Source organism: Genypterus blacodes, unplaced genomic scaffold, assembly GCF_046128005.1.
Source record: "Genypterus blacodes isolate CSIRO-AG114 ecotype Tasmania unplaced genomic scaffold, CSIRO-AGI_Gbla_v1 ptg000039l_1, whole genome shotgun sequence".
NCBI lineage: Eukaryota > Metazoa > Chordata > Actinopteri > Ophidiiformes > Ophidiidae > Genypterus > Genypterus blacodes.
The window spans coordinates 6,817,501-6,887,501 of record NW_027466852.1 but is presented as its reverse complement, the minus strand read 5'-3'; the positions used below and the strand labels follow the sequence as shown (position 1 = coordinate 6,887,501).

Genomic DNA, 70,001 nt, shown 5'->3' with positions numbered 1-70,001 from the left:
TAAAAGCCTCACTGTAATGATTTTCTTTAGCATAAAAAGCTACAAAAAACAGTCGACATTACAAAACCGCATTTTTATTTTACAGATTGTATGATTTTCAGGTAAATTGCCTCCAAACTAAGTGAGGAGTTACGATGGTATTTGGTGCAGCCTCTATTCAACAGGACAAAGACCGGAACGCTCTACAAAAACTTAATAACTGCATTACCGTATTAAAATAAACACATTTTTGGTCCAGTTTCAAGGTAATAATTAGCAGCAATGTGGCCCAAAGATGCCGCTTTGGACATGAACACACTGTGACACTCACAAAAACACACCCATAATGTTGCACACAAACACCTGCAAACACACACACACACACACACACAGCTACAGCCTGACGGGCTCAGCAAGGTGTTTTTTTTCTTCTGTCTTTGACGTGGGTTGCACTCTCACGTCAGTCCTTTTCCCCCCTCCCAATGGTGCAGCGTCTCTCTCTCTCTCTCTCTCTCTCTCTCTCTCTCTCTCCCTCTCTCTCTCCCTCTCTGACATCAGTCAATGAGCAGGAAGAAGGAAGGAACCAGAAGAGGCTGCTGCTTTCTTGGGAGCGCCATCTCACTTCTACAGTAACCCCCTACTCCACCCCACCTTTCTTTCATTTGTATGTGTGTGCGCTCGCAGGCCGGCACAATAGTCTCTTAATGCGGTTGGAGGATGCCGTGTGAGAGGACTGCGAGGTGCTTTCCTGTGTCTGTCCTTCAACACCCCACTTATCTCTCAGAAGAGCTCTCTGCGTCTGTGCTGCCCATGTCTCTGCCATTGTTCCTAATTAGAGATTCAGGAACCAGGCCCATTCAATTAATGCACAGCTACAATGCACCACAGACTCGCTCCACCATTCACCCTTTCACCCTCTTCCTCAAGCCCCGAAAAATCTCTTTCCGTCCCATTTCTGCAGCAAGAGTCGCTGGGGGAAAGGACGTTAATGCTTACAAGACAAGGAGACAGAAGACAATTACAAGGCTGAAATGAAATCATGAAGAACGCCAATTTCTTCTGGACTGAACTTAATTTTTCACCATGCGCACTTATGACTTAATGTAACAGTGTGATGCATGCAGTCAGACTGTGTTTGCATACGGACAGCCGGAGCCATGATATGCTGGAAGCTCAGATGCCAGACAAATGGGCTTGTATCCATAATGTCGCCAGTTTAAGTGCTGAGACTGGCTGAGAAAATCTGTGCAGGGCACTGAGAATGAGACAGACTCTTCTTTCTACAAGTGCCTTGCCATGGGTTTGCCTTCCAGCAAGGCACTTAACCCCAGCTGCTCTGACGAAGACGAGAGCCTTGCGCTCGTACAGCAGCTAGTTCAGCTTTCTCACTCCGCGCAGGTCCTGTAACACCTGGGAAAATAAAACTTGGAGACTGGAGCCTATGTTGGCAGCAACAGGGTAACATTTGAATTTCACAAAGCAAAACCGCAAACGCACAATGATTCATCAAGCCGTTTACTTCACCTATGACCCTTTCAAACTAGCCCCAACCGCTTGACATCAGGACAGTGCAGCTAATTTCTGCAATTTTGTCGAGCAGAAGCACTTGCACGGTCTTGACACGGCACAGAGACGAGCGGGGGAAAAGGAGTGCGGAGGACAATGAATCCAGTATGTGATGGCTTTCTCAAATGCGAGACTGCAGCTGGAACTCATGCATCACTGCTGCTGCTGTTGCTACATTTACTTAATCAGCTGAAAGGGAGGGACGTCATCAATTCCACAGGCAGTTGCGGGTGACATTATTGGTAATAATCACCCATTAATCTAACGGAGGACAGCCTCCAACCTTAATCACATTAAAAGTCATATTTTGGTGTGAGCTGGTGGAATAATTTCAGCTAAAAGAGGCAAACATCGCCGTGAATTCATTCCTTTATTATGCCTCTACGTCGTAACTTAGCTACAGTACCACTCAATCTGTTCTTGCTGCCAGTAGGAGGTGCTGCAGAGGCGTGATTCTTTTGTCACGGCGCCGTGCAAAGACCTCAGCTTCATCCTCAGCAGACGTGCTTCCAGCTAACACGTCTGTGGCAGATTGTAAGTCAGCGAGGGATCCTGTCCTTGTCACGGCGCTCGCTGCTCCTGCTGCACCGGTTGATCACGGTGCCAGCGTGGTAGGCAGATGTCTATGTCTCAGCTGGCTATGGCATTTATCACTTGTCACTTTATTTCATACAGCGTGGCGCAGGTTCTGATGTGGTAAATGATTTGTTTTATGGAAAAATGGACCCCCTGTCGCTATTAATAGGTCTGAAAGTCTTCACACCAGCTAAGGGCTGTTTCCTCTCTCGGTTGCCATTTCCTTAGATATTTTCCATGTTTAATCCTTTTTTCTTTCCCAGCAAGTACAGGAGGAATGTCGTCCCAAGTTTTCGAAGAATTTTACAGTGTCCAAATGCAACAGTAGGGATGATTGGCTGTTCGAACTCAAAGATCAGGTGCTGGGATTGGCCAGTCTGATGTCAGAACATGAAATGAATACCATCTTACTCCACGCATTAACCAAACTTACTTACAGTTTTGTTTCACATACGATAAGCTACACAATATCACGTGAAGAAGAAGAGACCGGGGATTCCACGTGAACTTAACCTTCCATGCCTATATCATATACTGTATGCTTCTTCAATCCAAAGCTGAACATGCGTGTCTTTACTCTTTGTCAGGTGATTTACTCACCCAGACAGGAAATGAGGGTTTTTGGGTTTTTTTACGTATGAAGAATCTTCCAGAGAGGTGAAAGGCGTGAACAGACTTCTTAATTAAACAAGCCCGTCTGAGTTCATAATGAACATATCAGGGGTATGAGAACAGCTACCTGACCTGAGGACCTTTAGAGACAACACACACAGCTCCTCACACATACACACACGGCACACACACTGTACTGTATATGAATGCCAAAGCACCTGGTGTCTGAGCGAGAGGAGAACTACTTTATTCATTTATTTTTCTCCGATGTGAAACTATTTGACAACAAACAACCCTAAAATAACAGCAATTATTTTAATCTTAAGCCTCTGTTTCACGCACACGCACACACACACACAAAGACAGTTTGGTGCTTGTTGACCTTTCCACTCAACACACATCTCATATTTCCTCCTGAGTTTAAGCTTTCTTCTCCCTGCTGCAGATGCAGTGCAGCAGTAACCTCAGAAAAGTTACAAACAAGCTTCCCAAGTGGTGGGGAAAAAAAACACATAGACTCAAAACAACATAAAGAAAGTTTTGTGGACAACCTTAATGTGAAGACTTACTGCTGTCATTCATATCATTTCCTCCACATTCTGCCTCAAATTCAAGCTAATTCAGATATATGGTGGGATTTACAGGCTGCATGTTTTGCCAGCACACGCACAATTTACACACACATCTAAACGCAGCGGTAGATGACTACACAGAGACAGACATGTTGTATTTGTTGGAGGTATAAAAACTAAAAGCTACAGCTGATGAATGATTCTTGAAGTTGAATGATTCTTGAGTTGATGATTACTTTGATCCCAAGGTTTGGCATTAAAACCTTAGACTAAAAAGTGTCAAAACATCCTAATCTCACAATAAAATGCTATTTATTTTCATTATTTGGTTATCATTATGAGAAGTTTAATTGGACCTTGAAGGCACAAACAAAACATATGACTAATAATCTGAAATAAAACAAGAATAGATGATGTTTGGTCTGAACCTGTATGCGTGTAGTGGATGTGAGTACGTTGTGAGGTATTGAGTGAAGAGAATACAGGTGAACATACAGCCCATTATAAGGGCCACAGTGATTGCAGCTGATGTCGTTATATTTCCTCACAGATAGTTGAGGATAATAGCTTCATTGGAGGTGTAATATATTTATCCTTCACAAATGTCAAACCGTTGTTGTCACAGCGCCAATGCTACAACAGCCAGTGTGTGTGGCAAGCAATCTCCCCATGGGCATAAGATACAAACACGTAAATGCACACGAACAGACACGCCTGCCCACATACACACACACACACACACATACACACACACCTGTAAACATATACGGTGCGTCGGTATGTCAGCCACTGTCTCCTCCTCTCGTCACATCCACGTACACATCTCCCCCTCCCTCCTCTCCACACACACACGCACACACACACACACACACACACACACACACACACACACAAACGCACACATAGCCTCCCCAGTGTTGTGGCCTGCCCCTGACAGTAATTGAGGGAAGCTGGCCGGAACAGTGTGAGGATGGGGGAGGAAAAGGGGAGGGATAGGAGGAGGGAGAGAGATGAGAGGAGGGAGGGATGGGAGGGAGGGAGGGAGGGAGGAAACCATTCATCTGAGACCCATGGCTGTGGAATGGCATATTACAGGTCTAATGTGTAATTAGATAGATAGGGAATAAGGTCACTGTGCTCTTAGGGGAAATCACTGTCGTCACAGTGCCATCTAGTGGTGAGGTGTCGCACAGGAGCCCTCATCCTCAGGTGAGCGTTTACAGTGACAACAGACCTCAAATTAGGATTTAACAATGATTTATGTCACATTCTTCACTGTCTGCAGGAGGAACGTGTCACGTGTGTGTTTGCTTCAGCGTCTGCTGCACTGCAACAACGTGAGGCCCCTGCACGCCTTCGTTGGGGCGATGCTGCAGTGCTCGTCGCTTCATCCTGTTTGTATGCAAGGAGAGCAAATAAGTTAATACCTCAAGTACCTTTCAGGGTGCTTGTAAGTCATCTATTGATTTGTTGTATTATTATTTATAGTATTTTCCATTGGGTTGCTTTACCGCAACGTTTAGGCTTTTCCGCTACATTTTGTAGTTACATCCAGTACAAAATCCAGGGGGTCTGCGGGGTGCCAGAGACCCCCCGGAAATGCTAAGGGACCCCTCTTTAGATATACCACCATGCATCACCGTGGGCTTCTTCTTCACTGCCCACCCCTCAGCTTCATGCCACCACCATGGGTTGTGTACTCTTGACCGATGGGATTTGACCCTTGTGCTCTCATGTTATATCTGTGCTTCTCCAGCGCTGTGTTATTCCAGCTATCTGGCATGTGTTGATGGCTATTTGGAGTTCTGAACTCTTGTGAGAGGTATCCAGGCAGATTTTGGTTGGTAGGGGCCCATTTTCCCCACATCCCCACAGTCAGCTCAGGAGAACTGATGAGATTTCATCTGCCAAGTAAATCAAGGCCAAATATGGTTTTCAGTTTGTTATCATTTCTCTATTGATTAATGAATTAATATATTTAATAAAGATACATTTGCTTTTGCTGCAAAGTCTAATTTGGACAGTTCTGCTTCATTTGAATGAATATTTGATTCACCATAAGTACCTTTACTTCGGAACGTTCACTACATTACTATACTGCTTTTACTAAATTAAATACATTTTTGAATGCAGCACTTTATGCTTGAAATGGAATATTCATCCATTGTACACATTTTATTTTGATGGGCAAAAATGAAGTCAAAAATCGAGCCATTGCATTTTGTCGTTGTTCTGTGAGTTTACATATTAACGACACAGACATAGTGTTTCTGTGTGTGTGTGTGTGTGTGTGTGTGTGTGTGTGTTTTCTGCCTACTTGTGCGCATGCTTGTGTGTACATGTTGAGCGTGGTCATGCTTCAGTCTCTAATGAGGGATCCAGGCCTGCTCCCCCATGCTTCCTGGCGACAGGTTTTTGGTCCAGACCTCTTGGAGACACACAGATCACATGACAGGAAGCTGATAAAGCTGCTGTGCAAGGAGTAAACAGGGAGAAATTACCATCCTGGAGGACACAAACACACACACGCATGCACAAACACCCTGCATTTACAAGCACCATATAATAAATGTTTGTGCGGCTTCACGCGTCTGTGTGCGTCACCTCACACTCTGCATGTGTACATAGCAGGTATGGTTTCAGTAAAAGCTGCTTTGCTGCTGTTGTGCTGTGAACTCAGATACATGATGGGATAACATGAACCATGCAGCCATCTTTGTGTGAATTACAATGATTGTGTTGCAGTCATATTACACTTCTCACAGGATTACATGAGGAAATGTTTTTATTCATTTTTATTTAGTGACTCATTTACTAAAGTATGGTATAATTACGGCAAAATAAAAGCTTTGATAAATGAAATAAGCTGTCCAAGCTCCACCAAGGCCAACAGCTCGGCACTTTGCCTCCAACTATTCACCATAACTTACAAATGAGTGTGTGTGTTCGTGTGTGTGTGCGTGTGTGTGTGTGTGTGTGCACCGTCCTCTATCGTTCTATTACATGGGCCAGTGACTGCGCCATCTCTCCAGTTTCACCCCTCTGCTCTCCCAGACGTCTCGTATTGCCCGGAGGGATGGTGTTGATGTGGGGAGGTTGAGGCGGAAGGAGGCGGCTGGTTACACACATTATCTGTCTGGGAGCGGCTCAGACCGCACGGCCACAGCCTCGGCCTCCTGCTGGCCGTCTCACGTGAGGGCCCACCAACGCCACGGTTCTTTTGTCCGCTGAGAATCTGACGCTGTTCATTTGATGCATTCCTGAGCGAGAGATTTAGTGTAAAGAGATTTGAATACGTACAGTTTATCAGAAGCTTTTTGTCTGATACTTTGTCAGTTCTGTACATTAAATTAAGATGTACTTACCTTCACACCTGCAATGAAAGCAAATGGGCAGTAGATGGTATATCTGCTTTAGCTCGCTCATTTTACTACAGATAAGCTTTGAATATAATGTATGTGAAAGTGTAACCTGAAATTTCACCTGACAACAACCAGTTGGCCTTTAATGCAGAGTCAATCCTGCCACCTAGTGGTGACACAGTATACACATCAAATCTATCACCACACGTCATCAGACACTGTTAAATTCATTTGAAACCTTTGAAGCTGAAAGTAATCCAACAGTTTTACTTTACATTGAATTTTAGACAAACTTTGCTCAGGAACATTTTGACGTTTGCCAGCTGGTGTCTACTCAAAACTGAGAAATCTTGATTTTTGATCAAAGAAAGTCTGACACAGGACAGAAGAGGAACATTTTAACAAGCTGAGGCTCTGTCGTCCCATCAAGTAAAACAAACCAAAAAAAACGACTTTGGACTCTTGTGCAGAGATATGCTCGTGCCAGAGTAATGATCATAAAGATGATAACCACTTAAAACATCATGACTGTGGAAACAACTTAAGGAAACATCTGAGGCCTGTCATGAGTCGTCAAACCTCTGAGTCACTCTGCATTTACTGCAGATCATAGGACTTATTATGGTTTATCATGTGATGTTATTCATCAACGGCTCGTTTCTCTTTCTGTTCATCCTGCTTGACATTTAAATGTCTAAGACTAAGACTGATATTACTACTTCTACTTCCACTACCATTACTACTGCTGCTACTACGACCACAACTCATCATTATACACAGAGACAGACACAACAGAGCATAAAGATATGAGATACAGAGCTTTAAAGTTTTAGATATTGTTGTTTGTATGAATATCAATAGTATATTATTGATATAGTAGTATAGTAGTAGTATTGTTGGCGTAAATGTGGAATGTTTCCTTACACAGTCTGCCTTTGAACAATGGTGGTTGGACTTTGAGTATCTGAAAACGTTGAATGTCCACTGAGTCATCATCTGTAGACCAAAAACAGCCCCCCCCCCCCCCCCCACACACACACACACACACACACACACACACACACACACACACACACACACACACACACACACACACACACACACACACACACACACACACACACACACACTTCAGCTTGTGGATGTGGCGTGACATGTGATTTATGTCGTGTAGATTTGCTTCACCGGAACAAAAGTCACAGATCAAGGCGAGAGGAGGAGGTGAGGAGGGGAATTCTATTCCAAAGTTAAACTTGATGTAATAGAGGAAGAGCAGAGTCCTCCTGCTGGCTGTAAGGGAAACAGGCAGACTAGCAACGCCTTCAACACACACCTCTCATCTCTCTGATGTCCCTGTGTCCTGTTTCTCCGCTACTGAATCTGGATTTGAATTTAAGATTTAAGGAACATGAAGAACTTTGGCTCATCCTACATACAATCTCACCAACACATGAACCTGCAGCTGTCGCTGAACACACTTACTCATCTTCCTACCATATTAATAGTCGTAACTTCAAGTCTGCAGCTGAGGCAGGAGGCGTTTCGGCCACCCACGCACGCTTTGAGAGCAGACAGGACCGGTTTCGGCCGGAACTCTTTGTGGCGAAGAGCTGAACTGATGTAACGCGCCATTTTATTCATTTTTACTGCGATTTGACATCCTTATTTAGGATTCGCTGTGCTTTATCTGTGTCTTTAGGACGGATGCAGGACAACGAGAGCATTAAACTGACCTCAAATAATGATCCACGGCCGCATCAGGCATTTACACAGCATGACTTACAGTCTGATAAACAGTTTACAGAGCCAGCAGGCTCATTTATGTACATCGCTTCCTCGGGTGCTGCTAGTAGTCACTGTCATTATAAGGAGAAATGATGTCACCTCCATGTTAATCATTAACCAGCTGATGGAAAAGAGACGCACGCGAACGCTGCCTTTACAACTCAGGAAGTGAGAGTGTGTTTGTCGTGTTGATAAGTGAGAAAACAAATGTAAAATCTGCAATAACTGCTAACAGGATCTCAACTCCACTCCACACTTGCATCTGAACACAACAAAGTCGTTGATAGACGAGTTCAAACTGTGTTACCAAGTGATTTTGCACGGCTCCAACTTTACATTACATTACATTATGATCATTTAGCAGACGCTTTTATCCAAAGCGACTTACAATAAGTGTGTTCAACAAAGGTAGATAAAAGAACTTCAGGTCACAAGAAATCGTAAGCGCATTTCCTTCCTAAACCAACAGCTAAGAGCATAACTAGAGCTAGAGTAGAAGTGCAATAAGTTAGGTACTATGATGAATGAGAAAAAAGGACAAATTAGAAATGAAAGATGAGAAAACAAGAGCATCAGAAGAGCTAGGACAGAGTAGGTGATGTCCTAAGAGCGAGGATCCGGGTAGTGTTTCTTGAAGACTTTAGCGAGCTCGACGTCCCCTCGCCCTCTTTATATCTCTTTCTCACCATGTGTCTGTCTCTGCTGCATCATGGTGGCCCGCTGACTCCAGGCCATCCCATGTGGGTGTTTGCTACATCTTTTGTTTTTTGCACTTGACTGCGCATTGACACGTGAAGCGGGAGGGCGGGCGGCTTCCTCAGCTTCCTCCCTCCATCTGTAAGCCAAACGCCACGACATCTGTGCTCTCGTCTGCCTCTGACACACTCACAAACAGCTTAATGATATTTTGTGTGTGTGTGTGTGTGTGTGTGTGTGTGTGTGTGTGTGTGTGTGTGTGTGTGTGTGTGTGTGTGTGTGTGTGTGTGTGTGTGTGTGTATATGTGGGTGTGTGACCAAGGGTGATACACACTCTTCACCTTAGAGTGCTAAAACACTTGGATGTACTGGGCCGATCATATTGTGGTGACCCACATAGAGAGACATTCACCTAAGATGAACTGTGCCTTTAAGAGCGGCAGAGGGGGTGGGTTGCCGGTTCCGGTTTAACCGAGGAGTAGTTAGTATTATTCCGACTGTGAATGTAGACGTTAATTAGTGTGAAATAAACAACCAAGAATACGTCTATCTCCGTCTCCAGTCTCGTTTCCTTCCCTACAATATCATGATTTTGTCAAAGCAGAACTGCAGAACTGCAAAGCATGTTTGAATCATAGATGTTTACAAAATTACGAAACCCTGTTGGTCACTGTGAGAGTATGATTCAGCATCATGACATTTCCACTGCGCCTGACATGCAGTAAATAATGCAGCATGAGGCCCATTTGAGCCTGTAAAGTGTTGAAAGTGTGAAAACTTTAAGAAACTGCATGAAGTGAATATCTGACTTACATTGTGAAAAGCATGTGCTTAAAAATACACACACACAAGAGCATTAAACATAAGGACAGCACTCCTGTTTATCAAATCCTGTTAATTCTGTGCCTGCTCTGATCAAGAATCCAGCAGTAATGTCTCACTTTCGCCGACATCAAACACTGAAACAATCGGACGTCGGTTGTTTTTCAAAGTTGCTTGCAAAGGTCAAAGCGTCCTCGCGAATGGAAGACAAAACATCCAATGATCTATGACACCACTTCCTCCCTGATGTGAGGAAATGGTTCGATAAATGAATCGGTTATATGAGCATTTCAAAGAGACCTCAGCCGCTCTTATGAAGTCAAAGGGTTTTGCCGTCTGTCCATGACGATCTGCAAACTTCAAAGCAGAAAATGCCAACATAACAGAGCCTTTATCAGTAATACGCTGAATTCTGTGTGTTTAACCTTTCACCGTCTGTGTTTGTGATGCGTCTTTGATGTGATGTGTGGGCTATAAATAGTGGATAAAGGGCTGCTGTGTGTGTGTGTGTGTGTGTGTGTGTGTGTGTGTGTGTGTGTGTGTGTGTGTGTGTGTGTGTGTGTGTGTGTGTGTGTGTGTGTGTGTGTGTGTGAGCCAGTATGTACAGTAGTTCAACAGCGTCTTCGCGGGGACACACAAACCAAACCAAACCCTCCGTAATCGCTATGGGAACTTGGGAAATGTTTAACCTCCCTACGAAGGAACTCAGACGCCCAGTTTGCATGACAGCTGCGCATTTCAAACGTCTGCTTGGTGCTGCAGTGAGGTAAAGCACAAATAGCCCCGTGCAGTAATGAACAACGCGAGAGGCCGGGAGCTGGAGCAGAGCACGGTCTCTCCTCATCATGAAATACCGCATGTGCTGTAGAAGTGCTTACCGGCAACAGCAGGCCATGGATAGACGCGTGCTGCTGCTGCGTGGCACCTCCACCCGTGCTGATGAAGCCGCCGGGTGGAGGCGAAACCACCTCAGTCATACTTCACATTGCTTTGACATCTGGGAGTTTCAATTCAGCAATGACATTTTGGAGAAATATAGAATTTAAACTTTAAAGGCGTTATCTGCACCCACAGGGTCACTTCTTGGATGTGGAAATGACAAGAGTCCTCGTGGAAATGAAATTCAATGGAAGTTCCGTTGAGCAGAATGAGACATTTTAGGGGGATTTGGTACAAAGAGAGAAACAGATGGACAATAAAGTGAATAAAAAAAGTTCTTAGAGTTCTTTAAGATGAGCAATAATGGAGGATTCCACCCGAGCAGTCAGCAGGAGGTGATTTCATTGGGCAGGAATCACACAGCAGGTATTCCCCCTCACCACATATCTGATTTTTTTTTGCTAACTGTTTTTTTTAAAAGTAACTGAATTCAGGGTAAAGTCACATGATTCCTCCTTGTTTAACCCTGTAACATCCAAAATAACAAGTGTCAAACTGCTAAACAGTAAAGAATGTCAAAGCTGTGACAGATTCTGATGGCGGCGGCGGCGGGGGCGGCATCATTAGCGACCGCATCTCTCCAAACTGAGCAGCTAAATTTAGCAATGAATAGTGGGACTTTCTGTCTTACTCAGACGGTTTTTTTTCTTCTTCGATTTTTCTGACCAAAAGAACGCCCCGAATGCACTGATGTCATGAAGTTAAGCCCTACAAAGCAAAACCGCCGAGGTCGACTTGTTTGATGATGGCCTGGGTTGGTATTAAAAGCTCTAATTGTCCCTTGCAGAGCTCTTTCTTTTACTGCGTGAAATTGCAAACTGTTTACTTTTGCATACTTTAAACAGAACATAAAAGACATAACAACCTGTAATCATCGACGGTGCCCTTTTTCTCACACACACACACATATACACGCACCCACGCATGCGCACACACACACACACACACACACACTGACAGGGGACTTCCAGACCAACACACCTCCACCCACATTCAAACTCCATTGCTTCAGACTGTGAACCTTGAGACAAACAGACATTCCACACAGATCTACTCACGTTAATACAATGACCAAGCATTGACAGACGCTCCATCACCGCTGGCTATGATGTCTGATTCCATATATTTATCATTGAAGTCACATCTGACATTAATACATCATAACCTTTACAGATCTGGGCATCACTAATCATTTGAATTGTATTTCATTGTCTTACACAGACACTTATGTCAAATATCAAGCTCTTAAATGCTCTTCGTCTCTGTTTTGAGAGTTGGTTGTTACATCTCGCCCTATACAGAAGAAAGTGAGATGTTTGCAACATTCTCTGCTCCTTCTCTATATCCTAACAGAACATTCATCGAGGAATGAAATCAGGAACTATTTGCTGTCTGCGAGCGTCACACATCTGTGAGTAACCGTCATCATCTCTCACTGTGGCTAAATGGAAAATCTGTGAGGTCAAACTGTATCTGTTATTAGAGTTGTATATTGTTGTTATATATTGTATTATTGTGTATGCACTCGACAAATGATTCAGTCAGTTTGTTTGGCGCCCAGCAGCAGATACTACACACACCTACACACACACAGAGAGAGTGGGATGACTGCCGGTCATAGCTGCTCTCAGTAATTGTGATTGAAGCTAAAAATGTTCCCTGGTATCATTTTCAGATCAAACTTCCTCAAACTGAGTGACACAAAAGCGCACAGTGTTGTAATCTGTCTGTCGGCATCTTTGAGAGATGTCTGCTGACATATATTTGTTAAGCACATCAGCTTTCTACAGACACAGCCGCCTCGTCAAAAGTCTATTTTAGTCCGACCGGGAAAAACTGAGCTGATCCCATTTCTGTTTGTTCCAGTTTGTCTCAGATTACATGCAGATATTTCAGTGCACACACTTTCCGTGGCCCCCCCGTGTGGCCTGTGCCCCTAAATCCATCACATCCATGAACATCTCCAAGTGCATTTTTCAACAAATATTATGTTTGTTCATTTAAAAGAGGCAAAGCTTGCAAATGACTTTTACATTTAATTTACAATGCCACTGTTTGCAAAGGGACATAGGGAGAGCAAGTTGTTTGAAAATGCACGGTGTCGTAAATTGTAGGTGTCATAATATTAGAGTGTGACAAACACGACCTCATGCACAGTAGCATAACTTTTCATTTTATTTGTGAGGAAGAGGGCCATGAGTGAGCTCCTCTAGGATTCTGTTTCCATTACTCCTGCTCACGGACAAACTTCCTTATTCAACTCATTATTATGTTAATATTCCTCAGCAAGTCCTTAAAATGACATGATACAAGTTCAATAGAAGTGACTACGTATATATAAACTAACCTTTCATACTACATGTCTGATTGGAAGGTACAGTTTACACATCGTGAGTGAAATAGCCCATGCGCATGCGCACAGCCGCGGCGCTGCAGCAACTATTACGTCACTTATTCAAAACACAGACAAGCCCAGACACACACCCCGTCCTCTTGACACACACACACACACATACAATGTACGCTGTGGTGATCGGAGCCTGCAGACCGGGGGCTCGGACACGCTGACCACCCAGAGCGACGTGACGATCCGCCGTTACACACGCGCGCGCACGCACGCCACTCCGTGACATTTCTTACACGCGTGTTTGTAGCAAAATATCGGTTCCTGAAATAGGCAGCGGGGACCTGTCAGAGACGATCTGTCCCGGAGGAGGACATCTGTGGACATGACCATGAGTCTCCAGGATCGACTGACCTCGGCCGCGGCGCGGGGCAGCACCGCGGAGGTGGAGCAGCTCCTCCGGGCAGGAGCCGACGTTAACGGCGTGAACAGCCACGGAAGGACGCCTCTGCAGGTCTGTGTCACTATGCCGCTCTATCCGCACTTATACGAAATCACCTCCAAAACTCATAAATACCAGTGATGTTAAATTAGCAGAAGGTTTGTGCACTTTAAACTATATATCTGGGGGTTCGTTTGGCATAATAAGGCCCAGCTGCGTACCGTGAAGCCAAAGAAAGACGCGATATTTATCTATTTTACTATACTACACTTATATTTAGTAAACTAGTATTTACTATCATGCAGGAAACGAACTCTGTTTGTCCGTCATAACACTGACGGACTTTTAAATTGTCTCTTTCAGTTTCACATCACACTATGAAGGAGCGAGATCAACAATCAGTATTAAATCTTATAGAAGCGTATAAATATATCACTTTATATATGATCTCGTATCCCACACATATGTCACGGAATGTGCAAATTATTGTTGCGCAGGTTTCGCGCACATTGACGGAGCGCTGTGTGAAGACGTTAGACTGATTTGTGTGATTTGTGGAATAATTAAAAACGCAAAACTGCACTTTCATTCTCACCTGGTACATTGGAAGGATTTCAGATCAATAGATTTCTCCTCATCCATTAATCCGTTGATCCATTCGCCACATGACCTGTTAAATGTAATCACGCTCTCCTGCCCCGCATCTCTCACTCTAACACACCGTGCTCTTCCTCTGTGAAGGTGATGATGATGGGCAGCACGCCGGTGGCTCAGATCTTACTGGAGCGGGGAGCGGATCCTAACGTGGCGGACCCAAGCACCGGGTGTACACCGCTGCACGACGCGGCTCGGACCGGCTTCGAGGACACCGTGCGGCTGCTGGTGCAGTTCCTGGCGGACCCGCGGGCCTTGGACCGGAGAGCCTCCCGGCCAGTGGATGTGGCCCGGGGCCAGGGTCACACACACGTGGTGTCCTTTCTGGAGTCTTTGTGAAACACTCCGGTGTGTGTGTGTTTGTTGACTCTCCACTCAGGCCCAGTGAAGGCCTGCAGCCTAAATTTACGTTTTGTTGCTGGAAATGTACTTGTATTTATTTAAATGGCTTTTCTAAGAAGGTTAAACACGGTTAAAACGTTTTTGCCTTTAACGAAAATATATAAACACGCATAGGATCATAGATGTCGAACGAAAAACAATCGAGAAAAGATTGCTATTAAGATTTAATCTGGTTGACGTTCGCGCTGTTCGATTTCCGTGGTCGGAATTCCGCTTTACTTTTGTATTTGCACATTGCTGTAAATTAAATTGATTGTTCTTTTTTTATGTAAATTATAACCGACGGGCTTTGCGAATTCAGTTTATTTAAATAATCAACAGTTCAAACCAAATAACAAAAAAAAGCACAGCTGAAGCACAAGTCAGTAAACAGATTTAATTTCCATATATTTGTATAATGTACAAATAAGACTCAGATATTGGATATACTTATGCACTTTAATAAAAAAAATCTCAGTATAGTGTTTGTGTGTTTTCAGCCTAAACCACAGTAACGAATCTTACAACGACGCATTAGTCCGATCTGCTCTTGAACGCATCCTTTTTTATTCAGTTTTCAAATTTATGCAGTTGCAATTTGACTGTAAAATGACGGACCGTTTCCAAGGTGCCATTGCCAAACAGGTTTCAGGCCTAGACGGAGGTGTATCCTGGATCAGGTGTTGGGTAAATATCAAAGCAGCGGCTCAGGAGCGTTTGGTGTCCCGACCTGAGACGCGTTTACTGACTTTTAACGACACAAGATGGCGGCTGATTGAGTTATTTTTAGGTTCGTGCACAAATGAAAGCGTTTCTATTAGTGTGTGCAAGAGGTTATGAAAGAGCTCAGTGTGGATTCAGACGTGGCTGCAGGCGACGCGTTCACAGCTACAACAATTATGTCTACAGTTACTTTTCTTTCTTCTAAATGTGTAAACTCATATTTTCAAACAAAATAAGTCGTAACTAAGCGGTTGTTGTGTTTTGATAAGCATTGCGATATCAGGTTAAAAAAATAGACTTTTATATGGAGCAATAATTTACATTCTGTAATGCAGTTTGTTTTATAGTGGGGGTCGAGTTTCATTTCAGGCCACTAAGCATAACTCTTAAAAATGTTACCAGCATTAAAACCTGTTTGTTCTAGGTGGCAGTTGACAATAAAGTTGACTGTATTTAAAAAAACATTAAGGCATGATCTAACTTTGTGGAAAAAAACACAACTTTCCCTCCAACAATTCATAAATGACTCAAATTGATCAGTTTGCTTCACAGACTTTAACTGTATTTGAAATCAACGTCAAATCATTTTGGAAAGACCTGATAAATTCACAATTATTTTATTTCATTTGACTGAATATTTGCAGGTTTTGCCACTTTGTGCAGTCACCAATTCTGTATGAAGCATAGATCTATACACATTTATTTTTATTTTTTCCCATAATGGCTCCGTGAGTACAAGTAGAGCAAATGTCAGCGTTATGTGCGGCGGTTAAGTGCAAGAAAAGAGAAAATATTGATGTGATCAGGTACTTCTAAACTTACAGTATGTGTAAAAATGATAAAAAAAATTAGTTGTAAAATATTTTAAATGTAAAGCATCAATCAGCTTCAGCTTAATTAAAATATTCACTTTAGATCATGTGCAAAACATTAAGCATTCCACAAATACCTTTTTAAAATCAATAATCATTTTTGAAGTTTTTATTTCGGACTTTGCTTAAGTACACAACATATCCAAGATGTTTTATTGTCGAGTGAATCCTACAAATATATACAAGTTTCAGACATCAGATTAAACTTGTGAACACTGTATAGATGTTAATAGTAAATATAGGAACACAAACGTCATCGTGCAAAAACCATACGGTCCGTTTCTTTCCTGGCAACAACTGGTAGAAAAAATCACTTCATGTTTGTGGGAGACGGAAATATACAATGTAAAGTAAACAAAAATACTAAACAGTTGAAATGCTGAAGCAAACACTTGTGGGTGTGTGTGTGTGTGTGTGTGTGTGTATTCTGAGGAAGGAGGAATCACAACAGAAAGGTCCAGCCGGGAACGCAGCAGACATGCATTTTATATATCAGGCACTTGCTTGTGAATCACTGATGACGAATCCACAGGCAGGCGAGTTAAGTGATCCTTTGTCCGTGGGGCAGAGGATAGTGTGTGCGTGCGTGTGTGTGGGCGTGCGTGCGTGTGTGTGGGCGCCGCATCCGTCTCTTCTTCCGTCTTGCGCTCTTACCATTTCGGTAACATTACTGAGGACTGTGCGGTTGCCTGTAACAGAAGGAGCAGGACAGATGTGAGCTCACAAATAAGCTTGAGGGAAAAGACGCAAGCTCATTTAAACACAAAAAGGCGCGGGAGGAGCGATAAAATGTTAAAAACCTGCAAACTTTGGACGAAAGCTTGCTACCTCAAAACAACAGGCTCAAATCTGAAATATCTGTTCTCTCATATCTATCCGAAACGGAGATGAGCGTAGTCATACACTGAATTCCACCCCCGCCCGTCGAAGTGTACTGGTCTGAGTCAGGGCTGAGCAGCGTGGACGGGGCAGATTGTCTATGTTACTATCCGCTGCAGTGTTTCTGAGAGGTCACGGCTCCTACATTGTTCCGTTATCCTCTCGTTGGGAGTTAAAGCGAGCGGCGTGGTAGCCAGACGCAGACGGTAATAAAGGAGATGGGAGCTGGCGATAAGCAGCTGGAGGGTAAACAGACGTTTCCACCACGTCTCTGAAGGCGAGAAATGAATCATGGCGCTCCTGCCACTTACTTTCAACGTGTCTATTGTCTGAGCCCAGTCCATCTGACTGATCTGAGGTATGGCGGTGAGCAGGATGCTGCTGGCTTTGTTGGCGTTCTCCTTCATGGTCTTCAGCACGTTGTCCACACAGACCTGCGGCACACAGACCGTGACAAACAACCCGGCGTGTTAATCATTCAGAGACATTTCACTTCCTCCGATTGACATTTTGGTATCACAAACACTTTCTATTTCCAATGAATGTGTTTAATCACCTGTTGCTGTGCTCTGAAAAATAACAACAAAGTCATGATCTGCTGTTTTTAGATTAGATTAGATTCAACTTTGTTTTTCATAGAGAGCTTTACCAGCTTCACCTTTAAAATCATTCAATTAATCACACTAAAGTACCGATACATTTGAAGGGTTCTGTCTCTAACCGTCTGAGGACCCTACAGAGAAATTCAAACTACAAACCCCCCCGACACCAAACTAATAATAGTTTGAATTTGACAAGGACGTAATGTTGCTGCTTGAGTCTTAGAGCTGTAAAAAGCTGTGCTGTCACTTTAAGACGAAGCGACAACGTGATGAAGCGTCACACATTGGTCGGTTGTTATTCAGTCGATGTTAACTGATTATTCCTGACAAAGTAAGGGGCCGATACAGGCAGAGAGTCCCGTCAGTGTGAGAGGTCAACAATGTGCATCAACCGTACCTGTGACTCATTGGACCTGTATCACAGATATCGCTGACATAACTGTAATCAATACGTAGCGCAATAAAAACAAACGCTTATTTATCTGCCGAGGCCTCATCCACACGGTCAAGGTTCAATAAAAATAAACTTCAGCTTTAAGTCGTGGTAAAGTAAAGAACAGTCTGAGCTGGGGGAGCGGGGAGGGGGGGTTTGTCTCAGGCGGACAAACTGGTGTTGTTGTGGCGTTTGCAGGCCCAGGCGGAAAGACGGAGAAGCTGATGACTCAGTCTGAGTCAACCTCCTCTGGCAGGGCTTCCACCGGAGGCTGGCAGGCAAGCTGACTGTGGGTGTGTGTGTGTTAGGAGGTAGTGCGATGCTGGGGTGGGGGTGGGGGGGGGGGGGGGGGGGGGGGGCGGAAGGAAGGATGTGGCGAATATTCTGCAACCGGAGGGGGAAGAGGTCAGCTGCAGGAACTCGGAAGTGGAGTTGTGAGTCGGTTGAGCTGGAGGACTGTCCAGGCAGCCAAAACTCCCACGCACTCGCACACAAATACACACACACACACCGTACGCGAGCGGCAGTGATCCGGGGTGTGTGTGACAGATAGTAGGGCAGTCGGAAGTGCAGAGAGTGTGTGGTTAGTCGCAGATGGGACCTCCGCAAACACAGCGCCAGGCCACAGACGCCAACACACGCTGTCCTCCTTTCAAATCAAACGCTTCCTAAACCATTAAAAGTTATTCCTGCCGTCGTGTAAGAGTCCAGTTTCAGTGCTCCTATAACCAGACGGCTCTCGGCAAACACAAAAGATGAAGCAACCGGCAGGAATATGAAAACATGACATTCAGGGGAGTCTTAATAACTTCCTCTCGCAGATTTTCTTCCCGTTTATCAGGAGGGAGACGTGCACGCGCCGTGTCAGCGTTCCCTGTGGAGCGCGGCCTTGATTCGTTCTCTTTACGAGGTGCACCTGTGCAATCTAAGTAACGCCATCCTATAAATCCTGTAAATCATATCTGAACACGCCGTCGCGGTGTTGGTGAGGCTCTGAGCTTCTGCCGTGTTTGTCGGCGCGGCCTCCATTACGGGCGGCTTATCAGAGCGAAGACTCGAGACACAAGAGCGGCACGCGAACTCGCCCATCGATCTGATAATGACTGCGCGGTAGATAAACCAGGTCAATGATGTCGGGTTAAAAGGTCTTAACGACGGCTTCTATCTCCTGTTCTATCAGGATGTGCCAATAAAGCGCAACCAGAGCCGCGCCTCAAGTGGAACGCAGCCAGATCCTCCAGAGGAGAGGTGAATGTTTCAAATCGCTCGGCAGGTTTGGAGCGCCGGTCGATCAAACAGACATCATTATCATAATTACAAAACAAACATTTTTTCCGGAGCTGGCTGTGCAAGCACGCCGACGCCGGTTCAACGTGTCAACGGCGTGCTGGGCTAGGCTTTACTAGTTAAAAGCGTGTAAGGATGTTGTTATTCTGGGGTCAAAGGTGGACCGCGACAAACCTCTCTGTGATTAAGAGGTCGAGTTTATTCTTCATGCAGGCGTTTTGTCTCCTTCGCAGCTAAATTTGGAGCGCCGGCAGCTTTGTTTGCGTTTGTTCCAGAGTAACCAGATTGTGTCACGCCTCAAGCTAATGTATTGATCCTACAAACACAGCTGTTCGAACCCAACAGCCGCTCGCTCGCTCGCTCACCGCCTCCTCGTGTTCCTTCCAGCAGTCGTAATCTGTGGCCATTGCGATGCTGGCGTAGCACAGGCCGGCCTCCTTAGCCAGCACCACTTCTGGCACGGTGGTCATGTTGATGACGTCGGCGCCCCACTGGCGGAACATCAGGCTCTCGGCCCGCGAGGAGAAGCGGGGCCCCTCGATGGTCAACATGGTCCCTCGCATGTGGCACTTGACACCCAGGGTCCGGGCCACCTCCACCAGGACCTTCAGCGGGACGGAGAGCGGGTTAAGAATCTCCTACGCATGAACGCGCTATTGCCAGTCATGGCCAAGAGAAGAAGAATGTGAAGCATGTCAAAGATTTAGACCACAGCGTTCTTACGCAGGTTCCACATTCTGAAGAAGGAGGAAGTGAAGCGTGTGAAAAAGGCGGCGGCGGCAGAGGCGGAGGCATTCACACACTCACCCCTCTGGTTCTGTTGCAGAACGGCTCCGCCATGGGGACGTGACACACACCTGGAGGGCTGGAGGGCTGCCCGTCGTACAGCGTCTGAGCTCTCTTGGTCGTCCTGGGAGACGGGGGGGAAAAAACAGGAAGTTATAAACATGGGAGAGAAACGGGAGGCCGCCATGGTGTGTTTGAAATGACTCAGATCCAAGTGAATTCCCCTCATCTCAACCACATAAGAGACTCGCACAATTCTGCTTCAGTCAGCTGAAGCTTTGAAAGGGGGGAAGTTTGAGTCAGTGATAAGCCGCTCCAAATACGATTTAGACGTCATGAAAACATTGCAGCAGCATTCTGTCTGTATAATTCCACAGCAGGGAGTGAACAGCGTGTGGATCATTAGCTGAAGGAACCTGTTTGCTTTGGGACAGTGGTCAATGCTGCCAACTGAAACTGAGACTAGGAGCCGTGCACAATGGCTGCTTCTGCCACAGGAATCAGGACGGCCTCACATTGAATTGCCTTGAGTCACTTGACAGACATTGTTGCCATGAATGTCGATAATTATCAAGTATTTGCGCTATGCAGGGATGAACTAGGACGAGAGCCAAGTGCAACATCCATAACAGTCCTTAACCCCCATCCTGACCCCATTGTTACGGTCGTTGCGGCAACAGTGAGGTAAACAGTTGCAGAATCAGAAGGAGAATTTGTCGTTTTTATTGAAGCTTGTGTGTGCAAAAAAGCCAGCGCTCTCCCGTGCAGCGGGCGAGTGTTTGGTTAGGAGGAGTCATGGAAAACAAATAGAGGCCAAGGTGATGACCTCACTGCTGTGGCATCACAACTCCAGCCTGGCCGTCACATGCTGCGGTACATGTCTGAACATATCTCCACCGCGTCGCTTCCTCATTGGGATATACGCCGGTCTGGCCTGGCGTCCGGGGGGGGGGGGGGTTCTTCGGTGCTGCGGCCCGAGCGGATCGCGGCGGTCGTGCTGTGGCGTAGCGGGGAACACAATGACTCCCGCTTATCTGTGTCCCGGCAGCTGTGGGCCGGCTCAAGTAAGCGGTCGGGGTTTAAATTGCGAGCAGCACCTCTCGTTGTGCATATTGAGTTATTTATGGAATTCGTGCCATCAGCAAAAGGAGCTCACAACGCCTTCACAGTGTTAACAAAGCTGTATGGCTCTGCCTGGAGGGTGGACCAGCACACTGTGCCGCGAGACAGAAAACGCAGGTTTACCAACGGCCGCGTTAAGCGCTAATTCGCCACTTGACGTCACGACAGAGCCGAGAAAACATCGAGGCAGAACAAAGAGCTCTCTTTGTGTTTGTGTCATCATGATTTGGAGATAGATGTGCAGATTAATGAGGCTTTCTCGTGACACAGAAAGACAAAGATTATCTCAGAGGTTTTGCCACGAGGGAAACTTTGGGCAAAATACAGCACTGGACAAACTAGGGTTGGATTTTGTGGTTGACCGTCGGCGCAGCCAGGACTCATCCGGTTTGGACGGTGGCCAGATTTCAGCGAGAGAAGCATCATGACGCGGCGTGAGGCAGTTCAGGGAAAATGAACGAATGAGAACCGAGGGCAGAAATTCTCACGAGCCGGAGAAAGTGATACAGCCGGTGAAACTGGAGGAAGGCGGGAAAGCGGCCCTGACTGTTTACACATTTATGCGTGTTGTGAAATTCTTCTAACAGACTTTCTGACATCTTTGGCGGCATTAGCTACGACTCCAGGTAGAGTGTCAAGAGGAAATACTTTCAAACCCTCCGCAGAGCCTGGAGCAAACTAGCGACACGTAAACGCACAACAGACATGAGCATGTAAACAGTTCCTCCCACTGAACGGGAGATACAACAGATGCGTCTGTGACAAACGTGTCGAGGTGGGAACCTGCGCTCTTCACCGCTATCTGGACGCTCCTGTCACACGGTAACATGAATCCTGTAAGTGAGATGTGTGGGAAAGACGCCCGCGCGCCGGAGACGTTCACCTTCTGTCCGTTACGTTCATTTAAGGGCAACAGCCACTTTGGCTTTGACGACACAAGATGACAATGACAAGATGGAGCGACAGGGGGAATGTCACTCCATGCCAACTTGTTCTACCATTTTTTAAAGCTTTGAAAATCTCCATCCGTCCTCCACACACCCACCTGTCAATGAACTGATCGATGAGGACGATGTCTCCGGGCTGAATCTCCTCTCGCAGGGAGCCACAGGCTGTGGTAACCAGCAGGTGTGTGCAGCCCTCTTCCCTCATGGCCCAGATGTTGGCCTGGTAGTTTACGTTGGACGGCATGATGGTGTGCTGTCTGCCATGTCTGACAAAAGCAAAAGCAAGGCGTTAATAAGATAAATAAACAACACTACTTGGTACGCATTGCAACTTGGGGCAGGCTGGTGTGTTTGTGTGAGGTAATTCCACAAGATGGTGCTGCTAATAAACTTCATTTTCTTCCATAAATCATAGTTAAATACATCATAAACACTCTTCCTTACCTTGCAAGGAGCACGCATTCCACATTTTTTATCTTCCCCAATATCAGAGCGTCTGATGGCTGTTCGAGAACAACACAATAAGTCAATATTATGCACAACAGAGACATCTTAGGTCCAAAAAAACGTACAACACTAACCTTTCCATACGGTGTGTCAACGTAACGCTCAGTCCTTCCCTCCAAAATATCGGGGTCATCGAGGCCAGAGCCACCAATTATTCCAATCTGAAACAGGTTTGAGAGACAGGCCGTGGGAATAATGACGATGCATAGCTTAAACCGAAGGATGTTCTTTACAATTCATCCGAAAATTGCTGCGATGAGATGCACTGGCATTATTTTCACACCATCTTGCAAGTCTGGAATATTTATTACCCATCAGAATGAGAATGGAATACTCATGACTTCATCCTGAATATCAGCCTTATTTAAGTGCGCCCTCTAGTGGCTTACAGCGTGAACTTTAAGGAGATGGAACAAAGTTGTGATTGCATACCAGCACATTGCAAAAACAGTGTACAAATGATTCCGACAAATGTTTACTTGAAGAGGTGAACTCGTTAAAATTACACCTGTCTGAAGACCTGAACCAGTGCCAAATCTGGTTTTCAAGCTGAGGTGCAGGCTTCATCGCCGGTCTACGGGGCATGTGATTGATCTGGAGCACAGATTGTATGTTGATATTAACTTATATATATATATATATCCCTGAATACGTCCCTGAACCACGTTTGGGATGAAGGAGCCAAGCGGAGTTCAATGGCTGCAGATGCCCAGCTGCAGTTCAGCTGTGACGGTCCAGTGGCAGCGCGCCGCTCGGCCACGTGGTGCTATCACAGCCACAGCTCTCTGCCATAGCTCACATTCTCTACAACATGTCTCAAATCATTGTTATCTACACATTTTTATATATTAACGCGAATGGTTTAACGTGTTTCGCTTGTATTTCATATACTGCGTTTAATTAACTGCCAACACGCTAGCTAATCCGCACTTCCGGGTACGTGGCCACCACTGGTTTCACTTTCATCGTTCCACTTCAACCAACTTAATATCGGTCTATATTTACCTTAATGGGCATGGTTGAAGCCATGGCGGGTAAATCCTTGGCTGCAATGGGTCAGGTTGGGCAAAGTTGTGTGGAAAACGCAGGTTTCGGCCAACGTTAGCGATATCCGTCAAACTCCACAAGACAACGCGGTTTCTTTTCCTGTTTAACGATTACACCTTCAAAATAAAAGTCCCACATTTATCGACTTACTGCCTCACCGCCGCATTTGTTTGCATAGAAACCCCATCATCGTTTAAAATAGCAGCGCGTTCAGAATGATCGTACCAATAACAAATATAAGAGTGTTCATATTTCTAAAGGAAAAAAGAGTCTGATTTTGTTATATAAAAATTATTTCGACTGAATTCACACTGAAACAGGAGTAAAATCTACATATCTAAAGGTCAGTTATCAATAATATGAACCCAACATTAGTGAGCTTTCAGCAAAAAAAGAAACAAAGGAAAACCGTCATATAAAACAAGAGATGCTATAAACTATTTATTTGTTGAATTACAATTCAATACAAACATACTCATTCTGAATCAATACCCCAATTGTCAATACTCAGATGTTCTACTGACTAACTGTGGTTTTTGTCGCGGACTTGATTGCACAAATCACAGTAATCATAATTTTCCCTGAGAGTGCAATACCTTGTTTGCACTGAAAACAAAGAATCTTCTAAAAAAAATTATGAAAAAATAAAATGGATTCCAAAATGCTGTGATTCTTCACTGTTAAAATAAGCATAAGTAAAATAGCAGTCCAGAAACAAGGCCATCATGTTGCAAAAGATCACGCATACTCGGTCAGCGTCTTATACACGTACACGCCCAGTGTGTACAGTCACTCTGTAATGGCCTTCATTTTGAACAGATTTTGTTCTGCAATACTGTTTGGCAGGTGATGAGACACAGTAGCAGTAACTTGTTTTCCCGGTTGCTACAGCAGAGACTGCAGGGGGTTGGAGTCGGCCGGGGCGTCTGTGGTGCTGCTGATGAGGTCGTTCTCGTTTGTGCTGCTGGCCCGGGCGACGCCTCCGTTCGCGTCGCTGTCGCTGTCTATAGTGATGACGCCGGGCGGCGGCTTTTCTGTGCGTTCCTTGCTCTTGTGCCTTTTGCTTTTCTTCTTGTGCTTTTTCTTTTTCTTATGGTGACGTCTTTTCTCCTCGTTGACAATTTCCACGCTGAGGCTTCTGCTCTCCTTGGACTTTTTCAGCCGCTTCTCTTTGCTCCTTTTCCTGTGTTTCGTTGACGTCGAGGAATCCGCTTCAGAGTGCACCTTGGACGGCGACTTTTTAGAAGAGTCTTCTAAATGTCTTGTTTTGTATTTCCTCTTCCCGCCGGGCTTGTCGGTGTGAGACCTTTTAGACGAAGGAGAGCAGCTGCTCGAGTTAGTCCTTGACCGAGAGTACCTCAACACCCCGTCACGCTGGCGTGATTCCCTACTGTGGCTCCTGGAGTGGGAATAGGAGTATCGTACGGAGTAGTTGTGACTACTGTGATAGTACGAGCGTTCCTCTGTGTATGTCCCTGCGTCACGTCTCTTTTGGTTGTAATGGCTGTAGGACTCTAAGTGATGGCTGTACGCTGGTGGATTATGCCTGAAATCAGGGTGCCTCCCTCTACTACTGGAGTATAAATGCTTCTTATCTCTGGTGAGACTGCTGCCGCCTCTGTGAGAGGCCAGTGGGCTCCTACTAGAGCGCCTGTGGTCTCTGCTCTTGGACCTCCTCCTCCTCCTACTGCTTCTCCTCCTCTGGTCTCTGTTTCTGGACCGCTGCCTCTCACGTGAGCTATGTCTATGATATCTGCCGTCATGGTGCCGTCTGTTTTTTCTCTCCGACCTGTTGGAGGTTCTGGATCTGCTTGATGAGGAAGAGCGACGTCTATCTTTTGAAATTGACTTTCTTGCTGCATTTTCTGACTGCCTACGCTCGCCTGGATCCCCCTGATGGGAATATTGCGGACTGAGACTGTTGAAACGCATGTGCTGAGGCAGAAGAGGCACGTCTTTGGTATCTTCATTGGCAGAGTCCTCAGAGGAGTCAGAGGAGAGCTGAACCAGCTCAGGAGTCCTGTCTGTTGTAGGCTTAACAAAGCCTACGATGAGACAGTCGTCACTGTCACTGTCATCATTGTTAACTTTCACCGGAATCGGGTCCGTTTGGACACGGGGACTCGTAGGTTGTGGAGAAGCGCCAGACTCTCGCATGTCATTCTCCACGCTGGAGTCCGAGTCCAAGTCTAAAACAGACAGCCGCTCTGTTCTGCTCTGCTCTACCGTCGTAGAATAGGACGGCCCGGGTGTCTCATCATCCCACAAGGAGTGGCTCAGAGTAGACATGGAGTCTCCCGAGGGGTCCAACTCCACAGAGTTGGGATCATCTTCAGAGATGGCTATGACGGATGAGTTGGCGCTGCCGTCTTCGTTGGAGGAAGGGGCCGGGAGGTCGTAGGCAGCAAACTGGTCATAGGCCTCCATGTTGAAAGGAGACTTTGCAAAACTGATGAACTCGTGTAGGAAGTGCTCTGTGCGCCCCTGGAGGAACGGCGTGAGCTCCTCCTGAATGGATCCGTCTACGATGCCGTAACGCGTGATGCGTGACATGATGACACTTTGAACTATGTTGACCAAAGACCCGTGGGCCCCGTAGAGCGCCACCAGCTCTCTCTTTAGCCAGGGGATCAGTCTGTGCAGGCAGGCGGGATTTCTTCGGTAAAAGTCGGCCGAAGTGTCTCTGGAGCGGCCGCTGTCCCGCACACTTCTTACCCTCACCCCTCGCCTGTACAGCTCCCTTCTGAAGTCAATCATTTCCTGCTCTCTGACATTTGGCACAGCCCCGTCTCTCTCCGCTCTCCTCGCGGCCGCCAACCGCATCATCCTGTGCCTGAGGTAACGATCCATGTGCTGCTCCGAGGCGTTCGCCGAGCTTTCAAACATCACCCCGTTGTCCGGAGGCAGGGACGTCCTGCTCGGGAGCTGACGGTGCCCTCCGGTCAGAGTCGTGCGGTATCTGAATCGCGCCCTCCTTATGTTCCCGTATGAATCAATTATCCCTCCCCCAAAAGTCTGAAAGGAGCCATTATCCAACGGCTTCAGGTAGTATTGCTTGTAGTCTTGATCCGATTTGACACTGTGAAATATTGAATTAAAGGGCTGCTTGCATAGAGGGCACTCTGCTTTGTTCTTGGACCACTCGTGAATGCAGCGGAAGCAAAACTTGTGCCGGCAGATGTCCAAGTGAGCCACGTTGGTGAATTTGTCCAAACAGATGGGGCACTTGGAGTCCGGCGAGACCTCTCCGGATACGTCTTCAGAGGTTTTCCTTCTGCCGTTCCTCTGGCTCTGCCGCAGGGCCATTTTGATCGCCGACATCTTACGTGGGGAAGAGGCAAAAGCAAAAAAAAAAACTTACTTTCACAAAACATGCTGCGGCCTTGTTAAAGGCTTCAAGAGGAGTAAAGGAATGAACACATGTGTGACATAATAAAACCCGCTAGTGACCTCATAATGATGTTGTGCATGTGCCCTGTTTTCCACAAAATTATGACATCATAATAATTTTGCTTGTGATCTCAAAATGACGTCATGTGTTTTTAAATGTGGCACTTATAACGTCTCACTGTTCAAATTAGGGAATTTTATAGAACAAGAAACACAAATAATAGTTACTGTCTCATTAGGTTAATTTTTCATTTGTATATGTATTTATAAACCGATTTAGCTGAGTTGATAATTATATAATACGCAATGTGTACAGTTCGACTATTAACTACGTATTAACTGACACGTATTGGTTTAACCTAGCTGATCGTGTCACCGCTTCACCTACAATATCAGTAGCACCACCTGTTTATTCTGTTCGAACTCATCAAGTGCACCGAGAAAACATGAATCACGATCAAACCCCGCAGCCTCAAGTTGACCGAAAAAGAACTTCATTAGCTAACACCGGCTAGCTGGCTAAAGTTTCACAATATTTACCTCAGACTCCGTCCAGCGCTGCCGTATAGACGCTCATTTAACCTTTCGGTGTTTGTTATTTTCCCTTCACCATTAAAATGGGTTTTGTAGGTCAATTTTCGTGGTTGTTCTTGATATTTTCCGACACCTCTACTACGGTTGTAAGCAATCGGGTGTTCATTCTCCTCCTCCTTCGTCTTTTCTTCTTCTGGAGTTTCTTAAGCGGTGGAAAACGTTTTGTCGCCCTCCACAGGTCGGGAAGGAAAGTACATTCTGCATAGATCCCCGGATCGATTCGGAATCATGTTGAATTTACAACGATTTTGACATCTATCGACAGTAAAATATGCCATTTAAAGTAATTATTTTTATTGTAGAAGTTAACTTCTGGTTCTGTCCAAATGGTAATCCACGAGCTTCCCTCCATTTCATATCAATTGCGAATTCCCCAGCCTGACGCTTGATGCAGTTTATGTTAATGTTTATGTCTTTGTTATTTCTGGAAATGTCCTAAGTTCTAAACAAAGACAGCTGGTTCTGATCAATTCTTTCATAACACAAACGGGCATCTTCCCAAAACTAACACAAAACATAATTAGTAATTGGGCAGAATGCAATTATTCTTTGCAATAATCATTTTAGTGTTAATAGTAAATGTAGTAATAAATCTGCCTGGTATGCACAAATCCCTACACTGCAAAAAATATCAAAAACATTTTCATGAACTTAATGTTTTCGTGACACCATGAACTCAGATTAGTGATTATGACTAAAGCCCTACAGCTTCACAGCAGACACACTGGGGTCGATTTTGGTGAGTAACATGCGTGCAACCTAATTTGTTGCTTCCCTTCTTTATCTGAAGTTACATACGGTGGGTGGAGGGGGCTGAACAACATTGACTCCTTTTTTTATAAACAAGTTTAACTTTTAAATTGCATATCTGAAATGTAAGTCCTGATTTTATGTCACATTCCTTTTTAAAAACCCACCCAAAAAACAATTACTCCATCTTCCAAACTGAAAGACTGTGTTGTTTTCAATATCTTGGAAAAAACAATCAGAAACGAATGACTTTGTAATATTTATTGGAAGTTTTTACAACAGAAATTAACTGAGAAAGATTTCGATGTTAAATCAGTGGTGACCATGAGTCACGGGGATGTCTGGAAGAACTTCCCCAGTTTCCAGAACGGTGTCACCCTGTACACAAAGACGAGAACGTTAGTGCACCTTCTTCCACATCATGGGGTGAAACGGTAAAATGACCACCTGTTAGTGAGGCTGGGCTCAAATGAATGCAGCCGACAAGCACAAACACCTCAATAATAAAATTATTTTCCTAAAAATATTACAGCCTTTGCTCAATTTCCTGTAGTTTGGGCTTAATACTCAACATTTACATGACGCGTGTGCAGTGAAATAACATTTAAAGCTAAACATGAGCCGTACTTACAGGGAACAGCCTAGGTTTTAACTCCACGATGCCATACGGTCTGGTCTGTGGGAGGAAAACAACTTTGTCTCATTGCAACGTCGGTTAAATGTCAAAACTCCGGCTCATATGAAATTTCTATTTACTTACAGCAATATGGTATTTCACACAATAGTGAGTAATCCAGAGAGGAATCAGCAGCCGCGTTATCGTGAATACTCCACCTTTGTACGCTTTGTATGTCTGTAAGGAAATACAAGTTAGAGACAGATTAGCACGAGATAGGAGTTTATGTAAACGTGTCCTGTAAAAATGTCAACATTTCATTCCCAGGCTTGACCAAATACATTTAATATTCATTTCAAGTGTTGTTTCTCAACTTTTGCAGCAGCTATCGTCCTACAGCTGGGAAAAATTAAGAGACCACTACATCTCTACAAGTGTGGCAGCCATTCCATTCCAGTGTGTGTTGAATTCAAACACAAGCACACTTCATTCTCCTGACTGAAGAACAGATTAGGTGATCACCTGAACTAAATCTTATTTAAAGAGGAAAAGTATGAAAAACGCTGCTGTGTTCATCACTATCCTCTTGAAATAGGATCAGCTGGATGGCAAACACAATGCTAGTAGTACCTCAAAAGTAATTGGAATTAAAAAAAAAACTATTGACCATGCCAAAAGAGATGACAAGAAAAATTTTGAGTGAGGGGAAGAAGTACAAAATTCTGGCTTTACTGTCAGAGGGATACAGTGAGCGTCAGGTTGCTTCCATCCTTCAAATTTTGTAGACAGCGGTTCATAAGAACAAGGTCAAGCAGCAGACATCGTCAAGCAGGGACAACAAAGCTTCAGAGCGGCAGAGGGCGAAAACGACTCTTCATTGACCGGGATGACCACCAACTCATTTGAATGTCACTCAACAACCGTAGGATGACATCAACTGATCTACGGTTTTGAAATTGGCTAGGGGCAAGCAAGAAAACCGCCCTTCATCAATGAGAAGCAAAGAAGAGCCAGGCTGAGGTTTGCAAAAGACCATAAGGATCGGACCGTAGAGGACCGGAGTAATGTCATCTTCTCCGATGAGTTGATTGATTGGTTCAGACCTGCGGAGGCTAACAAGACACTGTGAGGAAGATGGATGGTCAGAAGCTATCAAACAAAGCGGAGATGTTTGAATTTTGGCTCCAGACGTGGCATAAAGTCACCCAACAGCACTGTGATAGACTGGAGGAGAGCATGAAGAGACAGCATGAAAGCTGTGATTGAAATGTTACTCGACCAAAAAGGTTAAAACATAAGTATTTTGTGTTTTTATCCTGTTATAAATTAATATGAATATGACCTTGTTTGCTTCTTTGTGCTATTTAAGGTTTGGAACAACTGCATCTTTTTTGTTTTGTTGTAATTTTGTGCAAATAAACGGTCTAAATGACAATATTTTTATTTGGAATTTGGGAGAAATGTTCATTTGACTCAAACACATACCTATAAATAGTCAAACCAGTCTCTTAAGGGTTTCCAGAGCTTGTATGTACCTGTTTACGTCATTAGTTAGGTGACATTAGATATCAGGGTGTCGTATTCAAATGCTTCAATAAACTCCTACCTTTTCATTGAATAGCTCATTATAATGACATATGTAACTTATCAAGGGTGCTCATTTATTCGGAAGAGTCTGCGATGATTCAATATCATAATGGTGCGAAATGGTGCGATGAAGTTAAAGTTGTAAATTAATCCGGTTTTATCGTTTAGAATTAGAATTAAACACGGATAATACCACTTGTAGTTTACGTTACTTTGTGTGCAACAAACCGCTACAGAAGTAGAAACAAAACGACAGCTAAAATGACATAAATCGATCAGTTTGACTCGTTATGTTGCGTCGCTACCTCGCAAGCTAGTTAGCCTCCGTGTGTGTGTACGGCACTCACATAGAGCCTCCATAGGTTCTTGGGCTCCAGGAAACGAGCCCAGAACTTCTCAACGGCGCCGAGAACTCTGGGCGCTGTGACGGGTTCCCTCGGGCTGAGCTCCTGGTCCTTGAGCCACTGTCTCCGGAGCTTTATGATCTGCTCGTTCCGGAGCTTCTCGTCCGGAGTGTAGCCAAGCATTTTCTTTATTTTCGTTCAACCTCCACAAGTCTGCAATGACACCATGGAGGACGCTTCCCCTGGTTCACCAACGAAGAAGAGATTCGGAGGACACGAAGTTTATGGCGACGCCTACTGGAGGGGGGTGGGTACATCAAAAACAAGAAAGACTGTTCTGGTTGATTTAGGGGCTACGTGTTGTTATTTATAATCACTTAATGAAATGACATTGATGTTCTCCAAATATACAGGAAAATCCATAGGGACCCCCCCCCCCCATTGTCACTTTATAGTATGTCGCACTACATGCTGCTGTATATCATATATACACACGTGTATGCTGTAGTTATATTGCCAGATGCACATCTGCAATTGTACCCTTGTCCTCCTCATGTATTTGTACTGTCATTTGTACTGCCATGTACTGCTCCCCGATTGTATGTACTTTGTACCCCTTATTGTGTGTACTTATTATGTTGTATTTAGTATCTGCATGCACTCTTGCACGTTTTCTTTATTGCACTAGTTTGATGATTTCTCGTTCTAGTTTCATTCTGCACTGTACTGTAACTGTTGCACAGTTATCTCCCTCGGGATAATAAACTTTCATCTAATCTTATCTTATCTTGTAAAAGTGTAAAGGTTATTGTGTGTCAGGTGCAGGATTGAGGAATTAACCCTTGTGTTTACTGGAAGCGGAAACTGATCTGGACATTGGCTGTCAAATTTGTTAAATGTAATTTTCTGGTCAAATATTTAGCATTACTGCTTGTGTAGTTTGTTGTTTCTATGCGTACTAATAATGATAATAATGCAATAATTATTATTTATAGGCGCCTTTCAACAGCTGCAAGGACACAACAAGCAGCAATATATCAAAATGTCGTGAAATATTTGATTATAGCTTAATATAGTGAAGTATAGTAAAGAAGTGCAGTAAAACCAATAGTGGTGCTTACCAGTAAAAGTGCATTGTTATCAAATAAGGATTTGACCGACTAAGCCAGTTCAGATAGCTGTTATGAACGAATTTATGACAGATATTTTACTTTCTCTGTTGTGACTCAAAATGCAATAGCATCCAATTACCTAATCACAGATAAGTATTCATTGTATTCATTTTTTTGTACATTTGCATATTTTAGAATTTGTTTCGCCACGTAGTTTATGTTCGACCTTTGGTCCACTGGGTGGCGAGATAAGCTACAAGGATGTGGACCATTAACCGTTCAATGAGTAAAACGCAATTTTAAAAACATAGCTGGCTATCTCGACGAGTAAAACGCCAATTCAAAAGATGGCTTATACTTTTTAATGTGTTGTAGACATGAACGATTCATTAAAATAAAATGTTTGATTGTTGATGGCACGGAAATATTATTTACTAAATCTTTATTATATTTTTGTGCTTCATATGTGACGTAAGAAATATTTAAATTCGACACAAAAAAAACCCCGCTCATCGGAACTTTAGTTTGAAAATAAGCGGTAGTAATATCCTTTGCTTCTTCATCTACTTCCCGTGTGACGTAAACATGACGGACTGTATTTGCAAACATTAGCAAATCAAACCGTAGGATAGATGTATTTATTTCCCATTTATTACCTCTAACTCCAGGTAAGGTGTGTGTTGCTTGTTTTGTTTTTTAAAGTCTACCATTTATAATTATAATGTAATAATACCAGCCGGCCGCGTAGCTTTAAGCTGAGACCAAGCTAACTTTACCTCGTTGTCTGGTGCTGTTCTGCACACTAACTAACCCTCGACCTCACTGTCTGTATTGGCTGTCAAACTGTTGAGGCAAACGATCATAAAGTTCGAGGCGGGCGTTTGTTTGTGTACTGGGCATTGCCTTAAAGCTTTCATATGTAGCTCTGCGCTGCCTAGAGCCATAAGTCAAGGTGACATATCCACTTCATTAGCAGTGGACATGTCACAATGTTTAGAGTTCTGTCTAAAGCATTCCAAAACATCAGCCCTTCAATAAGCACATATGTGTGAAACTAATGATGTTTTCATGATCGGTTTCTGTGTAATTATGTTGGTATTTCTCAACACAAATTTTAATATGTGCCAATGACCATACACACAGATGATCAATGGGATTTGAACCTTTTATCAATGTCTATTAATCTAGTAATCCATGATACAGGTTGTTGTTCAAACTGCACATCTCTCAGGCCTCAACAAAAACTATACAATTGGCAATTTGTTGTAGAAAAGTGCAACATTTGGCTTTCCAGACAATATTTAAACTTTTGCATCAGTTAGTTCAAATGTAACAGTCTATACATAGATGATGTCACTTCCCTATAAATACACAGAAGGATCCTGCAGTTATTGACCTTTTTAGTTCATCATTTGATTTGTTTACTTGCAGGGCTTTCCCAGACGTTTTGAATGGAGTCAGCACCCAGCTCTTCCCCGTCTTGTGAAGTGGCAGTGAGGGTTCTAAGGGACCTTAGGGTTCTGGATTCAGGCCATTCTGCTCATTGGTGAGGGAAGGATGGTGAAGTATTTCTGTAACAGCGCAGACATCAGGAGTACGTGGGACCATGTTGCCTCTGCGTTCTGGCAGAGGTACCCCAACCCATTCAGGTAAGGAAACGCTTTCCCGGGTCGGTTGTTTTGTCATAGATACTCATTCTAAACGCTACGACAAAGAATGTTGATACTTCTCTTGCTGTGGTTTGTCCTTACCTGCCCTTGCCAACATATCAATATGTTTGCTTATCCATCAGCACCCATGTTCTCACTGAGGACGTCGTGTACCGGGAGGTGACCGCGGACCACCGGCTTCTCTCCAGACGCATCCTCACGAAGACCAATCGGCTTCCTCGCTGGGCCGAAAGGTTCTTCCCCTCGGGCATCGCTCGCTCTGTGTACATCATCGAGGATTCCATCGTGGACCCGGTCAGCAGGAGCCTGACTACCTACACGTGGAACCTCAACCACACAACTCTCATGGTGAGACGGCCTCTGCTTGTGTTTACTCCAACATTTACGTGCCGTTGCTACCAAACATTTTGAACTCAATGTCCCCTTAGTGGTTTACTTTTTGCGGCCCTGATTGTAGCTGTCAAGTTTTCACCAATAGTCTACTTCTTAACCATAACGTCTATCACCTCTCTCTCCCCTGTTAGTCCGTGGAGGAGCGTTGTGTCTTCCAAGGGTCAGAAGAGCAGCCGGCCTCCACCCTAATAAAGCGAGAAGCGTGGATCTCCTCGGGTATTTACGGCGTCTCCAGACCAATCCAGGTACATTCAGCCTCAACACACAATAAGAAATGTGTTGATGGTCATTAAGGTAATACAATGTGTCATCAGTATACATTTGCACCATATGTTGAAACCTGCCGCCTGTAGTAATCTGAGTTATTTAGGCATTATGCGTTGTAGCTCAAAATATAGAACAGGCAGCAAAGGCGTGGGAGCCTACGTGCTAATGCCAAAATAAAGACCAGGGAGACTCGAGAAGAGAGGAGGAGAAAGGAAGCAGAGGCCAAAAATACGTCAGCCAAGTATTGTTATTGGTAGTGGAACATGCCGGGTTCGCTCTAATATCCCAGAGAGGCAGAGAGAGAGAGGGAGAGAGAGAGAGAGAAGTGTTGTTATTAAGACGTCTCCCCATGTAAAGTCACTCCTGCTCTTGTGTTTTCGCAGGAGTTTGGCTTGGCTCGCTTCAAGAGCAACCAGGTGAAGGCCATGAAAGGGCTGGAATACGCACTGTCCAACTTGCACGGTACGTACACTTTCACCGGCCCGCCACCAGAAGAGGGCAAACAAACCAGTTTATTTTTAGACGTTACCATTTCTGGAGAGGACCGAGCGCATTACAGGAAGTGGAGCTTTCCTTAATGAGATACTGAAAAACACGCCACATACGCCGCTGTTTATTTGACCTATTTCTGGTTTTAAATTAGGAATCAGAAGTATTCCAGGCTTTGGATAGGAGGAACATTAAACGTCTCCAGCCACTCTCACGATGGTCTGTGATGAATTCAACCTCGGGGCCAATCAAAGCACAACACGATCCGAGCAGAGCAGAAAATGTTTCTCTGCTCTGTTTGTCCACATCTGAAGCCACACAAAGGTCCTTGTTGTCTCTCAGTACCTTGAGAATATAGAGGGATCTGAAAACACGACAAACATAGGGACGAACTTAGGCTGGGACCAAAACCACTTGTAACCCATTTGTGTAATGGAAACATGTGCATGAGGTCATGTGAACAGGCCGAGCTCACAAGACAGCAACGGCACAAACTCTTACAATAGGCCGCTGGTGGAAACAGGGTGAGACCGCAAGAGAAAATAAAGGTGCTGCCTTTAAAATAAGACTCTTCAATAACGAACATTAGTGGTACACATTTGTATTTTGATTTGGAGCTTCAGGGTGTGTGTGTTTAGCCCGCTCAGGGGTAGAGTGTGTCAAGCAAATAGACTGAGCCAATCCAGCCGCTCTGTTTAGTACTTTTTTGTATTTGGCTTTCTCTTGTCTGGTATTCTGTCGACGCCTGGGTGGGGCTTCTGTGTACGCCGCTTAACAGATACAACATGGAGTGTGTTATGCTGGATCAGATTAATTCGCTTCATTAGAGCGCTCGTTTGAACTTGATTGGAAAAGCTGGATTGAGTCGTCCAGGTAACGGCTAGGCCCTGTGTGCCTTTACACTGGAAACTATATCCACAGTGGAAACCAATGACACACACAATGTGTGTGTGTGTGTGTGTGTGTGTGTGTGTGTGTGTGTGTGTGTGTGTGTGTGTGTGTGTGTGTGTGTGTGTCTCTCTCATGTGCTGACGCGGCGTTTGTGATTCTGTCCCACTGCTGCTGTGTCGGTGACATTGCAGGACTTGGCGTCAGGTTGAGCGTTGTGGTGAGTATGTTAGCAGAGTGGCGCTTAAGCTTCACGCAGTGTAGCAGAAGCAGTTCCCCCCCTAGAATATTCCCCCTGTGTCTGTTCTGTGTGCCAAGAAACCAAGAAAAGTGACTTCAAACTTTGTCTTGCGTCACGGCAGGTTGTGTTTAGTTTAGTGGAATCGATGCAGGAAGCTACTTTCCTCCCCAGCATTACTGCAAGTGAAGGCAAGAAGCCAAAAAAGGCTGCTTTCATATTCATAATTGTCCCATTATTGTGTTTCAATCCCAAATTCTACAAGTATGTGATCACGGAAAACACAAATCTCAGTCTAAATTCTATTCCTACAAGTGAGGCACGTACACCAACATGACGCAACCAGAGAACGAGCGTGTTGTAAAGCAGAAGCAAACCTCTTGTCACTTGCACTAATGTCGTCAGTTGCAGCATTCTGCCAACGTATGGCAGTATAGCGCAGCGACACTAACGCAGCGTGCCGCCCGGCCCCGTCGTCTCGTTCAGCTCTCAGGAGCTTCCAAACGCCGTGTCAGTACTTAATGATTCTTTCGCTTTAGGTTTCATTTGTTGGAAAGAGCGACTGAGAAGATGGGAACCAGGATTGATTTAGATCAGACGAGTCAGCGATTTTCATGCGTGGTCAGTTAAAGTTGAAAGTTTTCTGAAAGGACAATGTGGATGGAAATCTGAGGGAAACTATTTTTAAAATCCAGGTGGCAGCCAGATAATGAAACACAAAAAACACAATTTGTTTTGGTTTTCACTCTCTTTGAGGATATCTGGTACAAAGTGGTAATCAGGAGGAGAAGAAGAAACCCCTGAGCTATTTAACGGTTGATCGCTACAATGTCGTTCCTTACTCCAGGCTGAGCTAACACATCCACACACACTTTCGCACACACACACACACACACACACACCATCAGTCTTGTCTCCGAGCCCACATGTGCACGTGCTCTTTGATAGTATTTGCACATCATGAGCGGCTCATTTGCTCTGCGAGACAAACTTGATTACTGTAAACTACGGTTGAGGAAGGCGTTCCTCCAGAGGGAAACAACACTTTTTGTCAGACGCTCATTTCCTGCCTCTACTTTTTGCCATTGGGATGTTCTGTTTGGGAGTTCTGAAAGTCACCCTACACAACTTTTGGCCTCATGTTCACCTAACAACTTGACAAGTGGCTCTTCACAGTGAAAGCACCTGTGGGCGGAAACTCACACCCGCTGCAGAAATCTACAAGCTTTACCGATATCTCGCCTCCGACTTACAACCCTGAACACCTCGACCACTACTATTATGGTTGTTATTGAAAGGAAAGGCAGGAGATGCGAGTCAGTTCAGGACTCGGTGCATGTTCACATTTGGAGAGGAGCGGCTCCATCATCCAGCTGTGGCCGCTGTTGTTTTTGGCTCCCTTGAGGTTTTCAGTTCCCGTCCCAGTCGCCGTCAGCCTGGCCGCCGCACCACGTGAGCAGCCACTCTCCCAGGCTGAGAAATAACCACAGTGTGTGTGTGTGTGTGTGTGTGTGAGAAAAGTATGCATGAGTGTCACATCTGCTGATCATGACTGTAACCGTCTTGCTTTGCTGCGATGCGATATTGAGAAATGTGTCTGGGTTCATTTTTGAGGTTTTCAGGATCTCTGAATCCAGCAGGTCAGATGGAAGAGTGTGTGTTCTTTCCTTAGGTCATTAGTCATTTAAACTGTGTACATAAACATCAAGTTTGCACCAGTGTGTGTGATTGTTCCCCAGTCGTCCTCACACTTGTCTCTTGTCTCTCCTCGGCCTCACAGGAGAGACACGCCAGCCGCTGCTCAGGGACACGGTGAAGGACGCGTCGGAGAAGGCCAAGGAGGCAGCGTTGGCCGCTACCGAGAAGGCCAAGACGCTGGCCTCGGTGGCGGCTGTCCCGCAGAAACCCCAGCAGTACGTCTGACAAACACACACACACACACAGGGGACCGCATGAAACACAGCACGATGCCTTTGGATGCTCTGGACTACAATGAGGTTATGCTGGAATGAAGCCGGCCGACTGTCGTCCCCCCTCTGTGAATCTGCATGGAGAGCTGTTCATTCCAGCCTGTGTGGGGTCGGCTGAGGTCCTTCTGCAGCTCCAACTCTTCCCCTCGTCCTCTTTGTCCCTCCCATCCTTCAGTCAATCTCAGGTCCTGAGCCTTTGTATGCCACTTGTTGCTTCTTGTTAAAGCTTCCAGACACTGACCGGCTCTTTATGCATGTGGAAATGCAAAACTTCTTCAATATTTTAATCCAGATACACTATTGAATCATTGTAGATTCAAAAATCTTTACGTAGAATTATTTTTCTTACAATACGTGGCAAAGGCAGTGGGCATTCTGTGCATCTGGTCAAGCTTTTAAGGCTTTGATGACTAAACTGTGACTTTTGAAGTTTGAGTTTCACTTCAGAATAGGCGAGGGTTCTAATTTGAACGGGCAAATATGGGGACTCTTATATTTATATACCTGTAACAAGCGTACCGATATCAAACACGTGACTGTGCTCCCGGTACATGCAAACAAATCAAACGGACAGCGTTGTGCAGACAGGTGCTCTTGGTTTTTGCCGTCTGTAAGGCTTCTGCTTAAGAGGAGACGGTCCAGATACCAAAGGGACGTTTGCATATCATAAGCTCACATGGAATACGGCTGTAAAGATCAGTCATGTTCTCCTTTACTAAACCTCATTTCAGACATAGCATTCCCTGTTTAGATGGAAGTGAATGGATTCTGTAACTGCAATACTTGAATCATGTTTACATTATAGTGTGTGTGTATGTGTGTGTGATGTATAAGAGCAGTTGTAATATGAAGTCTATAGGTTAACTTGAAACAAAACTGGATTTAGAAACAGTGATAACCTACCGTTATCACCAAATGTAATGATTTTAGAGAGAATTAAGGCTGAGCGAGGCCACTAAAAGTTAAGTCAGAGCAGTTTTGCCAATAGTTGCAATTCACTTACAAGGTGTGTAATCCATGTGTAGCCCGTAGAAGGAATGGATCCTTATGGAACGTGAGCCATGGAGCTTCTTTGCCGACTGTAAAGCTTTTTTTTAGAAAGTCATTTAAACAAATAAAAGTCCATCTATAGCTTCTTTCAGCCTCTTCTTTGTTGTTTGTTTGTTTGGTCATGTTTCTGTCTAAAGTCTCCCTTGTGAAAGCTTGTGAGTATTGTTAATATTCCACATCGGTTGTCAGTGTTCTACAGCCGCTCTAACCCAAACAACAGGAAGTCCTGGGGAGGCGTAGCGGCTCCACTTCTGTGTTCGCTTCACTTTGTCACGTCCCCGTCAAAACTCTGCTCCGGGGCAATAACCAGGCCGGGACGCCCGTATTTATAAAACATTTTAATTATATTACAATGAGAGAATACACAATACCTCCAAGTGTTTGCTAAATATAGCTAGCACCAGGTACTTGTATACGCGCGCTCACACACACACACACAGAACAAAAATGGAACTTATATAACACATCTTCTGAATGCATATTACAACATCCGCTAAAAGGAACATATTCACAGGTCTCTGGCACAGAACTCTCCCTACTATGCACAGTTTGTTAGCCTGAGCCATCACCCCGTCTCGACCTCCCCCCCCCGCCCCCCCTCCCTCTCCCAGCCAGCTCGCCCCCCTCTCCTCTCTGCGGCCTCCGACTGAGCTGCACACCCGCGCGTCGCTCGCTCTACAGACCGGCAACACACGACGCAAAGACGGGGAAAGAAAAAGAAAGGACGGGAAAACAAAACAGGTGGGGTAGGCTGGAGTCTAAAAGAGGGCTGTTGACCTAAACCTATGTGGTTAAAGCTATTCATCTGCAAATTACATATGGAGATGTACGTAATCTTTCTGCGCGGAAGGTGTGGATCATCAAAGTGACTTATTTGGCAGGAATAATATCTCACGGAAGTCGGATCTTTAACCACTGGAAGACTGGGAGAGGACCGGCACGGGCGGTCTGGTCTGCCTGGACCCTGCAACACCCGGTCTCTCTCTGGCCCTGTCTCCGTCTGTCTGTCTGTCTCTCTCAGGTCCTGTCTGCCTGCCTCACACTGTGCTCTTTTGCTCTTTAAAGAAAAAGCCCCACGCCAAACTGAATCTCTGTGCAACAGTCGTATGGAAGCGGATATCAAACATTTCTGCGGCTGCTCCCGAGTCGCAACATATTCGGCTGAGCCCCCTCATCATCATCATCATCATTTTCATCATCATGATCACCCTGAAGGGTTAAACTGCATCATTTCAGTTCAACATGTTTACTGCAATAAGAAACAAAGTGGTAATGTCTTATCTTGCCCTCTCGGGGGTTAAAAATAAGGTCATCTGACAGACTTAACAGATTTAGTTGATTGGTTAAACCTCTGCTTTTAAGAAAATAGCTTTTTCCAAGGCACGTCGTTCAAAGAGTCTCCACTCATGTACACACATAGTTCAATGATGCCAGTGAAAAAATAGAATCTCGTATCCGGCTCTCCACTCGTCCCGTTCACCTGCCACGTTTCTACTGGGAGGTTCTGTGCAAGAGAATCACTTTGTCATTAATATGTTTACTAAGTTGTTCATTTGACCAACAAAGTGGAAAAAAGGACTTTTTTTTTGTTGCTACTAACAGTCATGTACAAATCCTTGACATGAATGTAAACTCTTGATGACAAAAATCAAAACAAAAAACATCTTTTCCATGACAGTTTTCTCTCTTATTGTTTTTTTTGCCTCCTGCAGTGTGTGTGTGTGTGTGTGTGTGTGTGTGTGTGTGTGTGTTCGTGTATATGTGTGTGTGTGGAGAGAGAGTGCAGATAGGAGGTCAAATTCATCAGAACAAAACAATTCAACAGAGTTGGTCACCAAAAAAATGCACCACAGAGTCGAAAAACAAAAACCACTTGCTTGTCTACAAAACAAAAAAAAGGAGATGCCACCCTTGACCCCCAACCCCCTCCTCACAAAGCACAAGATGGTCCTATTGCTGTGTCGGAGGAGAGGGGGGGGCGGATTGTTTTAACACTTAGTCTGCGGTCACTGGGAGTTGGGAGGACGACACCGTCAGCTGCCATGAATTGGGATTATTCTTCGATCGCTCCTCTCCCAGCGACGCCCTCTTTTTTTTTGTTTCAGAAACAAATACAGTCAACGTACAACAAAAGTGAAACAGTCATGACAAAAACAAAAAAGAATCAACACGCTTCAAGCCCATCAAGTTTTTTTTTTTGAAACCCCGCTGGTGACCGTTTTGTTTCCGGGGGCGACTGGAAGCTGCCATGGGACTTTACCAGTGTGTGTGTTTGTTTGTTTTTCTTCTCATTTATCCATGACAGACAAGAGCGAAGGGCAGGGGGGAGGGAGGTGGGGGGAAGCCTGGACAGGTAACAAAAACAAGCAGGTTCTCAGCAGGGAGATGGGGGAGTCTTCACACACACGCTCCCCCCACCCACCCACCGACCCCCACCTGTGCTCGACGTGGAAGTGTTGACCGTCAACTTGTTTCGGCGTGGCGATGCGGTTTGTAATCGAGGGAGGAAAGCACTTTGTTTTTATAGTTTTCTTGTTTCGGAAAGGGGTGCAAGAGGAGGAGGAGGAGGAGTGTGTAGCGAGGTGGGACGGGGACTGGGATGTGGGGGGGGGTGCGACCTGAGTAGGGAGGTGTGGGGAGGGAGGGAGGGATTGGCGGTGGAGGAGCGGCGCGACAGTGGCCGAGGCTCACCAAGGCACAGAATGACAGCAGGAGGGTCACCCGGGGGGGGGGGGCAGTGTATCCCCCCCCCACACACACACACACACCCTCCAACCAGCCCGGCGTCCTGCCCGTCTCTCGTATATATATATATTTATGTAGATAGATAAGATATACTCGCTCTTTTTTGTCTTTTCGTTACAACTGAACATTTAGGAAAATATAATACAAACTTTTAATACAAGAAATATAGACTACACTGGCTAAGATCACTTTTTCCGTCATGACAAGTAGCTTTTTTTGTGTATGCAGGATTTTTTAAGAGTCTTTTGTCTTTTTTTGTTTTGTTTTTTTTGGGGGGAGGGGCCAGACCCGTCACGGTGGCCACGCCCCCCCCCCCCCCCCCTCTTTTTTTTTTTTTAAAGTGTTGGGACACCGAAAAAGCTCTTAACTCAGACTGAGGACTAAGGATTCTTCGATGGTCAGAGAGCGACAGAAGCGCCTCTTCCGTCAATAGCGACTATCGCGCACGACCTCATCGACGAGTTCGTTCGTAGCCGAGCGAAAGAATCGGGTTATATTTGTCTACAGCGCGGGCCCAGAAGGTGACAGATAGCAGAGCGCAAACAAAACCAAAAAAAGAAAACAAAGTTCATTAGTCCTGTTACAGAAATGGAAGAACTACTCTGATTAGTTTTCCTACTCTAGATTAACACAATGCCTCGACACACACGACAAATCATTCCAGCACGTGGAGCAGCTTCGACCTGTTAATCAGAACTTCATAAACAAACCCACACACACACACACACACACACACACACATACACACACACGTGAACACTGAATACGAAAAAAGTAACAGAGCCGCACAGAAAGGAGAGAATTCTAGAGTAGACGGCATTGTGAGTGAGCGAGCGACAGGAAGGATCCATTAGTGAAGAAGGAAAGAGCTCTGGCCTTTTCTTCAGGTCAACTCTGTAAGCACCCACCTGCCACCTACCAAAAAAAAAAAAAAAAAAACACCTCGCCATCCACCTCCAGCCCGCCAGAATCACTTTTAACACTCAGAGGAAGCTCCCGCACTTCCTGTATTTATTGCTACATCAATTTGCTACTGAGAAATAAAGCACGGTTTCACTCCTGGGGATCCATTTTAAAAAACAGGAAGAGTTTGCTTTTGTTTGTTTTGTTTTCTTTAGTTCTGATGCAACTCCTTTTTCTCTCTTTTTTCAGTGAAACAGTAGTCCATCCACACCATAGGGTGGTATAGTGTAGTGGTCAGTAGTGTGGAGTAGTGGTTAGGCGAGCCAGCCGGAGGGAGGCTGTGAGGCTTTTGGACAGTAACTGTACATCTATATACATCAAGACTCCTCTCCTCTCTGCCGCGACTCCGACGCTTCTGCCGTCTTTGGCCACAAAGCAGTCGAGTGCTGCTCATTTGGTCACAAACTGGGCTTTTTCTCTTTTTTTTTTTTTCAAGCAACTGTGGGGAAGGGGTGGTGGGGGGTGCGGGGGTTAACCAGGAACATTCTGGTGGGAAGAGATGATGTAACCCCCATGTTGTTGTGCTTATTCCCAAAATGAAAGTGAAGTGCTCCGCCTTTTCTTCCTCTCTGAAACTGAGTGCAAAGTGTCTGTGTGTCATTCAAATACTCCTATATAGTCACACGTAGATAACCCTGTTCTTTCGTTATTGCTAACACACACACACACACATACTGAATACACACACACACATTCTCATTAACAAGTCAAAGCTGCCCCGCCAGTTCCGCATTTGTCGTCTTCCGATCAAATCACAAACTCTACTCTCTGCTCTCTCTTGAGCCTGTAGCAACACTTAGATAGGGGCTGTGTGTGGGCAGCGGGAGGGCAGGGTGTGTCAGGAGGTCAGGTTCAGGCAGGATACAGTAGGGTGAGGTAGGGTCAGTGGTCTAGGAAGGAAGGTTCAGGAAGATTTGAGTGGCGTTTAGCTCCCGTATGCTTCCTGGAAAAGCCGAGGTCCAGGAAAGGGAACGGTGTGTTTGCCGCTTTTTGGGGTCCGACAAGATGTTTGCAGTGGGCGGCTCCGGGTTTGGGTTGCAAGGTGGTCAGGAAGTTGGGAGGAGGGATAGCGCGGGACGCAGAGCTGTGTGTGTGTATGTGTGAGGGCGGGGGGCGGGGTCGGAGGTTGGGCGATGGCCGTGACACCTAACAGTGGTGCGGCTGCAGTCTGTGGGAATGTGTGGCTGTGTAGCTGGTGTCGCTGGAGCTGCTCTGGAGGCTGTAGTGGTCCTCCTCCTCCTCCTCCTCCTCCTCCTCCTCCTCCTCCAATTCCTCCAATTCCTCCAATTCCTCCTCCTCCAATTCCTCCTCGCTGATGCTGTCCACGCTGTCCGCCTCCACCGGAGTGAACTCCATGCCCTCGATGTCCACCTCTGCACACAGAAAGACACAAACAGATTGTTTTCAGTGCTATATTCAGAGACGGAGAGAGAGAGAGAGAGAGAGAGAGAGAGAGAGAGAGAGAGAGAGAGAGAGAGAGAGAGAGAGAGAGAGAGAGAAAAAACACTTTATTTGGACCAAACTGTGGGCATATTTATTAGGGAGCCCGCAGTGCTGTGGATTACACCAGGATTTAGGCGGCCATTAACTCTGGGCACACAGGCAGATCTTTGTACTCCCTCAGCTAATCCCCATCCATTATAAACAACTGCATGTGTGTGTGTTTACCACATCCAGGATTAGTCAGCGTAACTACCCCTAGCAAGGCTGTCGGAGGCCTGACACACCTTTAAGCCTCGCTACATTGGATGGAGCATCAGGATCGTAACGTTCAAATAAAGAGTAAATAGAGAGAGAGAGAATATAGAGTAGTAGTGTGAGAGTAACTATTTGCATGAAATGTTGGAAGAACACACAGTGTGTTCTTCTCTGCGTTATCTGATATCAGCGGTGTTAGTGTTAGAAGCGGAAAAAAAAGGCAGCGAGTTTCATTTGGAGCTCCTCGCTTTGACTCCGATCGTCTCGGAAACGTGCGTGACAACAAAGCCCACATCTCCCACACAAAGCACAGCGGAACCGCGGCCGTGTGAAAGCGATGATAGCGTAGAGTTTGTCGAATCTTCTATCGAGCGCATGTGTTACAGCTTATCAAGATCTGCCAGGCGCCGAGTCTGAGTCGCCGAGCCTGAACACCTGTGTGTGTGTGCGCAGCGCTTGTGGTTGCAGCAGCCACAGGTGAAGCAGCACCACATAAAAGACGCTGGATGGGAAGCGTGGTGCGAGAGAGTCTCACATGATCCGCACCACGTGTTGCTACTGACGACCCCAGAGCGACAAATACACCAGACGATCAGCTTTCCCCTCTCCCCCCCAACAAACAGAGGAAGATAATCAGTGGTGGAGGAACAGCCTCTGTGTGTGAGTGTGTGTGTGTGTGTGTGTGTGTGTGTGTGTATGTGTGTGTGTGTGCGTGTGTGTGTGTGCGTGTGTGTGTGTGTGTGTGTGTGTGTGCGTGTGTGTGTGTGTGTGTGTGTGTGTGTGTGTGTGTGTGTGCGTGTGTGTGTGTGTGTGTGGGGTGTGACAGAAAACTGAAAAACACAGAAATTGTTACATGAGGGGAGACGAATTGAAAGGACTTGAATAGTTGGAAAAGTGAAATTAGAGAGGGAAGGTTCTGGACCTTGCTCTGAGTCGGTGGAGATGGTCGAGCCCATGCTGTCGGTGCGGATGCGCTCCACTGATCCCGACACGGAGAGCTGCTCCAGGCGGCGTTTGAGGTAGCGGTGCTCTCTCTGCAGCTGCTCCTTCATGTTTAAAGCCTTCCTGTCTTGCTCCTCCAGCTTCTGCAGAAGAATGGATAAAGAAGAGCAATCAATGGCAGACACCAGAATTGTTTGTGCATGTGAAACCTTTCAGAGCCGCCACTCCAACGCGTCTGCGATAAGACCACTTGTGAAAACAAAAACACCGCAGTGACGAGAATTTACATCCAACATCTGAGCAGAGAGGACATGCATGACAAACAGGAAGTGAAGGGTTAAAAGCAGCTCTGTCTGGATGTTCCACTAACCACACCGTGACTTGTCTGCCTGCCTGCCTGCCTGCCTGCTTATAATGCAGTGACAAACCATGCATGGACGCCTGCACATTCAAAATATGTTTTTTTTTTTTCTTCTCTCAACATGTCACCCGATGTGCGTAAGCTGCAACAGTTAATGAACCGTGGAGGAGGAAGACGAGGGGGAGGAGGTCTTTAGTCCAATTATCTTTCGACCACATATCTGAAGATCAGCCACGACCCCCCCCCTCCTCCCCCCCCCCCTTTGTTGACTTATCATCTTCTTTGAGACTATATTTTCTCTCTCGGTCTTGGGAATCGGGCGTCTCTTTTCGCTTGCCAGCCTCAAACAAACTTTGATGGAAAAAGATTAGAGGAACACGACGGAAAAAAGGGGGGGAGTGAAACCGAGCGGCCCCGGGTTTTTTTTACAAAAGACCCTCGCTGGATTCTTCCGCAGCCCACGAGGGAGAGGGAGGAACATTTTGCGTTACCTTGATGTGCATCTTGGCCCGTTTCAGCAGGCTGAGCGTTGTGTGTCTCGTGCTGTCTGGACCCAAAGGCACCAACTTCTTCAGCTGCTCCAAGTAGAGCCGCAGTTTGGCACGTCTGCAAAAACACACACACCAGCACACCAGTGAGTCAGCAGCAAAAACGTCGGAGCAGAAGCGCTGAGACTTACAAAAAAAGGTTCCAAAAGGTTTATGACGTATTGGTGTTAGACGGAAGGAGGCCAAGCTCCAAAAATGTACGACATCAACCATCAACAATTTAGTGATGACACCCGTTGTGGTTGCTTGGATGCTCACAGCTTTAGCAGCTGTAGTCGTAGTTGTGGTTCTTAACAATTTGCACATACACACACACACTGTTCCTCGCCGGACACCCACCCACAGCCACACACACTCAGAGGAGCACGCAGGCCCTCAGTGTGCCGGCTTCTACACCTGTGAAGATGAGTGTGTTCAGGGAAGAATCTATAAACACACATGCTTAAGAGTCATTATCGACCAAAACGAAGGCGGTGGAAGTTCCTCTGTGTCGACTGAACTCAAAGACAGGAAGCAGAGCCTGAGTGCAGCCCGGAGCCCCGCAGGCCAACAACCCCGCATCCGCAAACAAACAGCGTTGTGCATGCGGCGTTCGGGAGGTTTGATTCTGCGACAGCGACACAAAAAACTGCGCGCATATTGTAAATGATTTGAATGAGCTGCTTTTATTCACGTCATGTTTGTGGGCTCTCCTCCCACTCTGCCCTCGCTCCATTCAAATTTGCTCATAAAGGCCTTTCAACCTAGCATTAGTCAAGCCAGTGCATGAACCCTGCCTTTGTTCTGAGCCTCTGCCTTCCCCCTTTGCCTCCCGTTCCTTTGGCGAACTCCAGCTGAACGATAAACAAACTCTGACAACACGTCGCCCCCGCTGGCCGTCTCTGGAACTGCAATAAAGCCCCTGTGGCTGGAATTGAAGCCGCAGAGCAGCGCGGAGCGGCACAGAGAGGCACAGAGCAGAGCATGTGTGAGATTGCAGCTACCCAGGCTCTGTCTCCCAGTGTCTTCACACACACGCACTCTGAAATGCACACACGCACACACACACACTGGAGCCTTTGCAGGAAGGGCGTTGCCTGTGTTTTTCACATTAGTGAGACCCTCTTACTGACCCGTCTGTTTCACTCAGGGGTCAGACGGCCTGTGGGGAACAAGAGAGGAGAAGCCAACCTCCTCCCACAGCCTAAACATGATCATCTAAAGGCCCTCGCTGATCATTTCAACTTTCATTTCAGGGGAGATTTGATCACAGCTCTGTAAAAGTGAGAAGTGCAGTGGATTTATTTTTTTCCCACCTATGAAAACACCGAGCCGGTCCAGATCTGAGGCGGCGTCTCTCTCTCTCTACAGGTGCGTACAGGCATTCCCAAAGAGGGCGTGTGAAAGTGCTCCGCTTCTTTTCATTTCCACTGCTCCCAGGGGGCAATTCCACCTCCCCCCCCCCGCCCCCCCATCCGCTGTACCCCCCCCCCCTCCACACCTTTGCTCCGCACCCTGCCAACACCAACACACCCTCATCCCCAACTGGAGAACACAAGTGTCTTCTGAGGACAGGGGGCGGGGGGGGCTCCACCTCTAACCTGCCCCCCCCCCCGCCCCGAGTCCCAGCCACATGAAGCGGTTGAACTCCGGGCCAGGGGGAAGCGGGCAGGAAGGAGCTGGGGGTCTGCAGGCCGGGGAGGGATGAAGGGAGGGAGGGTGTTTTTGGAAGGGAGGGGGGGGGGGGTCTATTCTGGAGGATGACTTTCTCCTCCTGGGCGGAAAAAAAAGGGCCCTTTGAGTGCAGTGTGCTCAGCTGCACCAGGCAGCGCTCACACACACACACACACACACACACACACACATCATCCAAGGGTAACATGAGCCAATGGGCAACCATCTTACACCCTGCTAGCTCGCTTGCTCTCTCTCTCTCAATGAAAAACAAAAACAAGGCGTTCCCTCACACACACACACACACACACACACGTACACACACTGCCCACCTCCAATGTTACTCTGTTACTCTGATCATACGAACCACTTATATGACCAGGCACAGTGTAGAAATGTGCACAGATGTATGATTGAGTCTTGTAAACGTTATCTGTCCGGACTCGTGACGCCTTCTTCTTCTCCTCGCGTCCCGACCGTCGCCTTAAACATCAAGCCGTACTCGCCATTTAAGTGCGTGTCACCGTACAGGTTGTTATCATGTATATCTGAGGCGGGCCGTCCTTAAACAGGTCTACAGACTCCTGGCTCCGCCTCTTAGCTCCGCCTCGCTCTCTGTGTTCTCACCTGACTCAACCTTTGCTTTGTGTTGTATTCAAATCTCAATCTGAAGCATCTCTGCCAAATGAGTAAATGTAAATGTAAACGCAGCCTCTTACTACCTGAGACACAAACTAAACACAACTTTGATGCGTGACGAAAAACAATCTCAATTTAACCCTTATTACCCCATAGCGTTTGTTGGAAACGTTCTTATATAGGATAAGGACGTATAGGATTCGTCATCAATCATTGCTGATCTATCATTCCCGGGAAAACGATGCAGGTGCTGTATGTCAACTCTTAGCGAAGTATGTACAAGTGTCTACTCTATAGTTTAAATATAAACTCATAAGTTTATATATACTTCCTGTTATATTACGTTTATATTCATTTGTTTAAATCTGGACGAACGTTCAACGTCTAATTCTTGCCGCAACGATCCCCTTCAACTGGATTATTACGGCTTCCTCAAACTGTGTCCAACAAATCCTTCCTGGCTTTGATGTGTCTGGTTGAGACACACACACATGGACCTGTTGCTCTCTCAGCCTGCCAGTGTGTGTGTGTGTCCCTGACAGCTCCCTCCCAGCAGCACGTGTCCTCCTGCAGGGAGACACACTTGCTATTTTTCTTCAGGAGCGCAGCGGATTTGGAGCGGGACGGGGACCCTTCCTTCCCTCCCTCCCTCCCTCCCTCCCTCCCTCTCCTCCCTCCCTCCCTCTCCTCTCTCCATCACGTTTGTTATTCCTACGCCGAGGCCCCGGTCACGCGATGTTTATCAGATTGCCTGAAAAGCAGCCTTGCGAGAGCGTGGCACCATGCGTGTGTACGTGAAGATGGAGCCAGACGGTTCATATGCCGCCCTGGCCCCGCGTAGTTCTGCATCGCATCACATTTTCCAGTTTGTCTGGGTTGAAAATAGGACGGTCCTTGATATTCCGGTCATGAACAGTGTCACAGTGTGCAACACAGCTGGGGCCGTGTCACATAAGGGGTTTGCGGTCAAGACGTGATTCCTTTTGTTCTGTTCGCATCAAAGTCTGTATGCAGGTTTGTTTGCGCGCTGGTTTGTTTGTTTGATGGAAAAACTGAACTGGCCTGTAAACGTGCGTGTGTAGATTGGAGGGTTTTAGAATGGAAGAAAGGCAGTGAAGAGGCACTTTGATTCACCGTGGAGTCCCATTCACAAGGAAAGAAACCACCTGACGTGCCTCACGTGCCCAAGTATCACGGGACAGTTTGTGTCTGATCTCTGGCCTTCTCCTTCCCTTCCCTTCCCTTCCCCCGCCGCCCATCCCTCTCCGTCGGGGCTCGGCGCCAAAACAAAGCCGAGACAGAGGAAAAGTGCAAGATTTCCTCCGAAGGCTGCTTGCTGCTGAAACTGGAACGAGCTCCTTAAATTGCTGACTTATGCTCCAAGGTTACTGGGTACACACAGCAGGCCTTTCTCACAGATCCGCTCGCCTCTCTGGGCCTCGGAAAGGAAAGCAGCCATGAGAAATATTGTTTTTCTGCTGAGGGGCAACAAGGAGATGAAACGTGTTTGTGCCGCGTGACCAATGCATAATGTGTATTCACGTGTCCTTGTCCACCATAATGGAACCCCCTATCTTTCTAATACTATTGGTTTTTGCGGACACACGGGCACACAAAAGGCCCCGAGAAGCGGCACCGACGCAAACAACAGGCGCTCAACCCCTTAACTCGCCGCGCTGTTTAATGAGCTTTCTGCAGCTGAGCGCATTCCTCAGCCTGTAAGCACAGGACTCACAGTGGTTAGTCCAGCACTCGGAGCCAAGCATGCTCAACTAGGGTCAGAGGTCACCGGTAACACCACTGCACTGTTTCCTCTCACTCTCTCTAAGCCAACCTGCTTAGTCTCGGAGAAAACGTCTCAGGCTTTAGGCAGTAGCCCGAGACGATGTCATGATGACGTCGTGCTACTGCAATATTTTTGTAAAAGACAAATTTGGATTTATTTGGGATTTTAGTTATTGGCTGTAAGTTGTCAACTAAGGATTTATGTTTCTTGCTGTAGAAATGAATGTATTTGTGTGTCACTATGTCAGATCAGTGTTTTTGTTGAAGGATAATAAAAGCTTTAAACTCACGCCCGTTGTATTGCAGTCAAAGTCAAGAGTATGTGAGTCTGTCCAGAGTGTCTGCTGTATTAAGTCAAATTGTTGCATTGCGTGTGTGTGTGTGTGTGTGTGTGTCACCACGGTGAGGTGGTGGAATTTGGGGTTGCCAGCGCAGTGGCTCCACATCTGGCTGACAGGCTCCTGGGGAGTGTGAGGCAGACGGGAGGGGGGGGTTTGAAAGGGTGGGGGACCCGTGGGGGCTCGGGATAGACAAACACACACACACACACACACACACACTAGACCTTTCAGCAGCTCTTCATCAGTCTCCCTGTCACCCTCTCGCCCTGCCCTGCACATGTTTACATTTAACAGAGATCTGATGTGCCATCTTGAAAAACACGAGGGCAGGAGAGAGAGAGAGAGAGAGAGAGAGAGAGAGAGAGAGAGAGAGAGAGGCGGCTCGTACCAAGAAGCCAGCAGAGCAAGAGGCGGACATGAAAGTAGCTTATCACGCTGGTATGAAATGTCAGCTGTTTGGGACGAGCTGTATTTGTTTTCGACAGCCAGAGAGATGCCACGCCCAGCCGCCCCTGTGTGTGCGCAGTGACAACTGTGAGGCGAGACAGACGGATACGAGTAAACACAATCTCCTGACAGCAGGGACGTGCAGCTCGCCCTCACACAGCTTGCGCTCACACGCTACGCTGCAAACAGAAACTTGGATGACTGTGCCACAACAGCCCTGCAGACAGAGGGAGGGAGGGAGGGAGGGGGGAGCAAAAGGCAAAAGGCTCTGCATAGTTTACTGCTGATTGAACAACAGGAAACTACAAAATTAAGTGGTTTGTTGTTCACTCGTTGGTAGTATTTCCACAAAGCAAACTGGAATTTCCACTGGGTGTAATGGGGAAACGCTTTGTAATTAAGAGTCAATGATTTGAGGTTTCTGTTGTCCTAAAGCTGAAACAATGTGCAGAAACAAGCACGGATCATTACAAAATCCCTTCCTCAGCATCGCCACTGTACGCTTGTGACCACAGAAAAACAGATGTCGCCAACAATTTACAGATGACAAAGTGTGAGCAACTAGAAGGTGTGTGTGTGTGTGTGTGTGTGTGGTGGGGGGGGGGGGCATGCATCTCTGAATCATTTCTACACAATGTTAAATGACAGACCGGACCATTATTCCCTTCCGCTGCTTAAAGTTAATTGCAAGCTGCGTCTGCGAATGTTGGACGGACTAGCAGAGACAAGTTCAGCCCTCAATAAACACATTCTCCCCTCTGACACGGGCAACTTCATAATGAAGCCCTGTCAATGATTAACACACAGTAACCAAGTGGCACAAGCACCAAAAATGAAGGATCTTTTGGAATAAACAACCGCTAATCTGACAGAATAAAGGAGAGAACGTCTGCAGCTCTAACCTGAACACCGTCATCATAATAACAGGAATATTACAACATGTGACTTAAGAGTTATGAGTGCTTGTCTTCTAACAATGCGAGGAGCAGCGGCGAGTATTGATGTGCTTGCAGAACGCGGCGCATTCTTGTAACAGACGGCCTGCTGGTTTCTGTGACTGCCGCTCTCTTACTTAACTCTACATTCCAGCGTACACATTCTCTGTTGACCTGAATTTCAGGCTGCTCGCTCGGCGCACACACAGCAGCCACGTCCTGCTCAAATCTCCCCTGAAGAATTTCTCCTCGAGCGTGCGACGCAGACCGGACCGGTGCCTCGAAGGGTGCAGTGAACGCACCACCAAAGGCCGCGGCGAGGCCACGGCGTTCTCCCTGCTCCACTGCTTTTCTCTTTGAATTTATTTTCCTTGGCCCTGGAGCGCCCTGACGCCGTGTGTGTATTGACAGTTTGTCTTCTTCATTTTTTACGAGGTGCTGTGTCAGCTGCTTTTGCGGCGACGAACACAGGTCACCGACATAGAAAAGGGAGTGTGGGTCTGTGTGTGTGTGTGTGTGTGTGTGTGTGTGTGTGTCTGCAGCAGGGACGCCAAAGAAGGAAGAGCAGCATTTTCACGTGGGACCTGCACCACGTGCCACTCACACACTCAAAGCATCTCCCACACACACACACGCACACACACACATACACACACACAGCTCTGACATGTCATGCAGATACACAACAGTCGCCCATACGTGGCACATAAGCAGCCAATCTGCAACCCTGGTGGGACTCGACTCATCTGAACCAAAGAGCTCACGGCACCCAGTGACCTCAGGCAGGAGAGATTCCACATGTGACCTCTTCTGCTGACCTCCAGCAGCCATGTTTCTTACTCCTAGGCTACATGAAGCTTATTCCCTCTGCAGTCCCACTTTCCCTTTATCCTTGGGCTGCATCTGATGACTTCTATAAACCTCTGAGTGTAGAGAAAACACGTCTACAATCTAACTTTAGAGCGTATTTACGTACATATGCATCGCTAATGACGACAACACGGCCTGCGTGACTGCATCAACCACACACAGAGCATCATTCATTACTCTGGGATATGAGCTGCCCAGTAATCCCTAATGACTCACAGGTCACTACACACACGTGTGTCATTTGAGGAAGCAGGCACGTGCAGTCATGTGAACATGGGAATGGCACAACAAAGCGTAATTACATTGAAGAACATTAGCTGCCAGTAAAATGCGCATAAAGCTAAAGAAATATAAGATTTGTTGTCTTAAGTGAAAGCCTGAAGTTTCCAATTGTCCAAATATGTGCTTTATGTATATATTGGGGGAATTTGTATAATCCGGAATACTTCTTTTTGATTGAATAGTTCTGCTAAGGGTGATATTGAAAGTGAATGATAGCTGTGCAGTTTGTTGTAATCCACACTGAAAGCATGAAAGCATGTCGTGTTCTAGAAAGATTCCCATATAGGTTACAGTAACCAAAGAGGACCTGTTCCTCCAAAAAGTTGAGAAAAGGAGCGCTAACGAGCTTTGGCAGGGCGACCGTGAAGGAGTGATAAAGACTCTCTGTACTTTTTCCTTTCGCAGCCTCGGGTTTCTGCTGACTCAGACACGTTTAGGGGGCAAAGGGAGAGTCAAAATAAGGAGAGGGAGGAGGAAAAAAGACAGATAGCAGAAAAAACAGATGTGGCCTCTGGAGAAAAGAGTCAGACGGGAGAGCGGAGGAGAGGAGGTGAAGTGAACAGGGGGGGGGGGGGGAGGTCTCGAGGGCGGCTCTCCCTCCCGCCGACACGCGGCCATAACTCACGCGGCTCGGCGAGGTGCTGCCACCGCACGGCTTTTTAACATCCAGAGACGAGCTTCGCGGCGGGAGGGGAGGGACGGCGAGGGGGGACGACGGCGGCGGCGGGAGGGGAGGGACGGCGAGGGGGAGGGGGAGCTTCTCAAAGCCAAATAAGTCATTCATCACAGCCAGGGGAGTACAGGACACCGGGATAATAAATTTAATTAGTGAGAAGATTAGACTGTGACTAAACAAGCGCCTGCTCCCATGTTCCGTGAGGCGCATGTACGCTTTGAATAGGTGCAACACGGCGCCCGCGTGTTGCATAGGTGCGTGACCATTTGTTGCGAATCCAACTTGTTTTGTTTTCTTCATTAATTAAACCTCCAAAGAACTCTGAGTGATTGTCAGAAAATGAAACCAAGACTGGGTGGCGCCTGTGTCTGGAGAGATAAAAATAGATTTCGTAAATCCTTTTTGAAATGAGGAAACCAAACCTGATCATATAGTGGAATCGTGTTTCCAGTAAACAGGTGATGTGTGGGAAAGCAAAACCTACTGTGCTGTCACCATTTCACCAAGAGCGGTGACCAAAACATCAGATGAGCGATGGAGAAGAGTCAGAAATAGGAAGGAAGCGATGCCAGCGGAGACGGAGCCGTGCAGCAGCAGCATATGTGGTTTTGCAGAAACGTTGCGACGCTTCTTAACAGTAAAAAAACAGCAGAGTCACGCTCAACTTGGTCTCTGCGGCGCTCTCGTGGTTTCACCCCGGGGCCTCCGAAAAAGATAATCAGACTGTGTGAAGACAAGTCACACGCCCGGTGGCACACAGTCCGGTCCTGTCACCCCCCCCCCCGCTCAGACGTCTCACTTTCATCACACGTGGAAAAACAACAGGAGTTCACTGTCGCTGTCTTGTCTCTGGAGGAAATGGACAGAGCGGGGGACACGCGTGACAAGTTCTCACAGACTTAAAAGCGGGGATGGACGGATTGGATCGCAGTAACAAACTAAGTGAACTTAATTCACCTTGTGGACACACAGGAATGGACTCCTGAGAGCTCTGCATTGTGCCGGCCTGAACCCAACACAACAACACTTGACCGGACAAAAGAGAGCAACTGAGGGCTAAAAAAAGCCAGGCTGCTCCAGAGCGACGTGTAAAGAGCCCCGGGGGCAGAGGAGGAGGAGGAGGAGGAGGAGGAGCTTTGGGGTAATATGGACCGACCGGGTCTGCTGCTGGAAATGAACTGGTCCCACACCGATTAAACTGGTTTAAACCCGGGACAGCTGAAGACTCTTGGTTAGGTGGCATGCTGGCGGAGGATCAGCAGCAAGCAAGAGGTCAATGTTCAGCTAAATACTGATTCAAACGTACGCGCTTGAGCTTTGATTATTGTCCGTGCAGCTGTTAAGGCCAAAAAGAAAAAGCAAAGTAACACAAATACACTCATTACACGAACGGGCTGAAAAAGCAACACAGGGGAATTTACGGTATTTGCCGTAAAGCCTGAAAAGTCACAATCCCAAACTTCAACAGCTGTATGTTACCGTGGCGACCGTGTAATTTGAGGCCACACAGGGTTCCAGACAGGTAATGAAATCGTTGTGCGTTGTGTTGCAATGGATCAGAATGACACCTCATCACTGCAGGGTCTGTCATTACAAACAGGCAGGGTGGAGTTTCCCTTTGCCAGCAGCCACGGGAAGAAAACAACAACTAAAACACATGGAGGTCAAATACTAAAAGACCTCTGAAATGTGGGATGATGTACTGAAGTATTCAAACTTTAGGGGCAACTTTAACCTTAAATCACCTGGAAACCAAGGCCTAAGAAGTTCAAATCAGTGAATGAGCAAAGAGAAGAGGCGGGTTTCACCATCATTAGTCAAATTCTGTTGTAATGTCTTTTTCAGGAACGGGGTGACCAAGGGAAGTGAGTAAGGTGATTATGGAACAATTTACCAACACTTCAGCGTAACTAAACATCACGTTTTCTAGAAACCTCACCCGTCAAACATGAGGTAACCTCGAGTATCGTCAGCCTGGACTTTTCTGCCAGCTCATGGGAGAATATGTCCTTACTTGTTTTTCCACTGTAGTACATACACACACACACACACACACACACACACACGCACGCACGCGCACATTACTCACAGCCAGACATGTGACTGGCAAAGCCCAAGCCCTCAAAGTGAGTGGCGGCGCGTCACGCGCGCTACGCACACACAGCCGACACGCCCGCTCCAGCCTTCACTCTACATGCTGATAGTCACATCAGCTGTTTCCTTAAGCCTCTCTGTTTTGTTTTATAAGAATCAACAACAGGCAGTCGTTCAGAGTGACTGCAAGCTAATGAAGCGACGGAAATAAGGCCTTCTATTGTACAAAGGTGGTTAGATTAAAGGAGAGGCTCAGTTTCCTGGCTGGAGATCCATTTGGACACTGCAAAGTCAAAACAGAGCTTCTGATGAGCAAAGATGTCGCATCACCACTGGCCCGGGTGGGTTTGAGTCCGGTGGGAGGAAGACGAGGCCAGACAAGCTCGCCGATCCTCTCCGTTCACATCAGTCTGCACGGGATTATGACATTACGGAGAGGATACAGGCGCTCTTTGAGATCAGCTTATTATCCAGTTAAACACACGAGTAATTGATTGATCAGATCTCTGGCTCCTAACGTGGACTGATCTGATCTGATAAAGCTCAATATTGTGTACAGTGTAAGTGAAGTCGGTGGGTAAGACGCAACACAGCGATGTAACAAACAGACACAAGGGGCGACGGGCAAGATCACACACACACGACAGGTCACAGATTGTCAGCAGTTCCCTTACCTGTGTTTCTCCAGCTCATTGTGTGACGATCTGAAAAGGTAAACAGACAAAAGACAGAGATGAGTGCCAGGCCGCAGAGAGACACAATATGGTCACAATACTACACAGGCTTTGGGTCACGTGATGTGAGAAAGTGGAGCGGAAAAGTGAGTTAGTGAGGCTGATTCCAAAGGAGACGGGCTCGGTTACTGAATGAACTTCAATGCAGGAACAGATGAAAGCAAGAGGTTATAGAGGAAAATGCCAAGAGATCTCTTTATCCTTTCCCCCTTTGCTTTCACCTCAGCTGGCTTTACAGTTTGAAATGCTGGAACGTCTCCATAATGTGATGTGCTGAAGGCCCTACATTGGGTCTATTCTAATACTCCCAGACAGCTGTATATTCATTCCTAAACTGTCTGCTTCTCTGTGGAATAAATGGCACAACTTGCACATGATGGGATCCTGGTGTCAGACTGTGGAGGTGATTTATATGGAGGATCTCAGTCGCACGTACTGGAAACATGGCCTCTCTGATGAGGTCCACATGACAAGGGTGCAAAAATGTAGTGTGACGTCTGTGAGCTCTTCTTCCATGTCTGTGTGGCATCTGCCAAACTCATTCAGCAGAGTGTTCAAAAAGTTTTTTTTTTAAATTGGCCACAGAGAAAGCTGTGAAAAAGGATCTGTGACACTCAACACACACATACACACACTCCCTCCCTGTCCCACACACATATATACAAATCATGCATGCACTGCTGTTGTAGCTACACGCTGGGTGACCAGCAGCAGCATAGACACGGATAAAAACACACTCAGCCGTCTGGAGGCCCAGACGCTGTAGAATTCCTCAGCACGTGGGCTATTTCAAGGAGAGGCCCTATTATGATCTGCAACTGAGAGCAGCAAGGGCACTGCAGTCCATCTGAACAAGCTCTCTGTTCATGAGACCGTCATGGATACCAAACAGTACAAACCAAAACAGAAACAACAAAGAGCCAGACTGACAACAACCCTTTTCAGATTTCCCCCCCTGTTTAAGAGGCCTTGTGCTTACGAAGCAGCAGTTCCCACAGCTGTGGCGAAGAGGCCGAGGCATCTGCAGGGCACCGCTGCTCGCTTGCACCAAAGGGGTCACAGGCAACTCTGCTACGAGCTAACATGGCATCTGAGCCAAATCGTCCCAGAGGGATTAACAGCGTCTGAACTACATACAACCTGGCAACTCATTAATCAAGAGGCTGACAAGGCAGACAGGAAGTGCTTCACCACCATCGCGGAGGAAGCTGTCCAGTCAAAACGTGTGCGAAGCAAAATGGCCTGACCAGGAAATAGTACGTAAAGGGAGTTACAGGGGAAGAGGCTGTGCTGTAAGAGTGGGTAAACACACACCTTTACATGTTATGTAAAACAATGGTGTGCCATGCAAAGACTTCAGCGAACCGTCATAAAGTGAGCATTGATAATCCCACGGCTGTTAATTAGCTCTGAATCAAACAATTCCCATGTGTGACGTCTTTGTCACATTATCTGCAAGTCCAAAGACATAAAACTGCTTCAGCACTGCCTTTATTTTTATCACGGGCTCATTTTAGTGAGACACATAAGTCAATAAACAAGTTTTTACCGTTGTCAATAACAGAATTCTCCCTTTTTTTTTCATGATTTAACAAGGGTCGAGCAGTAAACAAGGAAATTCCACAAAGGTTTCCTTTTTCCCTAACTAAGCTCCAGACTCTTCCTCAACACAACCCGCAGATTACAGCGGTACAGAAATGTGATTTGCTTTAATTTTTCACGGTTTTTTGATTCCACAAAGCAAAGCATTGTGCTTTGTAAGCAGCAGTTCGCTTTGTTTTAACTGAAAATACTATTTCAGTTAAAAAAATTGCTGTTTTCACTTTAAAGCCCTCCGACTTCCTTATGTTTTTGAAACGTGGTCGGGAGGTATAAGGGGAAATTGAGCATTTTGCCTTCAGTGTGCTCCGCAGCCACGGGACGCCGGTGAGAAAAAGGAGGGAAAAGCAGATCAGCCACTTTGAGGCCTCTCTATAAAGCTCAGGACGGCCGCAGTGAGGGACAGTGTGTGTGTAGGTCTCTGTGTTAACCACCACACCCACCTGCCACATCCCCAGTCACACACCCCTTACCAGTGCTCAAACACACACACACACACACACACACACACAGGCATGCAAATACTTCTGTCAGCCTATCGATGTGCTGAATCAAAGGAATGTGGAAGAGAGTGTACAATGTACTACAATTTACAATTTACTACAAACCCAAGGTCCTTTACACGCATGAAGTATTACACTACTGAGTCCTGCAGACAGACTGCAAACAACATACAAACATTCCTTCCCCTCAGGCATTCCAGCATAAAGTACTAACCTGACCTACTTATCCAGTTTGCACTTATACAATTTAAGATGTGGCCTCATTGGTCTGTTCGGGACAGATTGCGATCCCAAACCTGGGATCCAGTGATGTCATCGGATAATGTTCGACTGCTGTTGTTTTGCTAGAGGTGTATGGAAACCATGGCAACCAAACAGTACTCTTATCTGAGCCTTAAACGTCCACAGATACAGAGATGACAACGACCCTGCTCAGAGATGGGTGTGTGTGTGTGTGTGTGTGTGTGGGGAGGGGGACCCCGGCAGCTTTTATAGTGACTTGTATTTTCAACATCAACACACGCACACACGCACGCACACACACACACACACACACACACACATTAAAACAGCCATTTCAGAGAGGTGAAAGAAAAGCGTGTGAGTGATCATGGTGATGATATGTTAAGTTAGTTGTATGTCGTGTGTATGAGTGTGTGTGTGTGTGTAAGAGAGTGGGAGCAGCAGAGTGACAGTGTACGCGTGGCAGTGTTTATAGGAGAGACCAAAACAGAGCCAAGCCCAGCAGAAAGATGGCAGTGTGCATGAAAAACAGCTCAGCTCGAGTGTGTATGTGTGTGTGTGTTTGTGTTGATGTGTGTGTGTGTGTTTGTGTGTGTTGTGGGTATAAGCTGACAGTGGTACAAACAAATAAAACAATAAGAGGTATATTTACCTATTGTTCTGAGATTTTCTGGAAATTGGCGAGGCTTTCGTTTTCTTTCTGGAAAAGTCGCTATTGTACGGTAAAACAGACGCATAACCGTGTTCTGCTTCTATTGACAAAGCAAACAAAAATGATATTAATTTACTATGGTGTTTGCAGAAAAACATACATAGCACATGCTGTCAATTTTGTGAAATTGTAAATTACGACATGTAGCTGCAGGCTAGCGAACTGTCAAGTATGTTAACGCTGGGGGAAAGCGTGATCGATGATCAGTGTAGTCTCCCCCAGTATTGACATGTAACGGATAACCTTCAGCAACATTCATATTTTCACTATTAATGTTTCATGACCAGTTATGACTGTCTGCCGCTGTGATGTTTGCTCATATTGTCAATGTCACTCTGCTTTACTCGTTTCCATTCAGCAAATAGAAAAACACTTCATTCTCTCAAGATGTATACGCTTGAAGATCACACACACACACACACGTCATTGCAACTACAATAACAGCACTTAAATGATAAATGTATATTTCCTTCATGTAGTCAGGCTACCGGTCCTGTTTGCACCCATCGCTTGGTGTGTGTCCCATTGTCTATAAAGTGACATCATACCTGCACTATGGCAGAGCACGTAAAAACTTTCCACAGGATGGAATATGAAGCTATTATTTCAAATTCTAGCTCGCAAAATGATTGCGTTAAATCCTGTCAACTTGGCAATTTGGCATGAAATACCTCTGTCTTTCCTTTCCAAGTACTCTGCAGCCTCCAGCAGAATTAAAAGAGAATTAAGTTCCATCTTGCTGTCTTGTTACAAAAATAGAAAAAAATATCTATTTACATAAATGTACGAGTCATAAAGTAATGGAATGGAAATTAAAAACTGCTTCAGAGCGATATATGCGCGTCTATATTCACTTCTGAGTCTAGGTGACTCCAAACTACAGTAACGTCAACAGCGCATAACTAAAACAAGTGACTGATCGCTCTTTTGTCCAATCAGAGGTGGGTAAGGGCGGACTGGGGGCGGTCTTCACTGGTGACCAGAATGAGTATCGATGAGATTCGCCTCTGATTGGCTACACGCCGAAGAAGCCATTACGGACATACCCTAGCAACAGCTCGCACGTCCCGCCCCCTCGTAGCTGATTGGTTTGACAACATGACAAAGTCGCTGATTGGCGGAGAGGCAGTTTAGGCGTGTCTTATTGTTGAACTTGGCTGTTGTTTGGGCTGCTGAATCCGACAACTCCTGAAAAGTGTTTTTAGGTTCAGACAAGGAAGTAAAGCGCGTTCAGCGTTTGCATTTGTCTCCACGCTGCTTTTCACCGTTAAATGTGTGGTTTCTTTGCAGACAGGCATGACAGAATTGCTGCTGCAGCGTTAGGATCTTTTTCTCATTTCCTGCCATACGTTTTCTAATTTCTCATGTATGCATATGTATTATGAAAGTATGAAACGAGCTACATGGCACTAAGGGAATGCAGTGACAAAACAAACACAAAAACATAAATAAATATAATTCTTTGGGGAAATGGGTGACTGACTTACTTTTCACAGCTATTCCTCAGTTATGTAATGTGCATATAGCTGACTTGTGGGAATAAAGTAGGTGTCAAAATGGTTAGAACAAGCATCTGGAGTGTAGAAAGAAAGTCTTAAATGTGGGGTTCTCTAAGATCCATAAAACACAGATGCTTTATATTCGTAGTTATCAGATGTCAACTTGTCCATTCTGGAGAAATTTCAAAGTCATTATCAAGAAGGATGTGACCTCGGTGTGACTGGAAGTAAAGACCTCAGAGAATCCAAACCAAAAACTGTGGTTTTGCTGTGGTGTCCTGATAATGAGAGTCACACACAGGATCCCCATGGGTCTGGGTGGGGCCTGAGCAGCTAAGAGCGTCTCAAAATAAGACCAAAGACAGAAAAAAGTGAGATAAACCTGTTCTCACCAAGCTGTTAGGACTGGTATGCTGGGAAGTGTGCGATAATTGCCCAAAATATTAAGGATGCAGATGGATGTGAGTGTTTGGACACTTGAGAAAATTCTGATGACAATTCGGCCGACTGGAGCCATGCAGTAACCGCTTTTCACCTGCAAAAAAACCCCCACATAAATGTTGAACTATCCAGATCTATTGTTTCTTGTGTTCTCCTCTCTCGTGCATTTTGGCTTCATTTCACTGAGTTGACCTCACTTCTGCTCAGGGTATTATAAGTTCTTTTTTTGATGCAGCCTTGCTCAGTCTGGCCGTGGTTGAGACAGCTGCAAAGGTCTGCATGATGTGGATGGCCTTTGTGTTGTGTTCGCTCTGTTTTGTGTTGCATTTATTTGCCCAGTTAATATCCACTCATGAAGCCAGGCTCCTCGCCAGTGAAACGATTAGCGATCTGTCCTCCCATGCAATTGAAATTCACAGAATGCAAAACAGAATAGAAGAGATAATTCCTTTTTGTCACTCCTTAAACTTAATAGAATTGGATGATTTAGTGAGGTTGGTAGCAGAATATAATTTTTCCATCGCTGCTCCTCATACTGATATAAGGACACACAGACAACAGCCAAATGTTCTCACTGTGACTACACCAGTAGTAGTCAGAATGAGAATAAACCAGTCACACAGATAGTGTACTTGTTACACAACAACTCAGCTATTGCATTTTCCCAAGTCAAGCCGAGCAGCCACACCTCATGACTGTTCTTTTTGTAATTTTAGAGAAGTTATACAGCCTTTACAGTTGTTATCATTAGCAGACATACATACAATGATGTCACTGCAGCGGGTCATTGCTCATTTGAGATTACATATGGTGTTTGTCTCTGCAGGTTTTCTTGTGTAGGCATTATTTTCACCTCAAATGAGGTCAGTGTAATAAAGAGAGGCCCTACTGCAAGTGAGCATTTATCAGTATTCACTACAGCACAGTTTTCAAAGCCCAACAGAACAACATGTGAATTTAGCATCGCAACTTAAATAATATTATCATTGACTACATTATATTATTTAATCACAGCTCTGTTACAATAGCAACTTAGGTCGAGAAGAACCTTTTATTTGCTGCTGAACCCCTCATGTACCACACTAAGCAATAAAACAGATGCTGTGAATATGTTCGACTACTTGGCTGTATTGCAAAGTAGCATCTGGTTTTGTGAAACATATATTAATTTACACAAACTCTTTAGATCTCAGCAATAATCATGTTTAATATGTTGTTAAAAATGAAACTTCGGTGCTGTCATTTATTTAGATTGAACCTCTAAACCCCAAATGATGCGCGTTGAAATAGATCTGGAGGAGCATTTTCACGCACAAGTAGGAAACACGATCATTCCCAAGGCATTAACTTACATTTAACTTCCTAATATATATTTTCAAGTAGTGTTTGGTAGCATGCATACTTTGTGTCTAAGCCCCTCTGGCAACAGGAATCTAACCACCATACTGCTGTGTTATATCACTGGTCCAAGAGGAGTAAAACTAATGTAAGGATAAGTCATATTGTGACGTGCTCGCTACACAACACTATCAAACCATCTTTTTGCGCTGTTTAGAAGGAAATAGCCTTTGTCCCTCCTGCTGTACGATGCTATTTATAGACGTATCATCTGCATGCTCTCTGATCATCGTGGCTCAGGCCTCACATTGCTCACAGCCTCCGGCCTCTCAACCAAATGGCTACTCTCTCTCTCTCTCTCTCTCTCTCTCTCTCTCTCTCTCTCTACCTCTTTCTCAGGGTTTCCCCCTCGTACCTTAACACGTCAGTCATTTAGGCTCCATCACCTTTGTTATATCAATAATATGACGCCAGTTTTCTTAGACATAACTTAGGGACAAAGAATCAACAACACGTTTCCGCTGCTGAGGGATACAGCCTCAAAGTGCTCATCCCCCATTCAAAGTGACGTCCTCAGGAAATAACAACAATGCTTTGGATGTGCAGCCCGTAAGTTTGCGCCTGTTATGTCGAACCCCCTTGCTGTATTTGTCATTGTATTTAAAGCCTCGATTGTCGCCCATTCGACAATAAAAATGGTTGGAACACGAGAGCCAGGACAGCCACTGAACAACAGGGTCACCAATTTCCGAGATAGATCCGTTTATTGTCATTTATCAAGCAAATTCTGACACTTTGGCACGATAAGGCCTGCTTATCATTAGTGTAATAGTCCTCCATTTGGCTGAAGCTTGATAACCATTTTTGTGGTATGTGATAGGACGTTTCCTGCAAGTGTGTTAGTTTGGCTTCGGCGTGATCATTAATCAAGAGAGCCTATGCTGGCAGAGAGGGGGGCTGTTTATCATGTTGAGGTTGATTGCTTTCTGATTGCCCTCTTGCCATTTTGCATGTGACCAACCCCCTCCAACTGGACCGTTTAGTGTTTAGGCCAAAGATCATTTACTCTCGCCTGCCCAGCACTATTTTGACTGCACGTGAAATCTGGAGTGGAGTGAAAAAGTCCATAGGCACATTTTTGCATTTAGCAACAACAGGCCCCACATTGGATTATTGCTAAATAAAGCTTTTTTTTAACCAGCTATATAGGCTTTGTGCATATATATACCCTGAGCTGATAGCGTAAAAGCCTTTTACCAGGCTAAGATCTGAATTCATGCCTAACCTGGACAAAGGTCACCTTGTATTAGTATACTGTAACTACTGAGCTAGTCAGGAAAGCTTGATAAGGCTCAACAAAGATCTCATGTTCACAGTGGGATAATTATGTCCCATGACGTTGTTTTTCTGTGCGTGAGTTGAAAGAGCACCTCCCTCTCATGTGACTTCATACCTGCAATTCACATTTTTCCGTGGAAGTATTAAGCTCGACCCACTACGCTTCAGATGTTGTGGACACTGTGACAAATGCCTGAGAGATTGAAATGTTGTCACTCAGCATTATTGGGTGCATTGGATGTGTCATAGTTTGGGGAGTTCTGCAGGAATTCCAAGGACTTTAACCGTCTGGAATCGCTCCTCGGGCGAGGTGGGGCGTGTCCGCCTACAGTGGATGACACACACTGAACGGACACCTACACGTATGGACACACACAGGTGGAGACATTACATAACTCAAACAGCCACTTGCTTGATTCCATATCTGAACTATCTCTGCCTAAACCTCAACCAATCATTTGTGCAAAGATGTTTATCGACATCTTCGAGCACAACTCTTGCAAATCTCACCTGCATCATATTATTTTCATTTCAATTCGCAGCGCTTTTGTGGAATAGCTGGCAGTGTGTGTGTGTGTGTGTGTGTGTGTGTGTGTACGGAATGAAACCTCTGCAGAGCCTGAAACTCATGTCTGACCTGCCTCGCGGCCTTTAATGTCACTCATTTTGAAACCTCAGTCCGTGGGCTTGTTTTTCTTTCTTTCAGCCAGAATATTATAGATGAAAAACAAGGCAGCCCTCCCACGCACACACATGCGTGCAAACACACTCATATCGCTCTCTCAGTCTAGACGCTTTCCTTTTCCTTTATCATGCCTTTTTTAAATGCAGAGTCTTCCAGCCAGGTGACTTCATCAAGACAATATTCAGCCTGTCAGTATCTATGTTCCCATGTGGTCACACTTTATTGACATATTTTTACGGTGTTTGGCATATTTATCATGATTTCTTCCCCCCCCCCCCCCCCCTTGGTGAAGACTTTTGCACCTGCAGTTTGACATCTGGTTGTGTTATTAAACATTTGCATTCACTTTTTCCAGATAAATGCCGCAAACTGCCTTTCAAAGCGATAATAACCACTTCTGTAACGATTTTATAACTGTGATTAATTCACTTCAGAGTTGTTCTTCTTCATGAAGTGTTTACATCCTTACAGCCGCCCTCATACTGCACGTACAGTCTATATGTATATAATCACAGAGGCTCGCTGGAGACACTTTTTAATTATCATCAGGCCGACATCCTGGTTTGGTTTGTGTGTGTATGTATAGACCCATCCAGAAGACGCCTCCCCTCCCCTCCCCACCCCCACCCCCACACACACTTCCCATTCATTCCCCCATCTGTGTTCCCCTCCTGTTCTCCTGCTTTCTCCTTTGGTTGCAGCTCGGCCCGCAGAGCTGACAGGCTGTCCTCCCAGCGAGAGGCGGAGACGCAGAGAGCCAGCGGCCATACGTGGGTCACCTGTGCTCATCTCGCTCTCGTACTCCTCAATCTAAATCATGCCGCTGTCTGTGTCACCTGGACTGTTGATGTGGGTGGTGTGGTCCTAACTTCCTCTGCCTTCCTGGTGATGTTGTTTGCTCCTTCACCTGCTGCTTCCAGAGTCACATGACAACATGACCCCACCATGTTGCCATAGCATATGTTCACCATGGGAACGCCTGCACCTCAATAAGCAGGAGAAGCATGAGAGCACAGGGCTGAATGCTGCCACTAACACTTTCTGATAACACATACACACACACACTCACATAAAGGCTTAGTTTAAGTTATAACTAATGCATCGTAAGACATTCCTTAAGCCACCAGTAACACATTTTGGGTTGCCAGTTTGTGTAAAAACCCTTAATACAGAGTGATAAAATCATGCCACTTTAAGTAATTACGTCAATAAAACCCGTAAACACTTACATAATGGTTCAACTGGTTAATGTGTGAAATTCATGTATTAATGGTGTATCTTATAAAGGATAATGGGTGTTTGACTTTATGAACTATAGTCTTCATTTATACATGTTCATAAGCCATTAATTAATAATCGCGTCTTTAACAACAATACTCCATTAGGTCTGCAGCTGTGAAAGTTAATATGTTGTTAAAGTTGCAGTAAGTAAGTGGATAATTGTTGTTTGGGAGACTTTGTGATGAAGCTTATAAATTATGCTAGAGGAGGATAAACAGTTTCTAGAGGGTTTTTCCATAATTTGAAGCTATTAATGGATTATTACTAATGTATAAGACGTTAAGGAAGGATTGATCAACTATTAAGAGACAGCTACAAATGCTGAAATCTCTTTAATGAGTCTTATAGGGCAGTGGTGACACGCAGGCTGATGGAGACAAAGTTAAAGCCTAAGGCGGGTGTGTGGGGTTTGCGGGGCAGGGGTGTGTGTATGTTAGGTTGAATGGGCTCAAATAAAAACAACCATATCCGGGACCATGGCAACTGACGAATCTGAGCTAATGCATACACCCAAACAGCGGGTCTCTAACAACAAACATCCTTCCTATAAATATGCAAACCAGGCCCGTCGTCTCCCTAAGGGGGACGGTGACAGACCACCCACGGCCTGGGACACCACTGTCTCCTGACAATGGATGAATATTAGAAAATGGAAGCTAGACGTTTGTCCGATGGTGTCATGTCATGTGGAGGATCTACATGCATGCTGCTACTTGTGTGTCACTGACATGTCTCGCTCATCACCTGTATCACAAGTGGTAAAAGGGCGTGGCAGAGACAAACGTCAGAGACAGCTCATCATCGTATTCATCACCACCATGGGGTCACACATGCAGCGTGTCACGTGTCTGTGACTGACTGCATGTGAGTCTTTGTTTTGATCATTGTGTGCTCGCACGCATGTTTACATTGTGTGTACGCGGATGTGTGTGTGTGTGTGTGTGTGTCTGAGTGTCTGCGTGCCTTGTTTTCGCCCCGCCTGGCATTTCAGGCTCACAGCTGCGATGTACGGCTGGTTTGGCTGGTGTCCGGCGCTGAGCTGGCAGTGGAAGGCGGAGTGCTGAGACTCTGGGGCGAGCGAGGAGTCATCACAGCTTCTGGAACACGCACCATTACAGAGATGTATGTTTTTCTCACTGGTGCTGTTTGCTGTTGCGGGGGGGATTTGGCCCAGGGATGGTGGCGTGTATTCAAGTAATGTGAAGATTAACATGCAAGCAGCTCCTCTGCAAAATAAGCCATCGTTCTTACCGCCAGACACAAGCTGAGGCCCCCCTGACAGGTGTCGCCCCCATGGGCCTTGACAGGTAATTACCCCCAGGTGCTTCGCGTGTGTGTGTGTGTCTATATGTGTTTAAGAACTGGCCCCAGGGGCAGCATGGACTAATCCAGACATGCTAGTGGAGGTATCACCTTCAGGACCTCCGCGGCATCGACTCAGCCCAGCAAATCACTGGTTAACTCAAGCTACACATCAACAATTGTTCTGAGCAGCAGGAGGGAAACACAGTCCGCAGTTGAGCAATGTTTTCATTTGAAACAATAGGCAGAACCACGGATACTGAATGCCCGCTTGTTTCAAGGGCTCAGAGAAAAGGAGGACAATGAACCTCCAGGGGTGTTTTTTTTCCTCTTTATGAGGGAACCGAAAGAGCAACATAGAGGAAACATGTGTGTGTTGGGAGAGAGGAAGATAAGCAAACACGTTTGGTTATCGTGTTACACTGAGATCAGTGGGACAGCTCTGCAGCGGATGATTCATAAGACATTTTGTGTTTGCTTTTCAAATCCAGGAAAACAGCACCAGGATCATAAGAGTGAACCACAACCACAGTGCTCATGCTGTTCCCTTATTCATCATTTTTTAAAGGGGGGGGGGGGGGGGGGGGGGCAAGAGGAATGAAGTTTCAAGCAGGGGGGGGGGTTGAACACTAGGCAGAGAGGTTTTTGCTCAGCATTCTCTCTGGGCGGCTGCTGGCTCTCTAGCAGACCGAGAGAATGGCCCACAAATGCACAGCTGTTTCTAATCGGTAACTCAGCACCGATGGCTGACCTACATTCTGTTGCGTGCACGTCTTTGAACCCGTGGCCCTGCCAGACTCAGCCGTGGGGGGAAGGTACGGGGGAGCGAAGGGAGAAAAACAAGAGGGAGGAGCGGCCTGGAGTAAAGCGGGGTAAAACGAAAAGAGCAGGAAAGAAAGAAGGAAAGAAAGATGGAATTTTCATGATAATGTGTTGTGCAGGTAGGCCTCATCTCATAACACAGGTTGCATGGTGTGCGTGTGTGTGTGTGCACGTGTGTGTGTGTGTTAAATGACAGCTTGTGTCAGCCAGAGCTCTCTGCGTGCCTGCAAATGTTTCCACAGACCCAAAGTGCAGCTGTGCACACCTAAAAAGAAAAAAGAGGGAAAAAAGAACTCATAAAAAAAAATAAAAAACCTCCTGGCTGCTAATTTTCTCGTCTTCTCTGGATGGGCCGTTACGCTCGGAAAATTCATTTCTCCCCAAAACTGATATTCTTTGTCAACACCCCGCTGTCTGTCACAGTTCCATAAAGTTCTGCCGTCTGCATCTGAATGAGGCTCCTTTTCATTAAAGCTGGAGTGCATCTCACTAGCATTCCTTGCATGCAGAGGGAGGGGTACAACACAGTGCCAGGGGTCCCCTGGTAATGACTCATGGCAAAGATCCCTATCCACTCCCACTCCCAAACAGGACGCTTCCCCGGGTCATGCAGAGCGAGAGAGAGGGAGGGAGGGAGAGAGAGAGAGACAGAGAGGCAGAGAGAGTGGGGGTGGGAAGGGAGAGAATAGCATAGAGAGAGAGAGATTGAGGAAGGGGCCCTCTGGATCAGAAATGCTGCTAAAACAAAAAGCTTTAGCTATTTAATTTGAACATTTACACACACACACACACACACCCTGCTTCAGAGAGGGGAAGGAACTGGAAGTGGGTCACTGTGTCTCGGAATAACAGAGCAGCAAAGCAGAGAGAGCAGAAGGGAAGGTTCGGAGGAGAGAGAGCAGCCGTGGAACCGGGCCAGCTTTTCCACTTATGACCCAAGAATTCATTGAATTGAAATGTTGCTGAGCCACACAAATCTGCAGGGGAAGGTGTGTGTGCCGGTGTGTGTGTGTGTGTGTGTGTGCAGGCCATCAGATTACTTGCACAATGTTTTCACTGTGAGTCAGAAAGGCAGAAAATAACAAATTGCCGGCGTTGGCAAAGAAGACAGTGCTCAGAGTCAGACTTTCATCTTGTCTCAGCACAGGCAGGTGCGACACAGAAACGTGCAAAAACCTCAGAATCCATTTGCAATACGGGACGAGAAGGCATGTGTCAGTATCACCCCAAGC

General features: G+C 45.9%; 6 protein-coding genes across 7 annotated transcripts; 2 read left to right on the top strand and 4 right to left on the bottom strand.

The window, feature by feature from the left end:
- Positions 1–13,396: 13,396 nt before the first annotated feature.
- Positions 13,397–15,900, top strand: cdkn2a/b (cyclin-dependent kinase inhibitor 2A/B (p15, inhibits CDK4)). The gene is made up of 2 exons (XM_076147898.1): positions 13,397–13,767; positions 14,437–15,900. The coding sequence occupies exons 1-2, from the start codon at positions 13,639–13,641 to the stop codon at positions 14,686–14,688; spliced, it is 381 nt and encodes a 126-aa protein (XP_076004013.1). The 5' UTR covers positions 13,397–13,638; the 3' UTR covers positions 14,689–15,900.
- Positions 15,901–16,419: 519 nt separating this feature from the next.
- mtap (methylthioadenosine phosphorylase) lies at positions 16,420–24,045 on the bottom strand. The gene is made up of 8 exons (XM_076147897.1): positions 23,894–24,045; positions 22,963–23,049; positions 22,826–22,884; positions 22,480–22,647; positions 20,334–20,436; positions 19,892–20,131; positions 17,516–17,638; positions 16,420–17,014 (listed from the first exon to the last, which is right to left on the bottom strand). Exons 1-8 carry the CDS (start codon positions 23,915–23,917, stop codon positions 16,976–16,978), a joined length of 843 nt encoding a protein of 280 aa, XP_076004012.1. The 5' UTR covers positions 23,918–24,045; the 3' UTR covers positions 16,420–16,975.
- Positions 24,046–24,351: 306 nt separating this feature from the next.
- On the bottom strand, positions 24,352–28,037 carry toporsa (topoisomerase I binding, arginine/serine-rich a). The gene is made up of 2 exons (XM_076148154.1): positions 27,866–28,037; positions 24,352–27,256 (listed from the first exon to the last, which is right to left on the bottom strand). Exon 2 carries the CDS (start codon positions 27,254–27,256, stop codon positions 24,821–24,823), a length of 2,436 nt encoding a protein of 811 aa, XP_076004269.1. The 5' UTR covers positions 27,866–28,037; the 3' UTR covers positions 24,352–24,820.
- Positions 28,038–28,915: 878 nt separating this feature from the next.
- Positions 28,916–31,482, bottom strand: ndufb6 (NADH:ubiquinone oxidoreductase subunit B). Its single transcript, XM_076147641.1, has 4 exons — positions 31,220–31,482; positions 29,430–29,522; positions 29,301–29,345; positions 28,916–29,047 (listed from the first exon to the last, which is right to left on the bottom strand). The coding sequence occupies exons 1-4, from the start codon at positions 31,397–31,399 to the stop codon at positions 28,982–28,984; spliced, it is 384 nt and encodes a 127-aa protein (XP_076003756.1). The 5' UTR covers positions 31,400–31,482; the 3' UTR covers positions 28,916–28,981.
- A 1,412-nt stretch (positions 31,483–32,894) lies between these two features.
- LOC142996974 (PRELI domain-containing protein 1, mitochondrial-like) lies at positions 32,895–39,379 on the top strand. Of its 2 annotated transcripts, none has more exons than XM_076148110.1 (6): positions 32,895–32,996; positions 33,760–33,977; positions 34,121–34,346; positions 34,523–34,636; positions 35,042–35,120; positions 38,054–39,379. In XM_076148110.1, the coding sequence occupies exons 2-6, from the start codon at positions 33,886–33,888 to the stop codon at positions 38,194–38,196; spliced, it is 654 nt and encodes a 217-aa protein (XP_076004225.1). In that variant the 5' UTR covers positions 32,895–32,996; positions 33,760–33,885; the 3' UTR covers positions 38,197–39,379. The 2 variants fall into 2 exon arrangements, with proteins under 2 accessions (XP_076004225.1, XP_076004226.1); XM_076148111.1 differs by having other exon boundaries at positions 32,895–33,001.
- Positions 39,380–40,958: 1,579 nt separating this feature from the next.
- On the bottom strand, positions 40,959–60,948 carry mxd4 (MAX dimerization protein 4). Its single transcript, XM_076147863.1, has 6 exons — positions 60,735–60,948; positions 60,004–60,103; positions 56,947–56,976; positions 46,494–46,608; positions 45,622–45,784; positions 40,959–44,374 (listed from the first exon to the last, which is right to left on the bottom strand). The coding sequence occupies exons 1-6, from the start codon at positions 60,796–60,798 to the stop codon at positions 44,148–44,150; spliced, it is 699 nt and encodes a 232-aa protein (XP_076003978.1). The 5' UTR covers positions 60,799–60,948; the 3' UTR covers positions 40,959–44,147.
- Positions 60,949–70,001: the final 9,053 nt, after the last annotated feature.

Bases quoted from the DNA above. Each gene is read 5' to 3' on its own strand.
- cdkn2a/b (XM_076147898.1), top strand. From the start codon at position 13,639: ATGACCATGAGTCTCCAGGATCGACTGACCTCGGCCGCGGCGCGGGGC. The intron at 13,768-14,436 runs GTCTGTGTCACT...TCCTCTGTGAAG, and splicing joins ACGGAAGGACGCCTCTGCAG to GTGATGATGATGGGCAGCAC.
- mtap (XM_076147897.1), bottom strand. From the start codon at position 23,917: ATGGCTTCAACCATGCCCATTAAG. The intron at 20,437-22,479 runs GTGGGTGTGTGG...CCCGTCTCCCAG, and splicing joins ATCGATCAGTTCATTGACAG to GACGACCAAGAGAGCTCAGA. The intron at 20,132-20,333 runs GTGAGTGTGTGA...GTCCCGCTGAAG, and splicing joins TCTGCAACAGAACCAGAGGG to GTCCTGGTGGAGGTGGCCCG.
- toporsa (XM_076148154.1), bottom strand. From the start codon at position 27,256: ATGTCGGCGATCAAAATGGCCCTGCGGCAGAGCCAGAGGAACGGCAGA.
- ndufb6 (XM_076147641.1), bottom strand. From the start codon at position 31,399: ATGCTTGGCTACACTCCGGACGAGAAGCTCCGGAACGAGCAGATCATA. The intron at 29,346-29,429 runs GTAAGTAAATAG...TTCCTCCCACAG, and splicing joins GTGTGAAATACCATATTGCT to ACCAGACCGTATGGCATCGT. The intron at 29,048-29,300 runs GTAAGTACGGCT...CTTTGTGTACAG, and splicing joins TAAAACCTAGGCTGTTCCCT to GGTGACACCGTTCTGGAAAC.
- LOC142996974 (XM_076148110.1), top strand. From the start codon at position 33,886: ATGGTGAAGTATTTCTGTAACAGCGCAGACATCAGGAGTACGTGGGAC. The intron at 33,978-34,120 runs GTAAGGAAACGC...CTTATCCATCAG, and splicing joins AGGTACCCCAACCCATTCAG to CACCCATGTTCTCACTGAGG. The intron at 34,637-35,041 runs GTACATTCAGCC...GTGTTTTCGCAG, and splicing joins GCGTCTCCAGACCAATCCAG to GAGTTTGGCTTGGCTCGCTT.
- mxd4 (XM_076147863.1), bottom strand. From the start codon at position 60,798: ATGGAACTTAATTCTCTTTTAATTCTGCTGGAGGCTGCAGAGTACTTG. The intron at 60,104-60,734 runs GTATTTCATGCC...CTTTGTCAATAG, and splicing joins CTTGGAAAGGAAAGACAGAG to AAGCAGAACACGGTTATGCG. The intron at 44,375-45,621 runs GTCCAGAACCTT...TTCTGTGTGCAG, and splicing joins CTCCACCGACTCAGAGCAAG to AGGTGGACATCGAGGGCATG.